The sequence below is a fragment of the Oncorhynchus nerka genome, linkage group LG11 (assembly GCF_034236695.1).
Source record: "Oncorhynchus nerka isolate Pitt River linkage group LG11, Oner_Uvic_2.0, whole genome shotgun sequence".
NCBI lineage: Eukaryota > Metazoa > Chordata > Actinopteri > Salmoniformes > Salmonidae > Oncorhynchus > Oncorhynchus nerka.
In genome coordinates, this window is record NC_088406.1 from 21,247,836 (window position 1) to 21,318,458 (window position 70,623).

Sequence of the window (70,623 nt, forward strand, 5' to 3'; positions counted from 1 at the left end):
ACAGGAGATCAAATGAAAGTTCATCAATTCCTTGTGTTGTGAAACTGAAAGTCGCAAGGAGGTAGTGACATGAGTGACAAGTCCAGATCCCAAAGGGCTTCCATCCAATGTAGTAACCCTCATGGGGTCACTTAGAGGTTCAAAGGGAACGCCATTCTCCTTCGCCCAGACACCATCCATGAAGTTACCTGCGGCTCCAGAGTCTACCAAGGCTTGAAGGTGAAGCTTGTGGTTGTCCCAGGAAAGGGTGACTGGAATGAGCAGACGGGAGTTGGACGGATGGGAGGAGGTTGTTTCCCGTTACAGTTCCCCCCGGTCTGTACGGGACAGAGCGTTTCCCTGGAGCCAGGGACACGTGGAACGGAAATGGCCCGGTTTGCCGTCGCTCCCTCATCCGGCGGTCTCTCTCAGCCTGGGAGATGCGTCCAATCTGCATGGGTTCCGGTGGAGCCAGCGAGGATAAAGGTGGGGACTCGGAGCTGGGACGGATAGGGGCTAGAGGTCTACGGTTGAGTTCTCTCTCTCTCAGACGCTGGTCAATGCGTGAGGCCAACTTGATCAGGGACTCGAGATTGTCCGGTGGTTCCCGAGTGGCCAGTTCATCTTGGATAGTGTCGGAAAGGCCTTTCAGAAAGCACACAGTGAGCGCCTCGTTGTTCCAACCACTCGCTGCTGCCACCGTGCGGAACTGGATGGCATAGTCCGTCACGCTGCGCCGACCTCGGTGGAGAGTCAGGAGCTGTTTGGCTGAGTCAGGACCACTGCTTGGGCCTTGAAACACTCGTTTGAATTCCTCAGCAAAGGCAGAGTAGCTGGCACAGCAGGAACTATGGGCATCCCACACAGCAGTAGCCCAGGCCAGGGCTTTTTCCGACAGCAGGGTGATGATATATGCGATCTTATACCGGTCGGTGGGGAACGACGAGGTTGCAGCTCGAAGAGAGAGAACATTGGGTGAGAAACCCTTTACAAGCATTTGGATCACCTGAGAACCGTTGGGGAGGTGGAAGACGAGGTTCAGCCAGAGGGTTAACTGCCATGGGTACGTGAATCTGAGGTACTGGGACGGGAACTGTTGCCGAGGTAAGTCGATCAGATATCTGCTTTATGGAAGTCAGCATCTCCGACAGAAGATGAGAATGTCTAGCCATTAAGGCCTCTTGCTGAACCAGGGCGGCTTCGTGGCGTTGGACAGTCTCCTGGTGGTGGGACAGCATGGCAACAAGGTCCTGGGAACTGGCTACCCCTGGGTTCATTTTTGGCTCTGTGTTTCTGTCAGGACCCGGTTACGAACCCGGGTCTCCGGAGTGAGAAACAGTCACTTAACCAACTGAGCCACGAATAGTCGGCAGAACCCAGAAGATGAGGTAGACACAGCAGTACTTGAGACTGTGTATTTAATGTAGTAAAAAGTGAAGTCCTTCAGGAACACATGTAACTCCACAACCTCAAAAGGAATTCCACAAGAACAAAGGTAATCCTCCAAGACAAAAAAGGTAAATCCACAAGGTGGTAGGTATAGCACAAAAAGCCTCAAAAGATACTCAAAAATAAATAAACAAGAACAAAAAACAGAATTCCACAAGAGCGTCCACCGGGATCAACAAGAGTTAACAGAATACTAGGGCTGGGTGCTAACATACAAACACAGAGCAAAGGACTGAGGAAAACAAAGGGTTTAAATACAATCAGGGGAAACGAGGCACAGGTGCAAATAATAATGGGGATCAAGGGAAAACAAAAGGTCAAAAGGCACAATGGGGGCATCTAGTGACCAAAAACCGGAACAACCCTGGCCAAATCCTGACACATAGAGCAGGGGATGTGGCTGTGACAGGGAACAGATAGAGCAGGGGATGTGGCTGTTACAGGAAACATATAGCAGCGGATGTGGCTGTTACAGGATACAGATAGAGCAGGGGATGTGGCTGTTACAGGACAGAGCAAGAGCAGGGGATGTGGCTGTTACAGGACAGAGCAAGTCCAGGGGATGTGGCTGTTAAAGGAAACTGAGAAAGAGTAGGGGATGTGGCTGTTACAGGACAGAGCAAGAGCAGGTGATGTGGCTCTTACAGGACAGAGCAAGAGCAGGGGATGTGGCTGTTACAGGAAACAGAGAAAGAGCAGGGGATGTGGCTGTTACAGAACAGAGGAAGAGCAGGGGATGTGGCTGTTACAGGAAAAAGAGCAAGAGAAGGGGATGTGGCTGTTACAGGATAGAGCAAGAGCAGGGGATGTGGCTGTTGCAGGAAACAGCTAGAGCAGGGGATGTGGCTGTTACAGGATAGAGCAAGAGCAGGGGATGTGGCTGTTACAGGAAACAGAGCAAGAGCAGGGGATGTGTCTGTTACAGGACAGAGCAATAGCAGAGGATGTGGCTGTTACAGGAAACAGAGCAAGAGCAGGGGATGTGGCTGATACAGGACAGAGCAAGTGCAGGGGATGTGGTTATTACAGGAAACAGCTAGAGCGGGGGATGTGGCTGTTACAGGAAACAGCTAGAACAGGGGATGTGGCTGTTACAGGAAACAGCTAGAGCAGGGGATGTGGCTGTTACAGGAAGCAGCTAGAGCAGGGGATGTGGCTGTTGCAGGAAACAGCTAGAGAAGGTGATGTGGCTATTGCAGGAAACAGCTAGAGCAGGGGATGTGGCTGTTACAGGAAGCAGCTAGAGCAGGGGATGTGGCTGTTGCATGAAACAACTAGAGCAGGGGATGTGGCTGTTACAGGAAATAGATAGAGCAGGGGATGTGGCTGTTACAGGAAACATAGAGCAGGGGATGTGGCTGTTACAGGAAACAGATAGAGCAGGGGATGTGGCTGTTACAGGAAACAGAGAAAGAGCAGGGGATGTGGCTGTTACAGGATACATATAGAGCAGGGGATGTGGCTGTTACAAGAAACAGCAAGAGCAGGGGATGTGGCTGTTACAGGACAGAGCAAGACCAGGGGATGTGGCTGTTAAAGGAAACTGAGAAAGAGTAGGGGATGTGGCTGTTACAGGACAGAGCAAGAGCAGGTGATGTGGCTCTTACAGGAAAGAGCAAGAGCAGGGGATGTGGCTGTTACAGGAAACAGAGCAAGAGAAGGGGATGTGGCTGTTACAGGATAGAGCAAGAGCAGGGGATGTGGCTGTTGCAGGAAACAGAGCAAGGGCAGGGGATGTGGCTGTTAGAGGATAGAGCAAGAACAGGGGATGTGGCTGTTACAGGAAACAGAGAAAGAGCAGGGGATGTGGCTGATACAGGACAGAGCAAGAGCAGGGTATGTGGCTGTTACAGAACAGAGGAAGAGCAGGGGATGTGGCTGTTACAGGAAAAAGAGCAAGAGAAGGGGATGTGGCTGTTACAGGATAGAGCAAGAGCAGGGGATGTGGCTGTTGCAGGAAACAGCTAGAGCAGGGGATGTGGCTGTTACAGGATAGAGCAAGAGCAGGGGATGTGGCTGTTACAGGAAACAGAGCAAGAGCAGGGGATGTGGCTGTTACAGGACAGAGCAAGAGCAGAGGATGTGGCTGTTACTGGAAACAGAGCAAGAGCAGGGGATGTGGCTGATACAGGACAGAGCAAGTGCAGGGGATGTGGTTATTACAGGAAACAGCTAGAGCGGGGGATGTGGCTGTTACAGGAAACAGCTAGAACAGGGGATGTGGCTGTTACAGGAAACATAGAGCAGGGGATGTGGCTGTTACAGGAAACAGATAGAGCAGGGGATGTGGCTGTTACAGGAAACAGAGAAAGAGCAGGGGATGTGGCTGTTACAGGATACATATAGAGCAGGGGATGTGGCTGTTACAAGAAACAGCAAGAGCAGGGGATGTGGCTGTTACAGGACAGAGCAAGACCAGGGGATGTGGCTGTTAAAGGAAACTGAGAAAGAGTAGGGGATGTGGCTGTTACAGGACAGAGAAAGAGCAGGTGATGTGGCTCTTACAGGACAGAGCAAGAGCAGGGGATGTGGCTGTTACAGGAAACAGAGCAAGAGCAGGGGATGTGGCTGTTACAGAACAGAGCAAGAGCAGGGGATGTGGCTGTTACAGGAAAAAGAGCAAGAGAAGGGGATGTGGCTGTTACAGGATAGAGCAAGAGCAGGGGATGTGGCTGTTGCAGGAAACAGAGCAAGGGCAGGGGATGTGGCTGTTAGAGGATAGAGCAAGAACAGGGGATGTGGCTGTTACAGGAAACAGAGAAAGAGCAGGGGATGTGGCTGTTACAGGACAGAGCAAGAGCAGAGGATGTGGCTGTTACAGGAAACAGAGAAAGAGCAGGGGATGTGGCTGATACAGGACAGAGCAAGAGCAGGGGATGTGGCTGTTACAGGAAAAAGAGCAAGAGAAGGGGATGTGGCTGTTACAGGATAGAGCAAGAGCAGGGGATGTGGCTGTTTCAGGAAACAGCTAGAGCAGGGGATGTGGCTGTTACAGGATAGAGCAAGAGCAGGGGATGTGGCTGTTACAGGAAACAGAGCAAGAGCAGGGGATGTGGCTGTTACAGGACAGAGCAAGAGCAGGGGATGTGGCTGATACAGGACAGAGCAAGTGCAGGGATGTGGTTATTACAGGAAACAGCTAGAGCGGGGGATGTGGCTGTTACAGGAAACAGCTAGAACAGGGGATGTGGCTGTTACAGGAAACAGCTAGAGCAGGGGATGTGGCTATTGCAGGAAACAGCTAGAGCAGGGGATGTGGCTGTTACAGGAAACAGCTAGAGAAGGTGATGTGGCTATTGCAGGAAACAGATAGAGCAGGGGATGTGGCTGTTACAGGAAGCAGCTAGAGCAGGGGATGTGGCTGTTGCAGGAAACAGCTAGAGAAGGTGATGTGGCTATTGCAGGAAACAGCTAGAGCAGGGGATGTGGCTGTTACAGGAAGCAGCTAGAGCAGGGGATGTGGCTGTTGCAGGAAAAAACTAGAGCAGGGGATGTGGCTGTTACAGGAAATAGATAGAGCAGGGGATGTGGCTGTTACAGGAAACATAGAGCAGGGGATGTGGCTGTTACAGGAAACAGATAGAGCAGGGGATGTGGCTGTTACAGGAAACAGAGAAAGAGCAGGGGATGTGGCTGTTACAGGATACATATAGAGCAGGGGATGTGGCTGTTACAAGAAACAGCAAGAGCAGGGGATGTGGCTGTTACAGGACAGAGCAAGACCAGGGGATGTGGCTGTTAAAGGAAACTGAGAAAGAGTAGGGGATGTGGCTGTTACAGGACAGAGCAAGAGCAGGGGATGTGGCTGTTACAGGAAACAGAGCAAGAGCAGGGGATGTGGCTGTTACAGAACAGAGCAAGAGCAGGGGATGTGGCTGTTACAGGAAAAAGGGCAAGAGAAGGGGATGTGGCTGTTACAGGATAGAGCAAGAGCAGGGGATGTGGCTGTTGCAGGAAACAGAGCAAGGGCAGGGGATGTGGCTGTTAGAGGATAGAGCAAGAACAGGGGATGTGGCTGTTACAGGAAACAGAGAAAGAGCAGGGGATGTGGCTGTTACAGGACAGAGCAAGAGCAGAGGATGTGGCTGTTACAGGAAACAGAGAAAGAGCAGGGGATGTGGCTGATACAGGACAGAGCAAGAGCAGGGGATGTGGCTGTTACAGGAAACAGCTAGAGCAGGGGATGTGGCTATTGCAGGAAACAGCTAGAGCAGGGGATGTGGCTGTTACAGGAAGCAGCTAGAGCAGTGGATGTGGTTGTTGCAGGAAACAGCTAGAGCAGGGGATGTGGCTGTTACAGGAAACATAGAGCAGGGGATGTGGCTGTTACAGGAAACAGATAGAGCAGGGGATGTGGCTGTTACAGGAAACAGATAGAGCAGGGGATGTGGCTGTTACAGGAAACAGAGAAAGAGCAGGGGATGTGGCTGTTACAGGAAAAAGCTAGAGCAGGGGATGTTGCTGTTGCAGGAAACAGCTAGAGCAGGGGATGTGGCTGTTACAGGACAGAGCAAGAGCAGGGGATGTGGCTGTTACAGTAAAAAGCTAGAGCAGGGGATGTGGCTGTTACAGGACAGAGCAAGAGCAGGGGATGTGTCTGTTACAGGAAACAGAGCAAGAGCAGGGGATGTGGCTGTTACAGGACAGAGCAAGAGCAGGGGATGTGGCTGTTACAGGAAACAGAGAAAGAGCAGGGGATGTGGCTGTTACAGGACAGAGCAAGAGCAGGGGATGTGGCTGTTACAGGAAACAGAGCAAGAGCAGGGGATGTGGCTGTTACAGGAAACAGAGAAAGAGCAAGGGATGTGGCTATTACAGGAAACAGCTAGAGCGGGGGATGTGGCTGTTACAGGAAACAGCTAGAGCAGGGGATGTGGCTGTTACAGGAAACAGCTAGAGCAGGGGATGTGGCTGTTACAGGACAGAGCAAGAGCAAGGGATGTGGCTGTTACAGGAAAAAGCTAGAGCAGGGGATGTGGCTGTTACAGGACAGAGCAAGAGCAGGGGATGTGGCTGTTACAGGAAACAGAGCAAGAGCAGGGGATGTGGCTGTTACAGGACAGAGCAAGAGCAGGGGATGTGGCTGTTACAGGAAACAGAGAAAGAGCAGGGGATGTGGCTGTTACAGGACAGAGCAAGAGCAGGGGATGTGGCTGTTACAGGAAACAGAGGAAGAGCAGGGGATGTGGCTATTACAGGAAACAGCTAGAGCGGGGGATGTGGCTGTTACAGGAAATAGCTAGAGCAGGGGATGTGGCTGTTACAGGAAACAGATAGAGCAGGGGATGTGGCTGTTACAGGAAACAAAGAGAGCAGGGGATGTGGCTATTGCAGGAAACAGCTATACCAGGGGATGTGGCTATTGCAGGAAACAGCTAGAGCAGGGGATGTGGCTGTTACAGGAAATATATAGAGCAGGGGATGTGGCTGTTACAGGAAACAGAGAAAGAGCAGGGGATGTGGCTGTTACAGGATACAGATAGAGCAGGGGATGTGGCTGTTACAAGAAACAGCTAGAGCAGGGGATGTGGCTGTTACAGGACAGAGCGAGAGCAGGGGATGTGGCTGTTACAGGAAAAAGCTAGAGCAGGGGATGTGGCTGTTGCAGGAAACAGCTAGAGCAGGGGATGTGGCTGTTACAGGACAGAGCAAGAGCAGGGGATGTGGCTGTTACAGGAAAAAGCTAGAGCAGGGGATGTTGCTGTTACAGGACAGAGCAAGAGCAGGGGATGTGGCTGTTACAGGAAACAGAGCAAGAGCAGGGGATGTGGCTGTTCCAGGACAGAGCAAGAGCAGGGGATGTGGCTGTTACAGGAAACAGAGCAAGAGCAGGGGATGTGGCTATTACAGGAAACAGAGGAAGAGCAAGGGATGTGGCTATTACAGGAAACAGCTAGAGCAGGGGATGTGGCTGTTACAGGTAGCAGCTAGAGCAGGGGATGTGGCTGTTGCAGGAAACAGCTAGAGCAGGGGATGTGGCTGTTACAGGAAATAGATAGAGCAGGGGATGTGGCTGTTACAGGAAACAGATAGAGCAGGGGATGTGGCTGTTACAGGACAGAGCTAGAGCAGGGGATGTGGCTGTTACAGGAAACAGAGCAAGAGCAGGGGATGTGGCTGTTACAGGACAGAGCAAGAGCAGGGGATGTGGCTGTTACAGGAAACAGAGAAAGAGCAGGGAATGTGGCTATTACAGGAAACAGAGGAAGAGCAAGGGATGTGGCTATTACAGGAAACAGCTAGAGCAGGGGATGTGGCTGTTACAGGTAGCAGCTAGAGCAGGGGATGTGGCTGTTGCAGGAAACAGCTAGAGCAGGGGATGTGGCTGTTACAGGAAATAGATAGAGCAGGGGATGTGGCTGTTACAGGAAACAGCTAGAGCAGGGGATGTGGCTGTTACAGGACAGAGCAAGAGCAGGGGATGTGGCTGTTACAGGACAGAGCAAGAGCAGGGGATGTGGCTATTACAGGAAACAGCTAGAGCAGGGGATGTGGCTGTTACAGGAAACTGCTAGAGCAGGGGATGTGGCTGTTACAGGACAGAGGAAGATCAGGGGATGTGGCTGTTACAGGATAGAGCAAGAGCAGGGGATGTGGCTATTACAGGAAACAGCTAGAGCGGGGGATGTGGCTGTTACAGGAAACAGCTAGAGCAGGGGATGTGGCTGTTACAGGAAATAGCTAGAGCAGGGGATGTGGCTATTGCAGGAAACAGCTAGAGCAGGGGATGTGGCTGTTACAGGAAACAGCTAGAGCAGGTGATGTGGCTATTGCAGGAAACAGCTAGAGCAGGGGATGTGGCTATTACAGGAAACAGCTAGAGCAGGGGATGTGGCTTTTACAGGAAACATCTAGAGCAGGGGATGTGGATGTTACAGGAAACAGCTAGAGCAGGGGATGTGGCTGTTACAGGACAGAGCAAGAGCAGGGGATGTGGCTGTTACAGGACAGACCAAGAGCAGGGGATGTGGCTATTACAGGAAACAGCTAGAGCAGGGGATGTGGCTGTTACAGGAAACTGCTAGAGCAGGGGATTTGGCTGTTACAGGACAGAGGAAGATCAGGGGATGTGGCTGTTACAGGATAGAGCAAGAGCAGGGTATGTGGCTATTACAGGAAACAGCTAGAGCGGGGGATGTGGCTATTACAGGAAACAGCTAGAGCAGGGGATGTGGCTGTTACAGAAAACAGCTAGAGCAGGGGATGTGGCTATTGCAGGAAACAGCTAGAGCAGGGGATGTGGCTATTGCAGGAAACAGCTAGAGCAGGGGATGTGGCTGTTACAGGAAACAGCTAGAGCAGGTGATGTGGCTATTGCAGGAAACAGCTAGAGCAGGGGATGTGGCTGTTACAGGAAACAGCTAGAGCAGGGGATGTGGCTTTTACAGGAAACATCTAGAGCAGGGGATGTGGATGTTACAGGAAACAGCTAGAGCAGGGGATGTGGCTGTTACAGGACAGAGCAAGAGCAGGGGATGTGGCTGTTACAGGACAGAGCAAGAGCAGGATGTGGCTATTACAGAAACAGCTAGAGCAGGGGATGTGGCTGTTACAGGAAACTGCTAGAGCAGGGGATGTGGCTGTTACAGGACAGAGGAAGATCAGGGGATGTGGCTGTTACAGGATAGAGCAAGAGCAGGGGATGTGGCTATTACAGGAAACAGCTAGAGCGGGGGATGTGGCTGTTACAGGAAACAGCTAGAGCAGGGGATGTGGCTGTTACAGGAAACAGCTAGAGCAGGGGATGTGGCTATTGCAGGAAACAGCTAGAGCAGGGGATGTGGCTGTTACAGGAAACAGCTAGAGCAGGTGATGTGGCTATTGCAGGAAACAGATAGAGCAGGGGATGTGGCTATTGCAGGAAACAGCTAGAGCAGGGGATGTGGCTGTTACAGGAAACAGCTAGAGCAGGGGATGTGGCTTTTACAGGAAACAGCTAGAGCAGGGGATGTGGCTGTTACAGTAAACAGGTAGAGCAGGGGATGTTGCTATTGCAGGAAACAGCTAGAGCAGGGGGTGTGGCTGTTACAGGAAATGAATAGAGCAGGGGATGTGGCTGTTACAGGAAACATAGAGCAGGGTATGTGGCTGTTACAGGAAACAGATAGATCAGGGGATGTGGCTGTTACAGGACAGAGCAGGAGCAGGGGATGTGGCTGTTACAGGAAACAGCTAGAGCAGGGGATGCAAGCTATTACAGGAAACAGATAGATCGGGGGGATGTGGCTGTTTCAGGAAACAGCTAGAGCAGGGGATGTGGCTATGGCAGGAAACAGAGCAGGGGATGTGGCTGTTACAGGAAACTGCTAGAGCAGGGGATGTGGCTGTTACAGGACAGAGCAAGAGCAGGGGATGTGGCTGTTACAGGACAGAGCAAGGGCAGGGGATGTGGCTGTTACAGGACAGAGGAAGATCAGGGGATGTGGCTGTTACAGGATAGAGCAAGAGCAGGGGATGTGGCTATTACAGGAAACAGCTAGAGCAGGGGATGTGGCTGTTACAGGAAACAGCTAGAGCAGGGGATGTGGCTGTTACAGGACAGAGCAAGAGCAGGGGATGTGGCTGTTACAGGACAGAGCAAGAGCAGGGGTTGTGGCTGTTACAGGACAGAGCAAGAGCATGGGATGTGGCTGTTACAGGAAACAGAGCAAGAGCAGGGGATGTGGCTGTTACAGGAAACAGAGAAAGAGCAAGGGATGTGGCTATTACAGGAAACAGCTAGAGCAGGGGATGTGGCTGTTACAGGAAATAGCTAGAGCAGGGGATGTGGCTGTTACAGGAAACAGATAGAGCAGGGGATGTGGCTGTTACAGGAAACAAAGAGAGCAGGGGATGTGGCTATTGCAGGAAACAGCTATACCAGGGGATGTGGCTATTGCAGGAAACAGCTAGAGCAGGGGATGTGGCTGTTACAGGAAATAGATAGAGCAGGGGATGTGGCTGTTACAGGAAACATAGAGCAGGGGATGTGGCTGTTACAGGAAACAGATAGAGCAGGGGATGTGGCTGTTACAGGAAACAGATAGAGCAGGGGATGTGGCTGTTACAGGAAACAGCTAGAGCAGGGGATGTGGCTGTTACAGGAAACAGCTAGAGCAGGGGATGTGGCTATTGCAGGAAACAGCTAGAGCAGGGGATGTGGCTGTTACAGGAAACCGAGCAAGAGCAAGGGATGTGGTTATTACAGGAAACAGCTAGAGCAGGGGATGTGGCTGTTACAGGAAACAGCTAGAGCAGGTGATGTGGCTATTGCAGGAAACAGCTAGAGCAGGGGATGTGGCTGTTACAGGAAACAGCTAGAGCAGGGGATGTGGCTTTTACAGGAAACATCTAGAGCAGGGGATGTGGATGTTACAGGAAACAGCTAGAGCAGGGGATGTGGCTGTTACAGGACAGAGCAAGAGCAGGGGATGTGGCTGTTACAGGACAGAGCAAGAGCAGGGGATGTGGCTATTACAGGAAACAGCTAGAGCAGGGGATGTGGCTGTTACAGGAAACTGCTAGAGCAGGGGATATGGCTGTTACAGGACAGAGGAAGATCAGGGGATGTGGCTGTTACAGGATAGAGCAAGAGCAGGGGATGTGGCTATTACAGGAAACAGCTAGAGCGGGGGATGTGGCTGTTACAGGAAACAGCTAGAGCAGGGGATGTGGCTGTTACAGGAAACAGCTAGAGCAGGGGATGTGGCTATTGCAGGAAACAGCTAGAGCAGGGGATGTGGCTGTTACAGGAAACAGCTAGAGCAGGTGATGTGGCTATTGCAGGAAACAGATAGAGCAGGGGATGTGGCTATTGCAGGAAACAGCTAGAGCAGGGGATGTGGCTGTTACAGGAAACAGCTAGAGCAGGGGATGTGGCTTTTACAGGAAACAGCTAGAGCAGGGGATGTGGCTGTTACAGTAAACAGGTAGAGCAGGGGATGTTGCTATTGCAGGAAACAGCTAGAGCAGGGGGTGTGGCTGTTACAGGAAATGAATAGAGCAGGGGATGTGGCTGTTACAGGAAACATAGAGCAGGGTATGTGGCTGTTACAGGAAACAGATAGATCAGGGGATGTGGCTGTTACAGGACAGAGCAGGAGCAGGGGATGTGGCTGTTACAGGAAACAGCTAGAGCAGGGGATGTGGCTATTACAGGAAACAGATAGATCGGGGGATGTGGCTGTTTCAGGAAACAGCTAGAGCAGGGGATGTGGCTATGGCAGGAAACAGAGCAGGGGATGTGGCTGTTACAGGAAACTGCTAGAGCAGGGGATGTGGCTGTTACAGGACAGAGCAAGAGCAGGGGATGTGGCTGTTACAGGAAACAGCTAGAGCAGGGGATGTGGCTATTACAGGAAACAGATAGATCGGGGGATGTGGCTGTTTCAGGAAACAGCTAGAGCAGGGGATGTGGCTATGGCAGGAAACAGAGCAGGGGATGTGGCTGTTACAGGAAACTGCTAGAGCAGGGGATGTGGCTGTTACAGGACAGAGCAAGAGCAGGGGATGTGGCTGTTACAGGACAGAGCAAGGGCAGGGGATGTGGCTGTTACAGGACAGAGGAAGATCAGGGGATGTGGCTGTTACAGGATAGAGCAAGAGCAGGGGATGTGGCTATTACAGGAAACAGCTAGAGCAGGGGATGTGGCTGTTACAGGAAACAGCTAGAGCAGGGGATGTGGCTGTTACAGGACAGAGCAAGAGCAGGGGATGTGGCTGTTACAGGACAGAGCAAGAGCAGGGGTTGTGGCTGTTACAGGACAGAGCAAGAGCATGGGATGTGGCTGTTACAGGAAACAGAGCAAGAGCAGGGGATGTGGCTGTTACAGGAAACAGAGAAAGAGCAAGGGATGTGGCTATTACAGGAAACAGCTAGAGCAGGGGATGTGGCTGTTACAGGAAATAGCTAGAGCAGGGGATGTGGCTGTTACAGGAAACAGATAGAGCAGGGGATGTGGCTGTTACAGGAAACAAAGAGAGCAGGGGATGTGGCTATTGCAGGAAACAGCTATACCAGGGGATGTGGCTATTGCAGGAAACAGCTAGAGCAGGGGATGTGGCTGTTACAGGAAATAGATAGAGCAGGGGATGTGGCTGTTACAGGAAACATAGAGCAGGGGATGTGGCTGTTACAGGAAACAGATAGAGCAGGGGATGTGGCTGTTACAGGAAACAGATAGAGCAGGGGATGTGGCTGTTACAGGAAACAGCTAGAGCAGGGGATGTGGCTGTTACAGGAAACAGCTAGAGCAGGGGATGTGGCTATTGCAGGAAACAGCTAGAGCAGGGGATGTGGCTGTTACAGGAAACCGAGCAAGAGCAAGGGATGTGGTTATTACAGGAAACAGCTAGAGCAGGGGATGTGGCTGTTACAGGAAACAGCTAGAGCAGGTGATGTGGCTATTGCAGGAAACAGCTAGAGCAGGGGATGTGGCTGTTACAGGAAACAGCTAGAGCAGGGGATGTGGCTTTTACAGGAAACATCTAGAGCAGGGGATGTGGATGTTACAGGAAACAGCTAGAGCAGGGGATGTGGCTGTTACAGGACAGAGCAAGAGCAGGGGATGTGGCTGTTACAGGACAGAGCAAGAGCAGGGGATGTGGCTATTACAGGAAACAGCTAGAGCAGGGGATGTGGCTGTTACAGGAAACTGCTAGAGCAGGGGATATGGCTGTTACAGGACAGAGGAAGATCAGGGGATGTGGCTGTTACAGGATAGAGCAAGAGCAGGGGATGTGGCTATTACAGGAAACAGCTAGAGCTTGGGGATGTGGCTGTTACAGGAAACAGCTAGAGCAGGGGATGTGGCTGTTACAGGAAACAGCTAGAGCAGGGATGTGGCTATTGCAGGAAACAGCTAGAGCAGGGGATGTGGCTGTTACAGGAAACAGCTAGAGCAGGTGATGTGGCTATTGCAGGAAACAGATAGAGCAGGGATGTGGCTATTGCAGGAAACAGCTAGAGCAGGGGATGTGGCTGTTACAGGAAACAGCTAGAGCAGGGGATGTGGCTTTTACAGGAAACAGCTAGAGCAGGGGATGTGGCTGTTACAGTAAACAGGTAGAGCAGGGGATGTTGCTATTGCAGGAAACAGCTAGAGCAGGGGTTGTGGCTGTTACAGGGAAATGAATAGAGCAGGGGATTTGGCTGTTACAGGAAACATAGAGCAGGGTATGTGGCTGTTACAGGAAACAGATAGATCAGGGGATGTGGCTGTTACAGGACAGAGCAGGAGCAGGGGATGTGGCTATGGCAGGAAACAGAGCAGGGGATGTGGCTATTACAGGAAACAGCTAGAGCAGGGGATGTGGCTGTTTCAGGAAACAGCTAGAGCAGGGATGTGGCTATGGCAGGAAACAGAGCAGGGGATGTGGCTGTTACAGGAAACTGCTAGAGCAGGGGATGTGGCTGTTACAGGACAGAGCAAGAGCAGGGGGATGTGGCTGTTACAGGACAGAGCAAGGGCAGGGGATGTGGCTGTTACAGGACAGAGGAAGATCAGGGGATGTGGCTGTTACAGGAAACAGCTAGAGCAGGGGATGTGGCTGTTACAGGACAGAGCAAGAGCAGGGGATGTGGCTGTTACAGGACAGAGCAAGAGCAGGGGTTGTGGCTGTTACAGGACAGAGCAAGAGCATGGCTGTTACAGGAAACAGAGCAAGAGCAGGGGATGTGGCTGTTACAGGAAACAGGAAAACAGAGGAAGAGCAGGGGATGTGGCTGTTACAGGAAAAAAGAGCAAGAGCAGGGGATGTGGCTGTTACAGGAAACAGCTAGAGCAGGGGATGTGGCTGTTGCAGGAAACAGCTAGAGCAGGGGATGTGGCTGTTACAGGAAACAGATAGAGCAGGGGATGTGGCTGTTACAGGAAACAGAGCAAGAGCAGGGGATGTGGCTGTTACAGGACAGAGCAAGAGCAGGGGATGTGGCTGTTACAGGAAACAGAGCAAGAGGCAGGGGATGTGGCTGTTACAGGAAACAGCTAGAGCAGGGGATGTGGCTGTTACAGGAAACAGCTAGAGCAGGGGATGTGGCTGTTACAGGAAACAGCTAGAGCAGGGGATGTGGCTGTTACAGGAAACAGCTAGAGCAGGGGATGTGGCTGTTACAGGAAGCAGCTAGAGCAGGGGATGTGGCTGTTACAGGAAACAGCTAGAGCAAGGGATGTGGCTGTTACAGGAAACAGCTAGAGCAGGGGGATGTGGCTATTACAGGAAACAGCTAGAGCAGGGGATGTGGCTGTTGCAGGAAACAGCTAGAGCAGGGGATGTGGCTGTTACAGGAAATAGATAGAGCAGGGGATGATGGCTGTTACAGGAAACATAGAGCAGGGGATGTGGCTGTTACAGGAAACAGAGGGATGTGGCTGTTACAGGAGCAGGGGATGTGGCTGTTACAGGAAACAGAGAAAGAGCAGGGGATGTGGCTGTTACAGGATACATATAGAGCAGGGGATGTGGCTGTTACAAGAAACAGCAAGAGCAGGGGATGTGGCTGTTACAGGACAGAGCAAGAGCAGGGGATGTGGCTGTTACAGGAAACAGAGCAAGAGCAGGGGATGTGGCTGTTACAGGACAGAGCAAGAGCAGGGGATGTGGCTGTTACAGGACAGAGCAAGAGCAGGGGATGTGGCTGTTACAGGAAACAGAGAAGAGCAGGGGATGTGGCTGTTACAGGATAGAGCAGGGGAACAGGACAGAGCAGGGGATGTGGCTGTTGCAGGAAACAGAGCAAGGCAGGGGATGTGGCTGTTACAGGATAGAGCAGGGGATGTGGAGGAAACAGGGGATGTGGCTGTTACAGGAAACAGAGAAACAAGAGCAGGGGATGTGGCTGTTACAGGACAGAGCAAGAGCAGGGGATGTGGCTGTTACAGAACAGAGGAAGAGCAGGGGATGTGGCTGTTACAGGAAAAAGAGCAAGAGCAGGGGATGTGGCTGTTACAGGAAACAGCAAGAGCAGGGGATGTGGCTGTTACAGGAAACAGCTAGAGCAGGGGATGTGGCTGTTACAGGAAACAGCTAGAGCAGGGGATGTGGCTGTTACAGGAAACAGAGCAAGAGCAGGGGATGTGGCTGTTACAGGAAACACAGAGCAAGAGCAGAGCAGGATGTGGCTGTTACAGGAAACAGAGCAAGAGCAGGGGATGTGGCTGATTGCAGGAAGAGCAAGTGCAGGGGATGTGGCTATTACAGGAAACAGCTAGAGCAGGGGATGTGGCTGTTACAGGAAACAGCTAGAGCAGGGGATGTGGCTGTTACAGGAAACATAGAGCATGTGGCTGTTACAGGACAGATAGGCAGGGGATGTGGCTGTTACAGGACAGAGCAGGAGCAGGGGATGTGGCTGTTACAGGAAACAGCTAGAGCAGGGGATGTGGCTGTTACAGGAAACAGATAGAGCAGGGGATGTGGCTGTTTCAGGAAACAGCTAGAGCATAGAGCAGGGGATGCTATTACAGGAAACAGAGCAGGGGATGTGGCTGTTGCAGGAAACAGCTAGAGCAGGGGATGTGGCTGTTACAGGACAGAGCAAGGGCAGGGGATGTGGCTGTTACAGGACTAGAGCAGGGTTGTGGCTGTTACAGGAAGATCAGGGGATGTGGCTGTTACAGGATAGAGCAAGAGCAGGGGATGTGGCTATTACAGGAAACAGCTAGAGCAGGGGATGTGGCTGTTACAGGAAACAGCTAGAGCAGGGGATGTGGCTGTTACAGGACAGAGCAAGAGCAGGGGATGTGGCTGTTACAGGACAGAGCAAGAGCAGGGGTTGTGGCTGTTACAGGACAGAGCAAGAGCATGGGATGTGGCTGTTACAGGACAGAGCAAGAGCAGGGGATGTGGCTGTTACAGGACAGAGCAAGGGCAGGGGATGTGGCTGTTACAGGATAGAGGAAGATCAGGGGATGTGGCTGTTACAGGATAGAGCAAGAGCAGGGGATGTGGCTGTTACAGGAAACAGCTAGAGCAGGGGATGTGGCTGTTACAGGAAACAGCTAGAGCAGGGGATGTGGCTATTGCAGGAAACAGCTAGAGCAGGGGATGTGGCTGTTACAGGAAACAGCTAGAGCAGGGGATGTGGCTGTTGCAGGAAACAGAGCAAGAGCAGGGGATGTGGCTGTTACAGGACAGGAAACAGCTAGAGCAGGGGATGTGGCTGTTACAGGAAAGGGCAGGGATGTGGCTGCTAGAGCAGGGGATGTGGCTGTTACAGGAAACAGCTAGAGCAGGGGATGTGGCTGTTACAGTAAACAGGTAGAGCAGGGGATGTGGCTATTGCAGGAAACAGCTAGAGCAGGGGATGTGGCTGTTTGAAACAGGAAGGGGATGTGGCTGTTACAGGATAGAGGCTGGGGATGTGGCTGTTACAGGAAACATAGAGAAGGGATGTGGCTGTTACAGGAAACAGCTAGAGCAGGGGATGTGGCTGTTACAGGAAACAGCTAGAGCAGGGGATGTGGCTGTTACAGGAAACAGCTAGAGCAGGGGATGTGGCTATTACAGGAAACAGATAGATGTGGCAGGGGATGTGGCTGTTTCAGGAAACAGCTAGAGCAGGGGATGTGGCTATGGCAGGAAACAGAGCAGGGGATGTGGCTGTTACAGGAAACTGCTAGAGCAGGGGATGTGGCTGTTACAGGAAACAGCTAGAGCAGGGGATGTGGCTGTTACAGGAGGGGAGCAAGAGCTAGAGCAGGGTTGTGGCTGTTACAGGACAGAGCAAGAGCATGGGATGTGGCTGTTACAGGATAGAGCAAGGACAGGGGATGTGGCTGTTACAGGACAGAGCAAGATCAGGGGATGTGGCTGTTACAGGACAGAGCAAGGACAGGGGATGTGGCTGTTAAAGGACAGAGCAAGATCAGGGGATGTGGCTGTTACAGGATAGAGCAAGAGCAGGTGATGTGGCTGTTACAGGACAGAACAAGAGCAGACACACCTTGTGTTTGGACCCCTCAGATGTACTCACCTCATCTGTATTCTGATCCTTAACTACAGTATTTCTGACAACATTTATTTATTTTTATTTAACCAGGTAGGCCAGTTGAGAAGTTCTCATTTACAACTGCGACCTGACCAAGATAAAGCAAAGCAGTGTAACACAAACAACAACACAGAGTTACACATGGAATAAACAAACGTACAGTCAATAACACAATAGAAAAGTTTATATACAGTGTGTGCAAATGAAGTAAAATTAGGGAGGTAAGGCAATAAATAGGCCATAGTGGTGAAATAATTGCATTTAACCAAATAAACACTGCAGTGATATTTGTGCAGAAGATGAATGTGCAAGTAGAGATACTGGGGTGCAAAGGTGCGAAAAACACAAGTATAAATAAAATAAATAACAAAATGGGGATGAAATAGTTAGATGGCTATTTAGAGATGGGCTATGTACAGGTGCCGTGATCTGTAAGCTGCTCTGATAGCTGATGCTTAAAGTTAGTGAGGGAGATATGAGTCTCCAGCTTCAGTGATTTTTGCCATTTGTTCCAGTAATTGTGAACATAGAACTGGAAGGAAAGGCGGCCAAAGAGAAATTGGCTTTCGGGGTGACCAGTGAAATATACCTGCTGTAGTGCGTGCTACGGGTTGGTGCTGCTATGGTGACCAGTGAGCTGAGATAAGGCGGGGCTTTACCAAGCAAAGACTTATAGATGACCAGTGGGTTTGGCAATGAAAATGAAGCGAGGGCCAGCCAACGAGAGCATACAGGTCGCAGTGGTGGGTAGTATATGGGGCTTTGGGGACGAAACGGATGGCACTGTGATAGACTGCATCCAATTTGCTGAGTAGAGTGTTGGAGGCTATTTTGTAAATGACATCGCCGAAGTCAAGGATCTGTAGGATAGTCAGTTTTACGAGGGTATGTTTGCAGAACGAGTGAACGATGCTTTGTTGCGAATTAGGAAACCAATTCTAGATTTAATTTTGGTTTGTAGATGCTTAATGTGAGTCTGGAAGGAGAGTTTACAGTCTAACCAGACACCTAGGTATTTGTAGTTGTCCACATATTCCGAACCGTCCAGATTGGTGATGCTGGGAGGGGGATGGCAGGTGTGGGTAGCGATCGGATGAAGAGCATACATTTAGTTTTACTTGTATTTAAGAGTAGTTGGAGGCCACGGAAGGAGAGTTGTATGGCATTGAAGCTCATCTGGAGGTTAGTTAAGACAGTGTCCAAAGAAGGGCCAGAAGTATACAGAATGGTGTGGTCTGCATAGAGGTGGATCAGAGAATCACCAAACGCAAGAGCGGCATCATTGATATATACAGAGAAAAGAGCCGGCCCGAGAATAGAACCCTGTGGCACCCCCATAGAGACTGCCAGAGGCACTCCGATTTGACACACTGAGTTAAACAGGGTCCTGTGGGTGGCTGGGTGGAAGAGGTGCTGGATGATTTTACCTCTCTTTGTCTGTAATGAGGCTGGGGACCAGGAGAGAGGGGCAGCCCACTGTGTTGGGGAGGGCTTGGGGGGGATGGTGGGCAGGCACCCTTTGATGGCTGCTGATGAGTGGCGAGTATCTCCAGACACTGGGATGAGAGCTGGCAGGGCCTGGGTCTTTCCAGATGGGGCCTCATCTGGCCTTACCTCCCCAGCCCTCCCCTGTCCTCAGATCCTCTCTACTGAAGAGTGGAGTGCAGCCCAGTAAAGCCCCGCTCATTTCAGCCCAAATTAAGATGAGAGGTGTCTGGTAGATCAAAAGTGGAGACTGACTGCCAGACGGTTCAAAGAGATCCAAGGCTGACATTTAGGGTTTGACTACAGACCGGGAGGGGCGGTGGAAAGGTTAGGTTTTGGGGGATTGAATAACGTACAGAAAAAGTGACAGATGGGAACAGTGGAATATGAATTGTTGAATATCAATCAAGAATACAAAGACAAAGAGTAGAGATGTGAGGGACAATGCTAGAGGGGAGCGGAGGAAAGACTATGAGTGGTTCGAGTGGTTCGAGTCCTGAATGCTGATTGACTTTTTACTGTTCTAATTACATTTATAACCAGTTTATAATAGCTATAAGGCACCTTGGGGGTTGTGGTATATGGCCAATATTCCACGTTTAAGGGCTGTATCCAGAGAAAACAGTCCCTCAATTGAAATGCTAATACAATATTCCCTTTCTGCTCTGAATATGCCAGACATCTTCCTCGTCATTAACCCTCAAATCCCCAAGCAGCATGGAGGAGCTTATAGGGTTGGGGAGAGGAGGAAGGATGCTCTTGGAATTCCACCATTTAGCCGGCAGCAGGCAGTTGGCTGAGGCTGATTGGAGCATTATAAACTCTGGATTGAAAAAGAACCTCCTTTGTGTTTGCCCTCACCTCATTTGTAAAGCTCTCCTCAAATCTGTTTCCCATTTGCCCATGATAGCAATCACAAAATAGTGGATGCTGCTGACTGTTAATCAAAATGAGCTTTCTTCGTTCCAAATAACAAACTGTCCCTGGACAATCCCATTGAGCATACATTGGTGGACAAAAAGCAATTATTGATATGAATATTCTCATACTTGTCACAGTAATTGAACTCTACATTGCTTTGGTTGCATCATTTAAAGTTGAACACAGATTAATGTGTGAATCTTCGCTTTGAAAATTGCCTGGGCAGAAGCTAAAAGCTCATTTAATGGGCACGATGAGCAGTATGACACTAGGTAAGAGGTTTCCTTCTTATGGCTGCCATCCCATTAACAGGATAATTGTCATCAACAACCGCTGAATTGCATAGTGCCACATTCAAATAATATTACTAAAAATATTTATATTCATGAAATCACAGGTGCAATATAGCAAAACACAGCTTAGCCTTTTGTTAATCCACCTGTCGTCTCAGATTTTGAAAATATGCTTCGCAGCAAAAGCAATCCAAGCGTTAGTGCAAGTTTATCGATTGCTCGACAAAACATTATGTACACCTAGCATCAAGTAGCTTGGTCACGAAAATCAGAAAAGCGATCAAATTAATCGTTTTCACCCATGAGACTCCCAGTTACACAATAAATGTTCCTTTTGTTCCATAAAGATTATTTTTATGTCTGAAGACTGTTGACACCTTGAGGAAGCGATAGGAAAAGGAATCTGGTTGATATCTCTTTAAATGGAGCAAAGGCTATGGAACATGGAGTCTTCAAAATAGAAGCCACCTCCTGGTTTGATTTTCCTCAGGGTTTTGCCTGGAATATCAGTTCTGTTATACTGACAGACAATATTTTGACAGTTTTGGAAACTGTAGAGTGTTTTCTATCCAATACTAATAATAATATGCATATATTAGCAACTGAGACTGAGGAGCTGGCTGTTTACTCTGGGCACCTTTTCATCCAAGCTACTCAATACTGCTCCTGCAGCCATAAGAATTAATGTGAAGGTTCTTTTCGGCCAGCTTTTCTCTCCACTCAGTAGAGAGGGGCCTAAAGAGAGGTGCTGTCTACTCTTCAGGACATTATTATTTATTGACGACCATTTACAATCACTCAAATAATGGTGACTATGAGTTTAGCAATCCTTACAAGTACAGTACATGAACAAAGAGGAAAGAACATGTTATAATAAATTAAGGCCTGCAACTGCATAATTGTATGACTCAATCCAGTCCTGTCATTCCCCTCCATACTGTCCTTTCAGAGGAGCAAAGATTTCCAATGCATGGTAGATTCCTCCATGGAGCTCCTAGGAAAGCCCCCCTCCCCTAATCCCCCTGAACAGAGAGCTAAGCAGCATCCCCCATGGGTCTGGTCTGTGTGGAGGGAGGTTGTGGCTGGGCTGCCTGTCCAAGCCCTGGGAGTCAATCGATGCAAATCACTGGAAACCTCTGAGGAGAAAAGAGTAGGAGAACACAGCCATAACTATGCACTCAGTGATGCCCTCCATCTGTCCTGCTCATCAGTAAACTGACTGTCTCTATCCCACAAACCACATAACACCATCTCAGATCACCCTCATATACATTTTAGTAATTTAGGAGACACTCTTATCCAGAGGGACTAACAGTGGTGAGTGCCTACGGTTTTAGTACTAGTCCATGGTGGGCATTGAACCCACAACCTTTGCTATGCAAGCACCATGCTCTAGCAACTGCTCAGCACGGGACCCTCACATCAAAGACTATGTAATAATTGTCAAAAACAGTGTGCTGGGTAATCAACCTGGGTGTAGATTGTCAGGTGCATTCATGTTCAGAAAAGAAAAGGATCAAATCGACATCTTAACATCCTAACAAAAAATGTTAAGCATGTTCCTCTAAGATGGTATGCTGTGCATTCAGGAAAGTATTCAGACTCGTTTACTTTTTCCACATTTTGTTAAGTTACAGTCTAATTCTAAAATGTATGCTTTTTTCCACATATACCCAATAACGACAATGTGAAAACTGATTTTTTTGCATTTTTTACAAATGTATAAAAAATTTAAAATCAACAGAAATCCCTTATTTACATAAATATTCAGACCCTTTGCGATGAGACACAGAATTGAGCTCAAGTGCATCCTGTTTCCATTAATCATCCTTGAGTTGTTTCTACAACTTGATTGGAATCCAGCTGTGGTAAAGTCAATTGATTGAACATGATTTGGAAAGGCAAACACCTGTCTATGTAAGGTCCCACAGTTGACAGTGCATGTCAGAAGAAAAACCAAGCCACAAGGAAAAAGGAATTGTCCGTAGAGCTCAGAGACAGTATTGTGACGAAGCTCAGATCTGGGGAAGGGTATCTGTTGCAGGAATTAAATTCCTCTATGTTTTAACAACCAATTAAAATTAAACACTGTCAATTCATAAGGATATGTATGACCCTTATTAGTATAAAAATGGACAGAGCCCAGTCTTAAAGTCAAACAGCAGCCTTTATTCACGAGAGTACTGCTCCTTACACATTTTACCACAGGTTATAAACTGAAAATGACGTCATTAGTTTCAGTACCAACGCGTGCCATCTCCGCTCTAATACAAAGGCTGTATGGTTCTCACATCGTCTCTCCCTGTTAAGATGATATATGACTTGAGCTTAGGACAGCTGGTGTAGATAAGCCTTCTAGCCAGTCTGGCTATGAGTTCATTCATTTCTACCATGGTACAGACAGTCATTGTTCTAATTCTTGATTATATTTGCACACATTATATTCAGTACTAAGATTTAAAAGAAAATTCATACATATACAGTAACATAATAGTATTCTGATTAGTACATATACAGTAACATAATAGTATTCTGATTAGTCAGTCCTGAATGAAATGTATACATAATTAGTCATCATTGATAAAAATTCCCTTAACATATCCACCCTTTGATTAAATATTATACATCCAATCACACATGCAGTTCTATTGTAATATTAAAAAGTTATTTTTATTAGAAATATTCCTTGTTATCAAAACATCACCTAAACATAACCCACTGCTTGCATTCGCGCTGACTGTTTCCTAGGCCTACATCAGAACTCTTCTTATCAGGATTTTCGTTAACATCTTCATAAAAAAACAGTCTAATATTGAAACAAGATACCTCCCTAAACATCAAAAATGGTCTCATCAAATATAAATTCCCCGCAAACGAAGGATCCAGATTCGTCCACTTGTTCTGTAGACATGCATTCACCACTCCACGGGTCAGAACCTGGAATCGGCTGGTACCTCATCATCTATTGTCATCGATTTCTCCAGAGTCCTGGAAATAAGGCCTCGTACACAGGGAATTAGACAACAGCCCCATAAAACTAAAACAGTCACACAGGTGAATGTAGTCCATAATACAGTGATCATAATATTTTTCCATTTTCCAAACGTACTATCAAACCAATTAGTCAGATCCACCCCAGAGTTTTCTGCCAAACCGTGAGCCAGGGAGGTCAAACCAGCTGAGGCTTCGGTCACTGATTCGTCCAGAGCTGTGTTATTTGGGATGTAAGCACAAACATGGTCCCGAAAATCACGCATACTCCTCCCATTTCAGCCAATAACATATCTAATGCAATTCTATTCTGCCAAGCCTTCAGGCTGGTTGCTTCAGTCTGTTCTGCAAAACCTTTAATAGCATCTCTGGTATAATTGGTAAAGCGCTGTTGATTATAATAAATATAATTAATCCAGTCCACATTCTTATTGAGAGTAGACCACCCGGAAATGCTTCACTCTAATCCTGCTAGGATCTGATTTCTTGCTTTGAACTCATCTGGCACCCCCCCCCTGGAACCCCAATGTTATCAATGTATACTTTGTCATCAAAAGACCCAGATGGAGTAGCTCTTTTCACCCTTTTGGCTAAACTTCATGTCTTGGTGTTGAATGAGTGTGAAAGGCATTCCCAAATGTACAAGGGAGCATAATACTGTCCAATCTGCCGGTAAAACCTCGCCCTGACATCATTTCCCAAGAGTACTGTACTTGGCCAAACGGTAATAATCTCCTCCGTTCACTGTAAAGGGAGGAACCTGTGGATATAAATAGTGCAAATCAATGCAACTGTCATTATCTGGCAATCCTGCTTTCGTGAACAGCTTTACCATACTGGCCTAACCTCCTCTACCCGGAACTGTACTAGGGTGTCGACCAAAAACGGGTCATATCCATCATACCACAACCCTAGATCCTCCTTCATTACTGTTTAAAGGGTAAGGCGTATCTTTATCCAATACATCCCTCTCTCCAGATTACAGTCAAAAACTCTCACCTCCACTATACTCCACCTCCTTCCATACTGGGTGAGTGGATTCATATAGCCCTCTCTCTCCATATGAGCTATGGCCTGTGTCCATGATCAATATGGGGACCTGCACCGATATATACCATAATGGCTCAGAGTCCTAGACTGCCATGTAGTTAGGGACCCCATTTGGTCTACATAAAAACTCCATTGAGAGATCCTTCCCAACCTCTACTCTAACTTCCTGTCTACCCAGATCTAGGGATCTCTTATGCTTGTTTTGGAACAACGTGCTGTTTCAGGAATATGGCACCCACGATAAGACAGCTCAGACGAACAGCGCCCATGTGAAGCCCCACCCTCTCCCCGAGAACACATCACTAGCAAGAGCCAGACACACCTTCACTTCTATGAACAAAAACAGGGGTGAAAAGACAGGAAGGATTTTCTTCATTCGAGAGATGGCCCCCGGAATTCTGTTAATTCCAGTTCTCCTCTTGAACACTGTTTATTGTTCGACAGTGGCAATGTGTCTTACCCTCCCGCCGTGTGATATGAATCCGGGTAGCTCTTTCAGCTAGCTGTCACCAGGAGTCCTTGGTATGGTCCCCCCAACAAGCCTCAGGGACTGGATTGAGTGACTTCACCTGTAGTTCACCTGTAATGCATAAAATCCTGGACATACAGGCTTGGTTAACAAACAGTTTCTCATATGTTTTATCTGATTATATCTTTAACTTCTATGCCTACCTGTTAGCTAAACATTTATTTTTATTTTTTATTATTAGTTTATTATACAATAGGCCACTAACTTACCCATCCCCCTTTTGATACCTGGCTCTGCCCAGGTAACAACCTTATATACCCTAAATAATGATTTAGGTAGGATTAGTAAATTATCCTTGTATTCTGACATTATCATGTATGTCCAATTCTCCCTTGGGCATCCATTCATCTCAATCCTGTATCAATTCTCTGTCAAGTGTCTTATCTAGTTTAAGAAGTATCTGTGCTATTTATATATGTTCTTAAGTATATATATTTACCGATTTAAACAGTAATTCCTTTCACTCCTATCTCTCAAATGCCACTAAGCGTTTCACTGTTTGACTATCTAAAATCATTGATTTTAGAAAAATCATAAGTGGCCATCTCTAAAGTCTATAAGTGGAAATCTCTAAAGTCCTTACATTTCCTTAATCAATCTATCTTAATCCTTACAATAATCCTAAATCATCACAGATGTCCTATATTCCTGTTAAATGTAATACTATTTTTAAAAAACTCTGAATAGTCAAACAAAGCCAAAACAAATGCTAACCATATTCAAAATCCTTCCTACACTTACAAGCTCTTTCTTTCAGAGATCCTCAGTATTCTATCTGACAATAACATGAATGTAATATATGTTGCATAGTGTGGAATACTTTATCTACAGTAATTTATCACCCCTAAGAACTGAAACTTATTTTTCTATGTAATTTCCTGCCCTATTGGCTTAATACGGTGTCCTGTCCAAACCTCAAAGAACCATGTTTTATCTTCCCCTATTTATTCTCAATGATAAATAGGATTCTTTTCTGTTGTAATACCAAATCAATAATAGCCAATTCAAAAACTTCACAGCTAATATTGTAAAACAGAATCCTGAAACACTTTCTCTTCAGTGATTCAAACAATAATTTTAAAACCCAAACTAAAACTCCATTATAATTAATTTACCTTAAAACTTGTAACCCAAAAAACTTGTAACCCACAAATTCATTATACAAATGGCTCTCCCTTGAGGCTGATCAGACCCCAAAAGATAGCCATGATAAGGTCAATAGGCCATACCACCCTTTTATAGTCATGTTCCATACTACATTAGACATATTAAAGAACCCTTTATCCTTAAAAAAAAAATCACTTGTGTAATTACAACTCATAAAATAAAAACTCATAAAGTTCCATATGTGAGCGTGCCTCTTTAAAATACCTTTGCACTAAAACAAATAGTCCTAACAAATGTTTTATGTGTATATATTTGCAAACCTTAATGAATAAACAACTTAATAAACTTCCAGGTCTTTTTCAATTTGGTCGTTTATTCCCTCAATCTCACCCACTCTCCCCAAGATTATAATCCCAGGAAACATCTAAAAGTGAGACACCTAAACATCAATTTTCCCAGAAGAACACAAAACGCCTAACTAGAATTCACTATGCTACTTCGATTCAGAAACTCAAAAGTGAACTATAAACTAAACCTAATGATAATTCCCCTTTACCTCAAATCATTCATCATAAGTTTTAAACAACGTCAATGTATACATTTACTTAAATGATAACATTATTATCCAATGTATTACTTTTTCCCTCTGCCGCAAATGTTGTATATTTCTCAGTGTAAGAAATCCGTAATTTAATCCCAGGTATTTAATAAAAATGTAAACGCATTCTCCCATGGCTCCTTCAATTTACATATTTTAGATAACTTCCATCCGTCCCGGAATAAGGAATCCTACTTAAACACACCAGAATACAATGTTTAATTAAGTTAAATCAAACCCTAAAATTGAACCAAATAAACAAACCACTTTTATCAGCAAAAAACTAACTAAACAAAAACTCACTACTATAATGCTTCAGATGACTAAATTCCTCAGAGACTCACGTTTACATCTCAATAAAACAAATCATCATCTGCATGTTCCTCAAGAAAAACACAACTTGCCCCTGTTACAGATGTCTACATATCAGGGGAAAAGCTCAAATAACCAAATTCAACCTAGCTAATTTCCCGAAACATATGCAATGATGTTTTACTATAGAGGTTGCTTTTCAACATTAATACCCTAACATTGTTCCACATAATGGAAACAGTGCTCAAATTCACTGGTGTTACATAAACAATCAATAACCATCAGAATCCATTATGTTTTACGATTCAGACATCTAGTCTCCCTTTCTCATAGCCTAATACAGTCCAAATAAATGATTCCCACCTAGCAAATCAGCTGCTAGTTTTTAGCATCTTTCCTGACTATCCTGACGACTTACACATTTTTAAAAATGTATTTGGAAATTTTTATCAACTTCTGAAAAGTGACTCAAAACAATAATGCACGCATTTTCCTTCATTTTCCTTCTAAAAGACAAACACTTTTCTCCATTACCCCCAGTCACAACATCATTTCCGTGGCGACAAAAGTGCCTTGCAAGTGATGTCATCAACAAGCGCTCAACCTCGACCCAATCCGTAACGACTTTCAATGAATTGTAAATAATTGTTGGCTGTCTGCAGCAACAGGAGTACGTACGGGTTCGATAAACCAAACCTAATTTATCACATCTGTTCAAATCTTGAATTATAATTTACAACATCAACCAACATCTCTAAATTCGCTAATTTTATAAAAACATTTCGATGGGAATAAATCGTAATTGTCTCTTCGTTATTATTTAGAATTCATTTTGATTTAAGTAACTGTCTCGTCTTTGACTTAGCATTTTAATTACGACTCTATTCCCAATACATTATTCACTTGTCTAATTAAAACTCCTAATAATCCATATGTGAGTGTACCCCTTTAAGATATCTTGTCTCTGGGAACAGGGAAATCCCCTTAACCCAAACTTTTACTACAACAACGAAACCTAATAATTATGATAATCCCTTCACATCATTCATTTTTAATCCCTCGATGTTTCATGTAAACTCATTCAGTCTATCTTCAAATTGTTGTCCCAAAATATTTTATACACTGCCATACACTCAAACCACTGTGATAAACGTGCACTGTCCCTTTAAGATAAGACATTTACTTGTTCCCCGTAATGAAAACAGATAATGATTTTAGAATACGTGAACAGAGCAAAGTACAGAGAGATCCTTGATGAAAACCTGCTCCAGAGCACTCAGGACCTCAGACTGTGGCAAATGTTCACCTTCCAACAGGACACCGACCCTAAGCACGCATCCAAAACAACACAGGAGTGGCTTCGGGACAAGTCTCTGAATGCCCCTGAGTGGCCCAGCCACAGCCTGGACTTGAACCCAACTGAACATCTCTGCAAAGACCGGAAAATAGCTGTGCAGCAACGCTCCCCATTTAATTTGTTTATTTTTCATATGTTTGCAAACATGTCTAAAAACCTGTTTTTGCTTTGTCATTATTGTGTGTAGATTGATGAGGGAAAAAAATATTTTATAAATTTTTGAATAAGGTTGTAAGGTAACAGAATGTGAAAAAAGTCAAGGTGTCTTAATACTTTCCAAATGCTCTGGATAATGTACGTATTATACTCAGTCTAGTTATGGCACAAGTTCACAATGAAGCAGCATCAAGCTCACACAATCAATCTCCGCCAATCAAAATTGTAAAATTAAAAATGCAAATGCTGAAGGCTTTCTCCAGACAGTTAAGCGTAATGAAAAGTAACTTAATATTGCATTCATTTTTTAAATGCCAGGAATAGGAGATGCATGTAAGAACGTCTTCAGAGTGGACATCTGACACCTTTTTTAATTTGTTAAAGACTTGCATGTGTGTGTCTGGAGAAAAAAGTAGGAGAACGGCCTTTTTCATATCTTAACTTATTTTTTATTCTTCTTAATCCAGACCTATCCAGTCAACCTTTGCATTATGATATCATATGGAATTATATAGTCATTTTATCGTACAGTGTAACCAGTATGGGAGTAAAATGTACCACCACTTTGTTTCAGAGGGATTGAGTGTGCATCACCCATAGCATTGATCATTCCACGCATTGCGTCTCCGCACAAAATTAAACCTAAACAGCAAATGAAGTCTGTGGTTGTCTTCCTAGCCATCTGGTAATTCTCCTAGTGAAAATGTGAGTGTTAGAGATGTGGTCGAGGAGCGGGGTTTGGGGGAGCTGGGGGTGTATTTTGCTTTGCAGATTAGCGAGGGGTTCCTTGGGCGTTATGAAGAGTGAGGAGTAGTAGGATCTCTAAGATGTAAAGGGTTAATCATGTGCCTCAGTGAGCAGTGAAGAGACAAGAAGAGGTCCAAACAGGTGGTGCAGCTTCTCTATCAGAGACTTCACACCAGAGGGGGCTGGTGAAGGGAGATTGTCTCGGAATGGAGTAAATGGAATGGAATCAAATGCATGAAAACCAGGTGTTAGATGTGTTTGAGACCCTTCCCTTCAGCCATTACTGTGAGCCCGTGCTCCCCATTTAAAGTGCCACCACTGTTTCACACACACTGAGCATTTTGCAACCACACTCAGTCCTGACTCTGTGAAGAGGCACACGTTCACTGATCATTTTCCACAGTTGATATTCAAAGATTGTTGCTAGGATAAAGACTTGAATTTGGTCAAGTGAATAGATACATAATGATTAAGAGAAAAGCAGTTCTCCTTTAGTATGAAGCCTGTGATTACAATCAGAAGAGAAGTCGCTGATCAGTGTGTCAATGTAAAATGTCAGTGAACCTCCGTAGGGTTAGGGTTAAGGCTAGGGTTAGAGCTGAGCCGGGATGTGGACAGGAAGCTGGGGTTAGGGTTGAACTGGGATGTGGACATGAAGCTAGGGTTAGGGTTGAACCAGGATGTGGGCATGAAGCTAGGGTTAGGGTTGAACCAGGATGTGGGCATGAAGCTAGGGTTAGGTTTGAATCAGGATGTGGACATGAAGCTAGGGTTACATGCTGATCAGACCGGACACATCGAGTGCGCAAGCGTCACAAAATAAATTTAGAAATCCATGTTATTCAATTATTGCACCCACACTGCTCGTGCTACGAGCATCTGCGTTGCCAAGGGCTAAAATAGAACTCCTTTCTATTTCTGACGCAGATCGCGCTGAAAGTCCTGCCTCTCCCATCTCCTCATTGGTTTATAGAAGCAGGTACCCAATTGCCATCTGCTTTACGACTTGTCCCCATATTAATGTCATTTGTTCAGAGTTTGTTTTGATATTTTTACCTGCGTGTCGTGATTGCTTTTGGTGTGTGATTGCTTTTGGTGTAGGGGGGCAAAATGCATTTATGCACGATAGCGCCGGTTTGGGTTCCGTGTTAGGGTTTAACCAGGATGTGGACATGAAGCTAGGGTTAGGGTTGGTTAAGCCAGGATGTTGACATGAAGCTAGGGTTAGGGAGAGTTAAGCCAGGATGTGGACATGAAGCTTGGGTTAAGGACAGTTAAGCCAGGATGTTGACATGAAGCTAGGGTTAGGGAGGGTTAAGCCAGGATGTGGACATGAAGCTTGGGTTAGGGAGGATTTAACCAGGATGTGGACATGAAGCTTGGGGTAAGGACAGTTAAGCCAGGATGTTGACATGAAGCTAGGGTTAGGGAGGGTTTAACCAGGATGTGGACATGAAGCTAGGGTTAGGGAGGGTTAAGCCAGGATGTGGACATTAGATTAGGGTTAGGGTTGAACCAGGATGTTGACATGACGCTTTGGTTAGGGAGGGATTAACCAGGATGTTGACATGAAGCTAGGGTTAGGGAGGGTTTAACCAGGATGTGGACATAAAGCCAGGGTTAGGGAGAGTTTAACCAGGATGTGGACATGAAGCTAGGGTTAGGGAGGGTTTAACCAGGATGTGTACATGAAGCTAGGGTTAGGGAGTGTTTAACCAGGATGTGGACATGAAGCTAGGGTTAGGGAGGGTTAAGCCAGGATGTGGACATGAAAGCTAGGGTTAGGGAGGGTTAAGCCAGGATGTTGACATGAAGCTAGGGTTAGGGAGAGTTTAACCAGGATGTGGACATGAAGCTAGGGTTAGGGAGGGTTTAACCAGGATGTGGACATGAAGCTAGGGTTAGGGAGGGTTTAACCAGGATGTGGACATGAAGCTAGGGTTAGGGAGAGTTAAGCCAGGATGTTGACATGAAGCTAGGGTTAGGGAGGGTTTAACCAGGATGTGGACATGGAGCTATGGCTAGGGAGGGTTTAACCAGGATGTGGACATGAAGCCAGTGTTAGGGAGAGTTTAACCAGGATGTGGACATGAAGCTAGGGTTAGGGAGAGTTTAACCAGGATGTGGACATGAAGCTAGGGTTAGGGAGAGTTTAACCAGGATGTGGACAGGAAGCTAGGGTTAGGGAGTGTTTAACCAGGATGTGGACATGAAGCTAGGGTTAGGGAGAGTTTAACCAGGATGTTGACATGAAGCTAGGGTTAGGGAGAGTTTTACCAGGATGTGGACTTGAAGCTAGGGTTAGGGAGGGTTTAACCAGGATGTGGACATGAAGCTAGGGTTAGGGAGGGTTAAGCCAGGATGTTGACATGAAGCTAGGGTTAGGGAGGTTTAAGGCAGGATGTTGACATGAAGCTAGGGTTAGGGAGAGTTTAACCAGGATGTGGACATGAAGCTAGGGTTAGGGATGGGGTTAACCAGGATGTGGGCATGAAGCTAGGGTTAGGTAGGGTTTAACCAGGATGTGGACATGAAGCTAGGGTTTGGGAGGGTTTAACCAGGATGTGGGCATGAAGCTAGGGTTAGGGAGGGTTTAACCAGGATGTGGACATGAAGCTAGGGTTAGGGAGGGTTTAACCAGGATGTGGACATGAAGCTAGGGTTAGGGAGGGTTAAGCCAGGATGTGGACATGAAATTAGGGTTAGGGTTGAACCAGGATGTTGACATGAAGCCAGGGTTAGGGAGAGTTTAACCAGGATGTGGACATGAAGCTAGGGTTAGGGAGAGTTTAACCAGGATGTGGACATGAAGCTAGGGTTAGGGAGGGTTAAACCAGGATGTGGACATGAAAGCTAGGGTTAGGGAGGGTTAAACCAGGATGTTGACATGAAGCTATGGTTAGGGAGAGTTTAACCAGGATGTGGACATGAAAGCTAGGGTTAGGGAGGGTTAAACCAGGATGTTGACATGAAGCTATGGTTAGGGAGGGTTTAACCAGGATGTTGACATGATGCTAGGGTTAGGGAGGGTTTAACCAGGATGCTGTATACTCTGACGAGGACTAGTCACAGGTCTGTATAATCTGACGAGCACTAGTCACAGGTCTGTATAATCTGACGAGCACTAGTCACAGGGCTGTATACTCTGACGAGCACTAGTCACAGGGCTGTATACTCTGACGAGCACTAGTCACAGGTCTGTATAATCTGACGAGCACTAGTCACAGGGATGTATACTCTGACGAGCACTAGTCACAGGGCTGTATAATCTGACGAGCACTAGTCACAGGGCTGTATACTCTGACGAGCACTAGTCACAGGGCTGTATACTCTGACAAGCACTAGTCACAGGGATGTATACTCTGACGAGCACTAGTCACAGGTCTGTATAATCTGACGAGCACTAGTCACAGGGATGTATACTCTGACGAGCACTAGTCACAGGGCTGTATACTCTGATAGAGATGTCTCTCCCCTGACATACATACACAATAATCTGCTGCCCTCAGTAATGAGACAGCCCTCAGCTCGCCCCTCAAGCACTTGTCATGTTAATCATTATTTCCAGCAGAATCCAGTCCATTTGAAATGGCAGTAATAATAGCCAAGACAGCTCTGAAGAACATTAAATACAGTAATAGAGCAATGAGCCAACTATAGACACTCTGCGGTTGACAGAGTGTGGCTTTAACCCAGAGAGACATACACATAGACTCATCCATTTTGTAAATTGAGGTGTGGAGAACGAAAGGCATGTTAACATGTTATTTGAAATGCTCAGACACTCAGCCCTCCATGGAATGAGCTTGACACATGTGGTGTACATAATGTGTGTAAAACAGAAGCCTTTATTTCACTTACTGTAGGTGTACAGTACATTGTTTAACACATAATATGTGTCTGTCAGTCCCAGAGATTGATACGTGCTGAAATACCAATATCTCTCTGTTAGACTCTAAGGTCTGGATGGATTAAAACAGTTGATATTATCTTTCTGATGTCTAGACAGGTGACAAGGGAAGATCAGGTTGAACAGCCACCTCTACCTCTACTGCCTGAAGCAGAGTGGATGACAATGACTGGGGAACAGACAGACGTTGAAGAATGCACACTTTGGCCTGCAATAGCATTTCAAGTCCGTGTTCCCTGAGGGCATAGACACAGATGGACACACACACTCAGTCACACACTTGTGGACACGCACATGCATGCACGTGCACACGGACACACTCTGTTAAATCACTGGCCTTGTCTTTTGTGGAGCAGGGCTGTCCATCTGAGCCAGCTGTGACTGTTTGTCAATCATTTACTGTTCTTCATGTAACACTGATCGCATGTATGTATCGTTCATCGTCTCCCCTCGCCCAACGTCCCCCTTCTCCCACTGTCCCCTGGGTGTGAAAATATGCCTGAAGATATGAACATTCTACTTCTCACTGCTGAAGGGTTTCCTACGACACTTTGTCATTTTATGTTGAATATAAGTAGCAGTCAAACAGCTTGCACAATGGCTTCAGAGAATTATGTTGCCTGAACAGATTGTCCGAATTTGGAAAATTCTGCAACTATCTTATTAAGGGAAATGGGCTGATACTGATACAATGCATAAACACACAAACTTAACATTTTGACAAATCCCTCTTTTACATAAGCAATGCCAATAAACTCTGAGTGGACACCTGCCTTTATGAACACCCTCTGAAAATTCAGGACAATTAAATTACCCTTCAAAAAAAGATGATGATCAGTCAACCAGACCCTGGTGCAGGTGGAGGGCCAGCAGGGAGAGCACATCATGTCTGAGTCCCACTGAGGGACTGGCCACCAGCAGAGAGAGGCTGAGAGAGGCTGTCACCAGGGCTGACATGAGGAGACCAGTGGGCTGAGAGTGGCTGGCTGGCCTGTCTGCACATGGACCTCCTTGCACACTATAGCTCTTGACATGTGTACTGTATGTGGAGGGAAGGGAAGTTGTCTGAATAAACACTTGGGTGGACAGACTAATTTTACTGTCTACTGCAAAGCCAGAGCCAGATTCAGGACCATGGACAGCAACACTTTTCTATGCTGGAAGATGGACTAGATACACAAGACATTTCAAGCCTTGCTTTGTTTTAGCATGCCTGTTGTTTTAGCATCCCTGTTGTTTTAGCATCCCTGTTGTTTTAGCATTCCTGTTGTTTTAGCATGCCTGTTGTTTAGCATGCCTGTTGTTTTAGCATGCCTGTTGTTTTAGCATCCCTGTTGTTTTAGCATCCCTGTTGTTTTAGCATGCCTGTTGTTTAGCATGCCTGTTGTTTTAGCATGCCTGTTGTTTTAGCATCCCTGTTGTTTTAGCTTCCCTGTTGTTTTAGCATGCCTGTTGTTTTAGCATGCCTGTTGTTTTAGCATGCCTGTTGTTTTAGCATGCCTGTTGTTTCAGCATCCCTGTTGTTTTAGCATGCCTGTTGTTTTAGCATCCCTGTTGTTTTAGCATGCCTGTTGTTTTAGCATGCCTGTTGTTTTAGCATGCCTGTTGTTTTAGCATCCCTGTTGTTTTAGCATTCCTGTTGTTTTAGCATGCCTGTTGTTTTAGCATGCCTGTTGTTTTAGCATCCCTGTTGTTTTAGCATGCCTGTTGTTTTAGCATCCCTGTTGTTTTAGCATCCCTGTTGTTTTAGCATGCCTGTTGTTTTAGCATGCATGTTGTTTTAGCATGCCTGTTGTTTTAGCATGCCTGTTGTTTTAGCATCCCTGTTGTTTTAGCATCCCTGTTGTTTTAGCATTCCTGTTGTTTTAGCATGCCTGTTGTTTAGCATGCCTGTTGTTTTAGCATGCCTGTTGTTTTAGCATCCCTGTTGTTTTAGCATCCCTGTTGTTTTAGCATGCCTGTTGTTTAGCATGCCTGTTGTTTTAGCATGCCTGTTGTTTTAGCATCCCTGTTGTTTTAGCTTCCCTGTTGTTTTAGCATGCCTGTTGTTTTAGCATGCCTGTTGTTTTAGCATGCCTGTTGTTTTAGCATGCCTGTTGTTTCAGCATCCCTGTTGTTTTAGCATGCCTGTTGTTTTAGCATCCCTGTTGTTTTAGCATGCCTGTTGTTTTAGCATGCCTGTTGTTTTAGCATGCCTGTTGTTTTAGCATCCCTGTTGTTTTAGCATTCCTGTTGTTTTAGCATGCCTGTTGTTTTAGCATGCCTGTTGTTTTAGCATCCCTGTTGTTTTAGCATGCCTGTTGTTTTAGCATCCCTGTTGTTTTAGCATCCCTGTTGTTTTAGCATGCCTGTTGTTTTAGCATGCATGTTGTTTTAGCATGCCTGTTGTTTTAGCATGCCTGTTGTTTTAGCATCCCTGTTGTTTTAGCATCCCTGTTGTTTTAGCATTCCTGTTGTTTTAGCATGCCTGTTGTTTAGCATGCCTGTTGTTTTAGCATGCCTGTTGTTTTAGCATCCCTGTTGTTTTAGCATCCCTGTTGTTTTAGCATCCCTGTTGTTTTAGCATGCCTGTTGTTTTAGCATGCCTGTTGTTTTAGCATGCCTGTTGTTTCAGCATCCCTGTTGTTTTAGCATGCCTGTTGTTTTAGCATCCCTGTTGTTTTAGCATGCCTGTTGTTTTAGCATGCCTGTTGTTTTAGCATGCCTGTTGTTTTAGCATGCCTGTTGTTTTAGCATCCCTGTTGTTTTAGCATTCCTGTTGTTTTAGCATGCCTGTTGTTTTAGCATGCCTGTTGTTTTAGCATCCCTGTTGTTTTAGCATGCCTGTTGTTTTAGCATCCCTGTTGTTTTAGCATCCCTGTTGTTTTAGCATGCCTGTTGTTTTAGCATGACCGGTTGTTTTAGCATGCCTGTTGTTTTAGCATGCCTGTTAATTTAGCATGCCTGTTGTTTTAGCATGCCTGTTGTTTTAGCATGCCTGTTGTTTTAGCATGCCTGTCAATTTAGCATGCCTGTTGTTTTAGCATCCCTGTTGTTTTAGCATGCCTGTTGTTTTAGCATCCCTGTTGTTTTAGCATCCCTGTTGTTTTAGCATGCCTGTTGTTTTAGCATGCCTGTTGTTTTAGCATCCCTGTTGTTTTAGCATTCCTGTTGTTTTAGCATGCCTGTTGTTTTAGCATGCCTGTTGTTTTAGCATGCCTGTTGTTTTGGCATGCCAGTTGTTTTGGCATTCCTGTTGTTTTGGCATGCCTGTTGTTTTAGCATGCCTGTTGTTTTAGCATGCCTGTTGTTTTAGCATGCCTGTTGTTTTGGCATGCCAGTTGTTTTGGCATTCCTGTTGTTTTAGCATGCCTGTTGTTTTAGCATGCCTGTTGTTTTAGCATGCCTGTTGTTTTGGCATGCCAGTTGTTTTGGCATTCCTGTTGTTTTAGCATGCCTGTTGTTTTAGCATGCCTGTTAATTTAGCATGCCAGTTGTTTTAGCATGCCTGTTGTTTTAGCATGCCTGTTGTTTTAGCATGCCTGTTGTTTTAGCATGCCAGTTGTTTTGGCATTCCTGTTGTTTTAGCATGCCTGTTGTTTTAGCATGCCTGTTGTTTTAGCATGCCTGTTTTAGCATGCCTGTTGTTTTAGCATGCCTGTTAAACTAACTGTACTGGTATAGTAAACTATGTATCTTTTATATTTGTGTGCTTCAAGCGTTCCTTGAGATTACAAAAGCATCAGGGCTGTCTTGATGAGCTGCATCGTTAACATGGAAATAACGATATCTGGGAAATTCCACAATAACAGAATGATTGGTATTTTCTTGACATACCCTTTAAAGTGAAAAATCAGATTTTTCTTTTTCCGTGGAATTGCCCATCTGCTATTTGTCATGCCATTAATTTGGTAACCTTTTTAAAGACTCCTCTCTACGCCTCCACTCTGCCACAATAGATCAACGAAGCACAGAAAAATCTGTCATAACATGTTATTCTAAAAGGAATAGGAGCACCACTGTATTCACAGTCAGTGTGGAATAGTCGTGATATGTTATTCTTAAAGGAATAGGAGCACCTCTTTAATCACAGTCAGTGTGGAACAGTCGTGATATGTTATTCTTAAAGGAATAGGAGCACCTCTTTATTCACAGTCAGTGTGGAACAGTCATGATATGTTATTCTTAAAGGAATAGAAGCACCTCTTTATTCACAGTCAGTGTGGAACAGTCGTGATATGTTATTCTTAAAGGAATAGGAGCACCTCTTTATAATCACAGTCAGTGTGGAACAGTCATGATATGTTATTCTTAAAGGAATAGAAGCACCTCTCAGTTCACAGTCAGTGTAGAACACTCTTGATATGTTATTCTTACGGTACTATTGCCTCAACTGAGTTGAGTGTCAGTTAATCTTGTTTTTCAACCAAATTTCACATCCTTAAATTGATAATCTGTTTAGTTAATCTTGTTTTTCAACCACAATTTATACCTTCAAATTGATAATCTGTTTAGCAAATCTTGTTCTTCAACCAAATGTTATACCCTCAAATTTATCATTTTATCAGGATAAGGTAAGACCCAGATGCAGACCGTGTTGAAGTAGAAATGTTTATTACAGCAACAGGGGCTATGGTACAGGACGGCAGGCTCAGGGGCAGGTCATGCAGAGGTCGGTAATCCAGAGACAGGGCTAAGGTACAGGATGGCAGGCTCAGTGTCAGGTCATGCAGAGGTCGGTAATCCAGAGACAGGGCTAAGGTACAGGCAGGCAGGCTCAGGGTCAGGTCATACAGAGATCGGTAATCCAGAGACAGGGCTAAGGTACAGGACGGCAGGCTCAGGGTCAGGTCATGCAGAGGTCGGTAATCCAGAGACAGGGCAAAGGTACAGGACAGCAGGCTCAGGGTCAGGTCATGCAGAGGTCGGTAATCCAGAAACAGGGCTAAGGTACAGGACGGCAGGCTCAGGGTCAGGTCAGGCAGAGTGTTCAGGCGGGCGAGCTCAGGGTCAGGACAGGCAAGGGTCAAAACCAGGAGGACGAGAAAAGAGAGACTGGGGGAAAGCAGGAGCTGATACAAAAACACTGGTTGACTTGACAAACAAGACAAACTGGCAGGTATAAAAGTACCCAGGGGATAATGGGGAAGATGGGCAACACCTGGGGGGGTGGGGGGTGGGGGGGAGACAAGCACAAGGACAGGTGAAACAGATCAGGACGTGACACATCTGTTTAGTTCATTTTGTTCTTCAACCAAATGTTATACCCTCAAGTTGATAATCCCTTTATGTTAGAAGTGGTCGTTTGACAGGTGGTGGTCAACTATAATTCAGGGGATAAATAAATGATTAATGCTGCATTGTACATATTTCATAAAACAAGTTGTAATCAATTATGAACGAGTCGAGGTACCGACAGCGGTCCATGTTTGACTTATACAAAGTCAATTACCCCCTTTAAAACAATATATCAATTCCTGCATTTCTACTTCAAAGGGCTGAGAGAGCAAAGCAGCTTGCTGAGCCTCCAATGACTGTGGCACTGAAGTCAGCACATGAAAGAGATTCCACAATACCCCGCTTCTAATTTGGGAACCTTTCCAAATAAAATCAAACCTTGCTGTTGGTTTATAGAGGAGCATTTTTCTATTTGAACAATGTAAGATCTGTATATGTCCAAGCGAGTCAGACAAGACCATCTGGACAATAAATTAAGTCTAGCGTGTAAATATAATGTCACCTTTCCCATTAACAGAGTATCCCATCACAGATTAAAGACTCATCACATTTTGGAGGGGAGGACAGGAAGACAGATTAGGCCTCATAAACTAGAGGTTGTTAGAAGATGAAGGGTTTATGAGCTAATTGAAATCAGTTTGCTTGATATGACTTCATGAATTGGTGATGTGGTAATGAGAGGTTTCTAATGAGAGGTTTTTCTTTACAAGGTAATGAGAGGATGTTTCTCTTTACAAGGTAATGAGAGGATGTTTCTCTTTACAAGGTAATGAGAGGATGTTTCTCTTTACAAGGTAATGAGAGGATGTTTCTCTTTACACGGTAATGAGAGGATGTTTCTCTTTACAATGTAATGAGAGGATGTTTCTCTTTACAATGTAATGAGAGGATGTTTCTCTTTACAAGGTAATGAGAGGATGTTTCTCTTTACACGGTAATGAGAGGATGTTTCTCTTTACAAGGTAATGAGAGGATGTTTCTCTTTACACGGTAATGAGAGGATGTTTCTCTTTACACGGTAATGAGAGGATGTTTCTCTTTACAAGGTAATGAGAGGATGTTTCTCTTTACACGGTAATGAGAGGATGTTTCTCTTTACACGGTAATGAGAGGATGTTAATTCATCTTAATGGTTGTACAGTCGTCTCAAATAAAACTGTGAAGGACCTCGGCGTTACTCTGGACCCTGATCTCTCTTTTGAAGAACATATCAAGGACAGCTTTTTTCCATCTACGTAAACATTGCAAAAATCAGAAACTTTCTGTCCAAAAATGATGCAGAAAAATTAATCCATGCTTTTGTCACTTCTAGGTTAGACTACTGCAATGCTCTACTTTCCGGCTACCCGGATAAAGCACTAAATAAACTTCAGTTAGTGCTAAATACGGCTGCTAGAATCCTGACTACAACCAAAAAATGTGATCATATTACTCCAGTGCTAGCCTCTCTACACTGGCTTCCTGTCAAAGCAAGGGCTGATTTCAAGGTTTTACTGCTAACCTACAAAGCATTACATGGGCTTACTCCTACCTATCTCTCTGATTTGGTCTTGCCGTACATACCTACACGTACGCTACGGTCACAAGACGCAGGCCTCCTAATTGTCCCTAGAATTTCTAAGCAAACAGCTGGAGGCAGGGCTTTCTCCAATAGAGCTCCATTTTTATGGAACGGTCTGCCTACCCATGTGAGAGACGCAAACTCGGTCTCAACCTTTACTGAAGACTCATCTCTTCAGTGGGTCAAATGATTGAGTGTAGTCTGGCCCAGGAGTGGGAAGGTGAACGGAAAGGCTATGGAGCAACGAACCGCCCTTGCTGTCTCTGCCTGGCCGGTTCCCCTCTTTCCACTGGGATTCTCTGCCTCTAACCCTATTACAGGGGCTGAGTCACTGGCTTACTGGGGCTCTCTCATGCCGTCCCTGGAAGGGGTGCGTCACCTGAGTGGGTTGATTCACTGATGTGGTCATCCTGTCTGGGTTGGCGCCCCCCTTGGGTTGTGCCATGGCGGAGATCTTTGTGGGCTATACTCGGCCTTGTCTCAGGATGGTAAAGTTGGTGGTTGAAGATATCCCTCTAGTGGTGTGGGGGCTGTGCTTTGGCAAAGTGGGTGGGGTTATATCCTTCCTGTTTGGCCCTGTCCGGGGGTGTCCTCGGATGGGGCCACAGTGTCTCCTGATCCCTCCTGTCTCAGCCTCCAGTATTTATGCTGCAGTAGTTTATGTGTCGGGGGGCTAGGGTCAGTTTGTTCTATCTGGAGTACTTCTCCTGTCCTATTCGGTGTCCTGTGTGAATCTAAGTGTGCGTTCTCTAATTCTCTCCTTCTCTCTTTCTTTCTCTCTCTCGGAGGACCTGAGCCCTAGGACCATGCCCCAGGACTACCTGACATGATGACTCCTTGCTGTCCCCAGTCCACCTGGCCGTGCTGCTGCTCCAGTTTCAACTGTTCTGCCTTATTATTATTGGACCATGCTGGTCATTTATGAACATTTAAACATCTTGGCCATGTTCTGTTATAATCTCCACCCGGCACAGCCAGAAGAGGACTGGCCACCCCACATAGCCTGGTTCCTCTCTAGGTTTCTTCCTAGGTTTTGGCCTTTCTAGGGAGTTTTTCCTAGCCACCGTGCTTCTACACCTGCATTGCTTGCTGTTTGGGGTTTTAGGCTGAGTTTCTGTACAGCACTTTGAGATATCAGCTGATGTACGAAGGGCTATATAAAATCAATTTGATTTGATGTTTCTCTTTACAAGGTAATGAGAGGATGTTTCTCTTTACACGGTAATGAGATGATGTTTCTCTTTACAAGGTTAATTTAGCTCCTCTACAACTATGTGGCATCATTAAGTTGGAGATGAGGGCGCTGATCATTAATGGAATGAGACTCATTAAAGTGAAGAGAGGACTTTTCTCAGTACCTTCTCCTCATCCCTCATCGAACACACACACACACACACACACACACACCTTCCACTGCATGACCGATGCAGCATGGAGGAATGACATCCCTTTATCAAAGCAACCAGGGCAACATAATGCATCCTTGACTCCCAACCTCCCCAATTACCTTTACTGGTCTTATTCTCCCCCTATGCATCCATATGCCCCTCCATATGCCCCTTCACCCCTCCATCCAGAACACTCCATCCTTCACCCCTCCATCCAGAACACCCCATCCTTCACCCTTTCATCCAGAACACCCCATCCTTCACCCCTCTTCCAGAACCCTCCATCCTTCACCCATCCCTCCAGATCACTCCATCCTTCACCCCTCCTCCAGAACACTCCATCCTTCACCCCTCCCCAAGAACACCCCATTCTTCACCCCTCCACCCAGAACACTCCATCCTTCACCCCTCCCTCCAGAACACCCCATCTTTCACCCCTCCACCCAGAACACCCCATTTGTCACCCATCCCTCCAGATCACACCATCCTTCACCCTTTCATCCAGAACACTCCATCCTTCACCCCTCTTCCAGAACCCTCCATCCTTCACCCATCCCTCCAGATCACTCCATCCTTCACCCCTCCTCCAGAACACTCCATCCTTCACCCCTCCACCCAGAACACCCCTCCTTCACTCCTCCCTCCATAACACCCCATCCTTCACTCCTACCTCCAGAACACCCCATCCTTCACCCCTCCACCCTTCACCCCTCCAACCTACACCCCTCCACCCTTCACCCCTCCACCCTACAGTCCTCCATCCTTCACCCCTACACCCCTCCACCCTACACCCCTCCCTCGAGAAATGACCCGTTCTTCTCCTCTCCGCTTCCCTTGCAAGCATCTCCAGACCTCGAGTGTCAATGATTTAAACGGATTGCTCATCCAGCCAGTTAACCTTCCCATCCCATAAAAAGTGTAATTGGTTTGCTATAGAAAGCAGCCTTTTACATGCTGGGGATCATCCCAGGGCTTGATTAATGCTTCTCTAATCAATGAGTGTCTGGTAGACCCGCCTCTTCAGTCATCCTGTAAAGGGGAACAGCTGGCCTTTCCAAAGTTCACAGTGAGGGGGAGGGGGGGATCAAGCAGGGGGTCAGTCAAACCACTTATACACATGAACAAAACCCCTGTGCTATTTTCAAGGAGTGACAAGAATGTGTGAAAGGATCAAAGGCCTAACACTGTAAAGAACGGGTGTTTGTATGTGTTTCCATGGATGTGTGTGTGAGGTGTGACCATATGTGACAGACAAAGAGACAGGCAGAAAAATAGGCATCTGAATTTAAACTAATTCACACACATACACTAAATGTAATCACATTATTAGAGTATAGGAGAGGTGTTTCATGTGGTGACATCACAGAGAAAGACTTCTAGATGTATTGCTATTGTAATTTCCTCTTCAAGTAGAAGGGGTTATCATTCTCACAGCTAAAGGTGCTGAGGGTGTTGTGTTGTGTTCAGGACAGATTTGAATAAGACTGGGAACCGGCCCACAGCCTGCTGGGATGTATGAATATCAATGTCACCACCAACTGAGCTGGGTGACAGATTGGGAAATATCAATTCATCATGACTTCAGAATGTGACCTGGACACTATACACAACGGCTCTCCTACACTTTGCTTTGTTGACTGACGCAATATATTTTGCATGAATGTAATCTCTGCTCAAAGATAGGTCTGGTGAGGACCGAAAACGGCATCTGCTCAAAAAACTATAATCAATGTACGATTACCGCCAACAATCACCAACAGAGGACTGGGTAAAAGAGATTTCACTTTTGGCCTGCCAAAATAATAAATAATTAATACCCTTCTTGCTGTATACATTAGCATTCAAAGTGGAAATCTAATAAGATGAATCTATAGTGCCACTTGTCACAAAGAGTGAAGAGCTTCATGTGGTCCACCAGTAAGAGTTCTGTGGACATCATTAACATCTCTCTGTGGAGCTGCATTCTAGCTTCTCTGAGTCTAGACGGTGTTACTGAATGTAAAGCTGAGATGCTACATCAATCTGAGAGATGTGTTGTTCCACCCACTAATGACCTCCGACTAGAGATATGATATATGCAGACAGTGATGAATGATCTTACTAGACATTAATTACAGACGCTTTGCAACTACCCGTCTTCCACCCTTCCTCTCCTCTCTCTCACTCCATCTTTCTCAACTTTGTTCAGGGTGTCATGCCTGGTAGGCCAGTGAACTTGTAAACAACAGGCTCCATCTGTCTCCGTCACATTTAATAACAGCTCAATGTTTACTCTGCTTTATTTAGAAGAATAGGAGAGTTGGCAGCAGGTCTGTGTTAGAGTAGGCAGAGGGAACACAGCCACAACACTCCATGAGTTAGGATGCACACACATGCATCTCTTACACACGCTCACTACAACAACACTGCAGTCAAAGAGGGGGGAAATGGGTGAGGGGTGGAAAGGGGGACAAGCAGGGGGAGAGAGAGAGGGCAGCATTGAAATATTCAGACTAAGCCTTTCTTTGAGGTCAGTGGTTTGGACCTCTACACAGACACGCACACACACAGTCTTGTATAGCTAACCTTGTGGGGACACAATTCAGTCCCATCCAATTTCCTCTAACCCCTAATCCTAAACCTGACCCTGACCCTAACCGTAACCCTAACCCTCATCCGATAACCAAACCTTAACCCTAACCCTAGAACTAAGCCTAGCTCCTAACCCTACACTTAATTCTAACCCTAACACTAAATCTAACCTTAACACTAAATCTAACCCTAACACTAAATCGAGCCCTAACACTAAATCGAACCCTAACACTAAATATAACCTTTTTGGGATAGGGGACAGCATTTTCACTTTTGGATGAATAGCGTGCCCAAAGTGAACTGCCTCCTACTCTGTCCCAGATGCTAATATGTGCATATTATTATTAGTATTGGATAGAAAACACTGTGAAGTTTCTAAAACTGTTTGAATGTCTGTGAGTATAACAGAACTCATATGGCAGGCGAAACCTGAGAAAAAATCTATCAGGAAGTGGGACATCTGAGGTTTGTAGTTTTTCAAAGCTTGCCCTACTGAGTACTCATTGAGATATGGATGAGGTTGCACTTCCCAGGGCTTCCACTAGATGTCAACCGTCTTTTGAAACTTGAATGAGGATTCTACTATAAAGGAGGGGCTCATGAGACCTGTTTGAGACAGTGGTCTGGCAGAGTGCCTCGGTCTCATGACGAGCGCTCCCGACAGAGTTACCTCGCGTTCCAGTGCTTTTTCTGAAGACAAAGGAATTCTCCGGTTGGAACATTATTGGTGTTTTATATTAAAACCATCCTAACGATTGATTCCATACATCGTTTGAAATGTTTCTAGGACTGGGACTGTAACGGAACTTTTTGTCTGGATGAAATGCTCGTGCCTCATGAAGATGGATTACTGGGCTGAACACGCTAACAACAAGTGGCTATTTGGACATAAATGATGGAACTTTATGGAACAAATCAGTCATTTATTGTCAAACTGGGATTCCTGGGAGTACCTTCTGATGAAGATCATCAAAGGTAAGTGAATATTTATGGTGTTGTTCTAACTTTGTTGATTACAAAATGGCGGCTATTCCTCTGGCTGTTTTGGGTTCTGAGCGCCGTTCTCAGATTACGCTTTTTCCGTTAAAAAAAGCATCATTTTCAAAAATCTGACACAGCTGTTGCATTAACTTCATATGGCTGCAGGGGCAGTATTGAGTAGCTTGGATGAAAAGTTGCCCATTGTAAACGGCCAGGTCCTCAGTCTCAGTTGCTAATATATGCATATTATTATTAGTGTTGGATAGGAAACACTCTAAAGTTTCCAAAACTGTCAAAATATTGTCTGTGAGTTTAACAGAACTGATATTGCATGCGAAACCCTGAGGAAAATCAAAACAGGAAGTGGCTTCTATTTTGAAAACTCCATGTTCCATAGCCTCCCTTTGCTGGATTTAAAGGGATATGAACCAGATTCCTTTTCCTATCGCTTCCTCAAGGTGTCAACAGTCTTCAGACATAGTTTCAGGCTTTTATTTTGAAAAATTAGCCAGAATGATAACATCGCGTCAAGTGGTCACATGAGTTTTACTCGCGCAACAGAGTTTGGGCAGCCATTGCTTTTCCCTCTCCAACTGTGAAAGACATTTGCGGTTGATATATTATCGATTATATACTGGGGTGAACAAGTATTTGATACACTGCCGATTTTGCAGGTTTTCCTACTTCCTACCTCCTACTAGAGGTCTTTAATTTATATCATAGGTACACTTCAACTGTGAGAGACGGAATCTAAAACAAAAATCCAAAAAATGACATTTTATGATTTTTAAGTAATTAATTTGCATTTTATTGCATGACATAAGTATTTGATACATCAGAAAAGCAGAACTTAATATTTAGTACAGAAACCTTTGTTTGCAATTACAGAGATCATACGTTTCCTGTAGTTCTTGACCAGGTTTGCACACATTGCAGCAGAGATTTTGGCCCACTCCTCCATACAGACCTTCTCCAGATCCTTCAGGTTTCGGGGCTGTCACTGGGCAATACGGACTTTCAGCTCCCTCCAAAGATTTTCTATTGGGTTCAGGTCTGGAGACATACTAGGCCACTCCAGGACCTTGAGATACTTTTTACTGAGCCACTCCTTAGTTGCCCTGGCTGTGTGTTTCGGGTCGTTGTCATGATGGAAGACCCAGCCACGACCCATCTTCAATGCTCTTACTGAGGGAAGGAGGTTGTTGGCCAAGATCTCGCGAAATACATGGCCCCAACCATCCTCCCCTCAATACTGTGCAGTCGTCCTGTCCCCTTTGCAGAAAAGCATCCCCAAAGAATGGTGTTTCCACCTCCATGCTTCACGGTTGGGATGGTGTTCTTGGGGTTGTACTCATCCTTCTTCTTCCTCCAAACACGGCGAGTGGAGTTTAGACCAAAAAGCTCTATTTTTGTCTCATCAGACCACATGACCTTCTCCCATTCCTCCTCTGGATCATCCAAATGGTCATTGGCAAACTTCAGACGGGCCTGGACATGCGCTGGCTTGCGTGTGCTGCAGGATTTTAATCCATGATGGCGTACTGTGTTACTAATGGTTTTATTTGAGACTGTGGTCTCAGCTCTCTTCAGGTCATTGACCAGGTCCTGCCGTGTAATTCTGGGCTGGTCCCTCACTTTCCTCATGATCATTGATGCCCCACGAGGTGAGATCTTGCATGGAGCCTCAGACCGAGGATGATTGACCGTCATCTTGAACTTCTTCCATTTTCTAATAATTGCGCCAACAGTTGTTGCTTTCTCACCAAGCTGCTTGCCTATTGTCCTGTAGCCCATCCCAGCCTTGTGCAGGTCTATAATTTTATTCCTGACGTCCTTACACAGGAGGGCTTCTTAAAGAAAAACTAACAGGTCTGTGAGAGCCGGAATTCTTACTGGTTGGTAGGTGATCAAATACTATGTCATGCAATAAAATGCAAATTAATTACTTAAAAATCATACAATGTGATTTTCTGGATTTTTGTTTTAGATTCCGTCTCTCACAGTTGAAGTGTACCTATAATAAAACATTACAGACCTCTACATGCTTTGTAAGTAGGAAAACCTGCAAAATCAGCAGTGTCTCAAATACTTGTTCTCCCCACTGTATTTTAAAAACAACCTGAGGATTGATTATAAAAAACCTTTGACATGTTTCTGTGGACATTATGGAAACTATTTGAAATGTTCATCTGCGTTGTCGTGACCTCTCTTTCCTGTGGATTTCTGAACATAACGCGACAAACAATCCGAGGTATTTTGGATATAACAATAATATTTATGGAACAAAAGGAACATTTGTTGTGTAACTGGGAGTCTCGTGAGTGAAAACATCCGAAGATCATCAAAGGTAAACGATTAATTTGATTGCTTTTCTGATTTTCGTGACCAAGCTTCCTGATACTAAGTGTTCTTAATGTTTTGTCGTACTATCGATAAACTTACACAAACACTTTGGATTGTTATGCTGTAAAACATAATTTCAAAATCTGTCACGACAGGTGGATTAACAAAATGCTAAACTGTGTTTTCCTATATTGCACTTGTGATTTCATGAATATAAATATTTTGTAGTAATATTTATTGAATGTAGTGCTATGCTATTCAGCGGTTGTTGATGACACTTATCCCGATAGGGGGATTGCAGCCATAACAAGTTTTTAAGGAGAAGTCTATCTTTAATTCTGTGAATAACACTAGTATATTTTATTATTAGTGTTTCTGGAAAATCACCGGATGTTTTGGAATCGAAACATTACTGCACGTAATGCGAGATTTTTGGATATAAATATGCACATTATCGAACAGAACATACATGTATTGTGTAACATGATGTTCTATGAGTGTCACCTGATGATCATCAAAGGTTAGTGATTAATTTTATCTATATTTCTATCTTTGGCTGGAAAAATGGCTGTGTATTTTATCGACTTGGCAGTGATCTAACATAATCATATGTTGTGCTTTAGCTGTAAAGCATTTTTGAAACCGGACACGATGGGTAGATTAACAAGATGTTTATCTTTTGTTTGCTGTATTGGACTTGTTAATGTGTGAAAGTTACATATTTCAAAAAAATATTTTCAAATTTCCTGCGTTGCCTTTTCAGCAGAATGTTGTCGAGGTGTTCCACTAGCGGAACCCCTGCGCTAGAAAGGCTAACCTTAACACTAATTCTAACCCTAACACGAAATCTAACCTTATGTAACATGTGCGCTGGGAGTCAGGAAGCGAGTTCAGGAAGTGCATAATTTAATGAACAAAACAAGAAACACGAACAACGCACAGACAGGAAACTGAAACAGAAACAATGACACCTGGGGAAGGAATCAAAGGGAGTGACATACAGTGGGGCAAAAAAGTATTTAGTCAGTCACCAATTGTGCAAGTTCTCCCACTTAAAAAGATGAGAGAGGCCTGTCATTTTCATCATAGGTACACTTCAGCTATGACAGACAAAATGAGAAAAAAAATCCAGAAAATCACATTGTAGGATTTTTTATGAATTTATTTGCAAATTATGGTGGAAAATAAGTATTTGGTCACCTACAAACAAGCAAGATTTCTGGCTCTCACAGACCTGTAACTTCTTCTTTAAAAGGCTCCTCTATCCTCCACTCGTTACCTGTATTAACCTCTTGCCTCTACTTGGGACGCTTGCGTCCCAACTAGAGCTCTGGAAATGCAAATGCGCTACGCTAAATGCTAATAGTATTAGTTAAAACTCAAAAGTTCATTAAAATACACATGCAGGGTATCAAATTAAAGCTACACTCGTTGTGAATCCAGGCAACAAGTCAGATTTTTAAAATGCTTTTCGGCGACAGCATGAGAAGCTATTATCTGATAGCATGCACCAATACACTACAACAGAAAAGCACAGCAGGGGACGTAAACAAAATAATTAGCATTTCGGCGTTACACAAACCGCACAATAAAATAGAAAACAGTCATTACCTTTCACCATCTTCTTTGTTGGCACTCCTAGATGTCCCATAAACACTATTGGGTCTTTATTTTGATTAAATCGGGCCATATAAAGCCAAGATATCGTTATATGTAGACTGTGTGATAAACGAAAAAAACAGCGATTTCACAACGTAACGTCATTTTTTAAAATTCAAAAAGTAGACGATACACTTCGAAATACGTTTGTAATGCTACTTTAGGTATTAGTAAACGTTAATAAGCGATAAAAATCATCCATAGGCGATGTAGAAATCATTAGCTGTCGTCTTGGAAAAAATTTCAGGAGAGAGCTCTTCCGGAATGATCTGGGCGGAGACCGGAGGTAAGTGGTGCCCCTCTTTCGGTTCAACCAAGAATCAAAGATGATTCAATTCACAAGACTCTAGACAACATGGGGATGCTGTGGGAGTTGAATGCTCGGTCTTATCTAATTCGGCTCACTGTTAACAATTGCTGGAAGTGGCGCAAGGATATTTATTTCCATTTTCTGTGATCAGGTTTTCCTGCGCTTTCCGATGTAACGCACGTTATGTAATAGCCACAGTCGTGATTTAACCAGTTTTAAAAACGTCCGAGGGTTTCCTATCCACACATTCTAACCATATGAACGTACTATATTCCTGGCATGAGTAGCAGGGCGCTGAAATGTTGCGCGATTTTTAACAAAATGTTCAAAAAAGTAGAGGGTCGACTGAAGAGGTTAATGGCACCTGTTTGAACTTGTTATCAGTATAAAAGACACCTGTCCACAACCTCAAACAGTCACACTCCAAACTCCACTATGGCCAAGACCAAAGAGCTGTCAAAGGACACCAGAAACAAAATTGTAGACCTGCACCAGGCTTGGAAGACTGAATCTGCAATAGGTAAGCAGCTTGGTTTAAAGAAATCAACTGTGGGAGCAATTATTAGGAAATGGAAGACATACAAGACCACTGATAATCTCCCTCGATCTGGGGCTCCACGCAAGATCTCCCCTCGTGGGGTCAAAATGATCACAAGAACGGTGAGCAAAAATCCCAGAACCACACGGGGGGACCTAGTGAATGACCTGCAGAGAGCTGGGACCAAAGTAACAAAGCCTACCATCAGTAACACACTACGCCGCCAGGGACTCAAATCCTGCAGTACCAGACGTGTCCCCCTGCTTAAGCCAGTACATGTCCAGGCCCGTCTGAATTTTGCTAGAGAGCATTTGGATGATCCAGAAGAAGATTGGGAGAATGTCATATGGTCAGATGAAATCATAATATAACTTTTTGGTAAAAACTCAACTCGTCGTGTTTGGAGGACAAAGAATGCTGAGTTGCATCCAAAGAACACCATACCTACTATGAAGCATGGGGGTGGAAACATCATGCTTTGGGGCTGTTTTTCTGCAAAGGGACCAGGATGACTGATTCGTGTAAAGGAAAGAATGAATGGGGCCATGTATCGTGAGATTTTGAGTGAAAACCTCCTCCCATCAGCAAGGGCATTGAAGAGGAAACATGGCTGGGTCTTTCAGCATGACAATGATCCCAACACACCGCCCGGGCAACGAAGGAGTGGCTTCGTAAGAAGCTTTTCAACGTCCTGGAGTGGCCTAGCCAGTCTCCAGATCTCAACCCCATAGAAAATCTTTGGAGGGAGTTGAAAGTCCGTGTTGCACAGCAACAGCACCAAAACATCACTGCTCTAGAGTAGATCTGCATGGAGGAATGGGCCAAAATACCAGCAACAGTGTGTGAAAACTTACAAGACTTACAGAAAACGTTTGACCTCTGTCATTGCCAACAAAGGGTATATTAGTATTAGCATTAGTTTATTGAGATAAACTTTTGTTATTGACCAAATACTTATTTTCCACCATCATTTGCAAATAAATTCATTAAAAATCCTACAATGTGATTTTCTGGATTTTTTTTTCTCATTTTGTCTGTCATAGTTGAAGTGTACCTATGATGACAGGCCTCTCTCATCTTTTTAAGTGGGAGAACTTGCACAATTGGTGGCTGACTAAATCTTTTTTTACCCCACTGTATATATATTTTTTTATGACATCTGAGTTGTTGACCAATAGTATTACTCTTGAGTAATACGACCAATCAGATATCAGGCCTACTGGACGGAAAGACATCAACACCTCTGCTTCAAAGAGGTGTGACAGAATGGGAGCTGTCAAGAGCAACACAGAAGGCTGAATTCCTGAGAACAACCTTTTCCATACAGTTGATAAGAGTAACTTAGGGGGCTGGGCTGCCCTACACACACACACACACACTTAGTGATGGCAGAGGGCTGGCGAGTGAGGCCCTCACTGTGATGTTTTATTTTGAATGCTGCTGAGCCAATGGGTTGTGGAATGTCATCCTGTGACCTGTCCTTCCCTCTTCTTATGCTAATCCTCATTGACATTTCCCTCAACTGCACACCGGTCCTGAACATCAAGAGAGACCAGAAAACCATCCAACATGAACGACTAAAAAAGCCTAACATGATGCAATAGCCAAACTACAATCACTGCCAGCAGATACTACTCATGTGGCATACGTATTATCACAAAATCTGGATCTCTGTTTCCCTCATCAACAGCAAATACAAGCGTGTGTGTGTGTGTGTGTGTGTGTGTGTGTGTGTGTGTGTGTGTGTGTGTGTGTGTGTGTGTGTGTGTGTGTGTGTGTGTGTGTGTGTGTGTGTGTGTGTGTGTGTGTGAATTGTAAACAGCGGCACACAGCTTCCTCTAGACCTACACATGGTATACACCGTCCAACGAAATGCTTACTTGAAGGTTCTTTCTCAACAATGCAAAAACAAATAAGAAATGATAAGAGATAAGAATAGGAATATAAAGTGGCTCAGTAGAGTAAACACTAGCTTCAGTATAATACAGGAAGGCACGATTTATAGTCTAATATCTACACTTGTTTTGGGGAAGGGGGGGATTGGGTGGCAAGTCTTTAAATTGTGCAGTATTTAGTTAGCAAAGCAGTTGTGATGTGTGTGTAGCATGAATGTATAATATCTTTATTTATCCCATCAACGGCAAATTCAAGCGTGTGTGTGTGTGTGTGTGTGTGTGTGTGTGTGTGTGTGTGTGTGTGTGTGTGTGTGTATGTGTGTGTGTGTGTGTGTGTGCCAAGACAGTGGTGGTGTAGCAGAGGGTATTCAGGCTGGCCCTGGCTACCAGCGCTGTGTGGGGTAAACACATACCCACTCAACAGCCCTGCTGGAGGGTGGTACCGGTACTTTGTGTTTGTGTGCATGTAAACATCACCTGAAGTGATTCTAGTCCCACCAGTACAAGGCTGTATAAAAGCACACAGGTGTAGCATTGTGAGAGGTGTCAGAACACTAACTAGTTCAGAGGACACACCATCAGAGACTGGCTGAGGGAGAGACAGAGACCGAGGGCAACCACGGTGTAATACATCTTTGGATTTCCACAGTTTACACACTGACAGGTAAGCTCTGTTTGAGTGAGGACCTCATCTTAGTTGAACCATTATCATCCAGTGAGTGAAAACTTTAACTTTGTATTCTCCCGTTATAACAGTGTAGCGATGATATACATTATGTTGATATGTACCCACTTTGAGGCTATGGTGCGCTTGTTGTACTATGGACACCCTCTCTAAACATAAGTGGTACATATCTTTTAAATTGCCATTATACTAATGTTCTTGTTTCCAAGAAGCACTGTTCACAAAAACACTGTTAGTGAATGGTGGCATGTCTGACAGTAAACATATTGTATGTTTTTGGACTAATCTGACTCCACTCCAAACTTTGTATGCAGGTGGTGTGTAGCAGGTCTAGTAGTGTAGTATTTTATACTGTTGAGGATATTAACATTGAAAGGAAATGGTCTTTAGAGGGATAGTTTTTTATGATTGTTATTGTTTTCTTTGTATATTTACAGTAGCCATGGTCCCTCTCGCAAAAGGGGAAAATAATTAGTGAACTTTCTGACCTCTCACCGTAGACGTAAATTATACCACGTAAATATTAAGTGAATAATTTACATCAAAATGTGAATAAGTGTAGTCATAACATTGCAATTATTCACAAACCAATGATTACAAAGTGGAAATGGCCCCTATTACCTTGGCATTGGTTGCAGTACACTGTGTAACACCCCTTCGATAAATTATTATAACGTTTTCCTGGGGAAAACATTCATTGTTGATGAGTTACAATATTATTGACAAGTACAACTGAACCGCACAGTACTAATAAAATGATTACTCAATTTCAAAATTAGATTACTGAAAAGCATCAGCCAAGCATCGTATCAAAGTAAACCTCACGATGATCTAAGCATTTGTTATATCACCTTACAGTAACAATGTGGAAGAGATAATGAATAGGTTTGAAATGCTTTGCGAGATACAATGCGAAAAGCTTCACAACAAAGAATAGTGCGTGACTATCGGATTTCTGTTTGTGAAATATAGGACATTTCAAAGCTTTGAGCATAGAAACAAACTCACCGGTTTACGGCACTGACTTAACACTTCCTAACAAGCGCACCACCATCCAACTATTTGGCATAGTTTGGCAGCAACACAGGACAGATTTATTCAGAAAGCTCCTATGCCACTAATCTTGCTAGAGACCATCCATCAAACACTTCCATCCATCAAAAGCTTCTTCTATAACCTACCAGGGATTAATATGAGAGTGCCAGTTTACATGAAGTGATTCTGTAACGGTCGTCGTAGGTGGAAGAAGAGGAGGACCAACACTGAAACAAAACAATAAAACGACAAACGAACGGTCCTGTATGGTGCTGAAAAAACACTGAACAGAAAATGTAATCACCCACAACTCAAGGGTGAAAAACAGGCTGCCTAAGTAGTACCCCCCCCCCCCCAATGGTGCGGACTCCGGCCGCAAAACCTGAAACCATAGGGGAGGGTCTGGGTGGGCGTCTGTCCGCAGTGGCGGACCTGGCGCGGGACGTGGACCCCACTCCACCATAGTCTTTGCCCGCTTCCTTACCCGCCTCCGTGGAGCCTTTAGAGAGACGACCCTCGCCGCCGACCTCGGACTGGGGACCCTAGCAACGGGTCCCATATGGACGGGAGATTCCCGGCAGCACCGGACCGGCGGGAGACTCCGGCAGCACCGGACCGGCGGGAGACTCTGGCAGCTCCGACGTGAAGGGTCTCCTACCTGACTTAGCCATACTCCCCGTGTCCTCCCCCCCCAATACATTTTTGGGGCTGCCTCTCGGGCTTCCTTGACCGCCGTGCCAACTCCCTTCTCCGGTATCCCTCCTCGCACTGTTCCAGAGAATGCCAGGCGGGCTCCGGCACTCTCCCTGGGTCGACCGACCACCTTTCTATCTCGTCCCATGTTGTCCTCCTCCAGATAGCGCTGCTCCGTACCACGCTGCTTGGTCCTTTGGTGGTGGGTGATTCTGTAATGGTCGTCATAGGTGGAAGAAGAGGAGGACCAATGCGCAGCGTGGTAAGTGTCCATATTCTTGAATAAAATAATTGAACACTGAAACAAAACAATAAACCTACAAACGAACAGTCCTGTATGGTGCTGAAAAAACACTGAACAGAAAATATAATCACCCACAACTCAAGGGTGAAAACAGGCTGCCTAAGTATGGTTCTCAATCAGGGACAATGATTGACAGCTGCCTCTGATTGAGAACCATACCAGGCCAAACACAGAAATACCAAATTATAGAAAAAAGTACATAGACTGCCCCCCCCAACTCACGCCCTGACCATACTAAAACAATGACATCACAAAGGATCTAAGGTCAGAACATGACAGTTATATGGTTGTAGTAGGCTGGTTTTAGGGAGGGTATGGTTATCTGACTGATTTGGGCCAGTGGAGCGAAATATTTCAACAAATAATTTTCTTAATGAATGTCTTATCTATGGCTTGTGTCCAGGATTACAGAATTTAACCCATTTGTTCCCAAATATTCCCCAGACAAATCTTATGCCATTAGTAACCCTAACATGTAATCCATATAGTTTTTTATACTGAAAAGTATGTAAAAAAGTGTGTTTTACTCTTGGTCACAATTGTGACCGATGGGAATATCCAGTGCACTGCCTATAATAAAATTAACAGACATTTACCTATATTCTTCAGCCCTAATACCTACATTTCTCTTTAACTTATTTCACATTTTGTTGTGTTACAACCTAATTTCAAAATGGATGACATATTCTCACCTATCTACAAAATACTCCGTAATAACAAAGTGAAAACCAAATGTATTGAAAATGAATTTATTGAAAATGAAATACAGAAATATCTCATTTACGTAAGTATTCACACCCCTGAGTAAATACATGTTAGAATAACCTTTGGCAGCGATTACAGCTGTGAGTCCTTCTGGGTAAGTTTCAAAGAGCTTTGCACAACTGGATCGTACAACATTTGCTCACGATTCTTTAAAAAAATTCAAGCTCCATCAAAATTGGTTGTTGATCATTGATAGACAGCTATTTTCATTTCTTGCCATAGATTTTCAAGACGATTTAAGTCAAAACCGTAACTAGGCCACTCAAGAACATTCAATGTCGTCTCGGTAAGCAACTCCAGTGTATATTTGGCATTGTATTTTCATTTTTGTCCTGCTGAAAGGTGAATTAATCTCCCAGTGTCTGGTGGAAAGCAGACTGAACCTGGTTTTCCTTTAGGATTTTGCCTGTGCTTAGCTTGATTCCGTTTATTTTTTATCCAGAAAATCTCCCGTTCTTAACCATTATAAGCATACCATAACATGATGCAGCCACCACTATGCTTGAAAATATGGAGAGTGGTACTCAGTAACGTGTTGTGTTGGATTTGCCCCAAAAATAACACTTTTTATTCAGGACAAAAAGATAATTTCTTTGCCACATTTTTTGCAGTATTACTTTAGTGCCTTGTTGCAAACAGGATGCATGCTTTGGAATATTTGTATTCTGTACAGGCTTCCTTCTTTTCACTCTGTCAATTAGGTTAGTATTGTGGAGTAACTACAATGTTATTGATCCATTTTCAGTTTTCTCCTATCACAGCCAGTAAACTCTAACTGTTGTAAAGTCACCATTGGCCTCATGGTGAAATCCCTGAGCGGTTTCCTTCCTCTCTGGCAACTGAGTTAGGAAGAATAACTGTATATTTGTAGTGACTGGGTGTATTGATACACCATTCAATGTGTAGTTAATAAATTCACCATGCTCAAAGGGATATTCAATGTCTGTTTTTTATTTTACCCATCTACCAATAGGTGCCTTTCTTTGCGAAACCTCCCTGAACTTTGTCTTTGAATCTGTGTTCAAAATTCACTGCTCGACTGAGGGACCTTACAAACAATTATATGTGTGAGGTACAGAGATGGTAGTCATTCAAAAATCTTGTTAGACACTATATTATTGCACACAGAGTGAATCCATGCAACCTATTATGTGACTTGTGAAAGATGGCGCCGACAGACATGGCAGCTCTGCTTCTAGCTCCTAAGCAACTTTGCAGAATTTTGTTTTTTTTTTTATTTCTTATATTATTAGCCCAGAACGTTTTTTGTGTTATTACATACAGCCCAGAAACAACTTTTGGATATCAGAGCTATGGTAACTCACCAGCATTATGATCTGGAATACGACATTCCCGAATTGGATCATTGGTTCGCACCCCCTAGAGCAATTGAAAATTACAAGCGTTTCACTACACATTTGCCAATATGTGTATGTGACCAATACAATTGGATTTGATTTGACTTGTTAAGCAAATTATTACTCCTGAACTTATTTAGGCTTGCCATAACAAAGGGGTGGAATACTTAGTGGCTCAAGACATTTCTGACTTTCATTTTTAATTCATTTGTAAACAATTTGAAAAATATAATTCCACTACGGGGTATTGTGTGTAAGCCAGTGACACAAAATCTCAATTTAATTTGTTTTCAATTCATTCTCTAACACAACAAAATGTGGAAAAAGTCAAGGGGTGTGAATACTTTCTGAAGTATACCTCAGCCTGCTTACCCACACACCAAACCCAATTACCCATGCACTCCAGCCCTGTTACACAATGCCCTAACCCTAACACCCACATACCAATACCCTAATATTGATACAGTCAAGTTCTGATACACACATATCCTAGACCTAACTTCCCTACTTGTTTCTTATAGACCCCAGTTCCTGTGCTTAAAAAAAAAGTTTATTGAAGTTTTTCACATTTTACAATCTTTAATAGGTTAGTTCATATACATGCAAATCAGCTTTCACAATACATATTATTGTCCACCATAGATCGACCTTTAATATTGTCATCCATGTGAGTATCGAAATCAATACTTTTCATTCTGTAGCAGAAAGGGGTTCCAAACTCTGTTCATCATGACAATTGGCATAGGCCATAATTACTTTGAACAAAACAGCTCCACTTTACTACAGCACGCACGGGTAAACATTGTGCAGAAATCAACCATGCAGTATCTCTGACATTGTCTTTGCCTGTACATCTCATCCCTGTTACCCACTTTCCGTAGGCCTGTATTCCCCAAGACACCAAGACACCATATCCAGCTATTGGCTGCACATTCCAACCCTGTTATTTGCATATCTTAGTCACGTGACCTCTGTATTTCTGCATTTCATCCCCAATATTCATATAAACTAGGTCTACACCTGTACTTCAGCTCCAATTTACATAACTACAAAGTCTGCACCTGAACCCAATTAGTTAACTAAGCCATCTCTAAATGTGCCAAAGCCTGAATACTCATGAACTGTACAACCAGGACTACCCCTGTACCTCAGCTCCAGTACGCCTACAAACCAGGTCTACACTTTTGACTACTAATATAAACCAGATCTACACCTGCATATCTCAGCCCAAATACCAATACCAACCACATTTACAACTGTGGCTATGTCCCAATAATCTCCTAAACCAGGCCTACCCTTGTGCAAGAGACACTAAACAAACTCATTGACACTAATTTAGTTTATGGGTCAATACAAAATATGATATTTTACAGTCAAACTCACTGATTTAAACATAATAAAGGCTAATGGATGATGGTAAAATCATCTGAGTCTTAGCTATGGCATGTACCCAGGATTACAGGATTTAAGTGCAGATGAAAATGTGCAAGTGATGCATAGCAACTGCTAGTAACTAGAGCAACACTTTACAGTTAAGTAACAAGAATAATGGATGGGTCAGGTATGTGTTTGTGCTACTAAGTTGTTTCATATAATGATATTTTGATGATAATTAAGGTCAGCAGGACTTTTACCTTGTGTTTAAGAATTAAAGGTCGTAAAACATCAACTATTTCACAAACAAATTGTTCTTCTCTCTACAGGTCCCAGAAAATGGTGTTTGGCATCCGGAAGCGTATCCATGACCACCTGGTGGAGCGAAGAATCTGCAGAACCCGGCTGGTGACCAAATATGGGCGCTGCAACATTGAATTCGGCAACGTGAAGTACGGCAACCATTTTGCCTTCCTCTTGGACTTCTGGACGACCTTCGTAGAGTTCCGCTGGCGCTTTGTCCTCTTCTTCTTCATTGCCTCCTTCACCCTGAGCTGGTTCATATTTGGACTGCTGTGGTTCTGGATCGCCCGGAACAACGGGGACCTGACGTGGCAGAACCCCTCGAAAGGCCACATCCCATGTGTGGACAACGTCTACAATCTCATTACAGCATTCCTCTTCTCCCTGGAGACCCAGACCAGCATCGGTTACGGTGGACGTGCCATCACCCCTTTCTGTTCTGGTGCTGTAACCCTCATCATTATCCAGTACCTCATAGGTAACATCATCAACTGCTTCATGTGTGGAGTCATCCTGGCCAAGATCTCCATCCCTAAGAAAAGGGCCAAGACCATCACATTCAGTGAGATGGCTGTCATCTGTCCTAAGAAGGACTTCCTTTGCCTCATGATAAGAGTGGCCAACTTGCGCAAGACCCTGATGATTGGGAGCCAGATCTACGGCAAGCTGTTGAGGACAACCATCAAACCCGACGGGGAGACAATCATCATGGACCAGGTGAACATTGAGTTCGTGGTGGACGCTGGGAAGGACAACCTCTTTTTTGTGTGCCCTCTCACACTCTACCATGTGATTGACAATACTAGCCCTTTCTTTGAGATGGCAGTGGACACACTCCATAAGCAAGAGTTTGAGCTGGTGGTCTTTCTGGACGGCACAACCGAGTCCACCAACTCAGCCTGCCAGGTCAGGACTTCCTTCATCCCTCAGGAAATCATGTGGGGTTACAACTTCCTGCCCATCATCTCCCGCAACAAAGAGGGCAAGTACAGAGTGAACTTCTCCAACTTCTCCAAGGTGGTACCCGTGGCTACTGCACACTGTGCCTACTGCTTCCACAACATGAAGGGACACCACCTCCACACCATTGACGGAATTGACAACAGGGAATTTGAAGTGATTGATAACTTAGAACAACCTAATATGACCAAGATGTGAGCTTTTGGAGAGAATATGTGGAATAGAAGCCAGTTATAGGTTGTACTCTTAGAAGAAAAGGGTTCCAACAGGTTCTTCAGCTATGCCCATAGGGTAGCCCTTTTGTATCAACACTGTAAAAAAAAAATCTGAACAAGCCTGATTTTCCTGCATTCATACTTTAAAATCGTATTATTTAATTTTAAGAAGGATTTACTGTACAGTCAAAAGTTTGGACACATCTACTCATTCAAGGGTTTTAGTCTTTATTTGTACAATTTTATACATTGTAGAATAAGACATCAAAACTATGAAATATGAAATAACACATATGGAATCAAGTAGTATACAAAAAAGTGTTAAATAAAAAAAATATATATATAGCTGAGATTCTTCAAAATAGCCACCCATTGTCTTGATGACAGCTTTGCACACTCTTGGCATTCTCTCAACCATGAAGGGACCTGGAATGTCACGTGGAGTGCATTTCAATTAACAGGTGTTCCTTGTTAAAAGTTAATTTGTGGAATGTCTTTCCTTCTTATTAATGTGTTTGAACCAATCAGTTGTGTGACAAGGTAGGGGGGGTATACAGAAGATAACCCTATTTGGTAAAAGACCAAGTCCATATTATGGCAAGAACAGCTCAAATAAGCAAAGATAAATGACAGTCCATCATTACTTTAAGACATGAAGTTCAGTCAATACGTAAAATGTCAAGAACTTTTAAAGTTTCTTCAAGTGCAGTGGCAAAAACCATAAAGCGCTATGATGAAAGTGGCTCTCATGAGGACCGCCAAAGGAAAGGAATACCCAGCATTATCTCTGCTGCAGAGGATAAGTTCATCAGAGTTAACTGCACTTCAGATTGCAGCCCAAATAAATGCTTCACAGAGCTCAAGTAACAGACACATCTCAACAGTTCAGAGGAGACTTTGTGAATCAGGTTTTCATGGTCAAATTGCTGCAAAGAAACCACTACTAAAGGACACCAATAAGAAGAAGAGACTTGCTTGGACCAAGAAACACGAGCAATGGGCATTAGACTGGTGGAAATCTGTCCTTTGGTCTGATGAGTCCCAAATTCAGATTTTTGGTTCCAACCGCTATGTGTTTGTGAGACGCAGAATAGGTGAAAGGATGAATAGCATACTTAACCAGCATGGCATACTTAACCAGCATGGCTACCACAGCATTCTGCAGCAATACGCCATCCCATCTGGTTTGCTTTTCATTTGTTTTTCAATGGACAATGACCCAACACACATCCAGGCTGTGTAAAGGTTATTTGACCAAGAAGATGGCCTCCACAATCACCTGACCTCAACCCAATTGAGATGGTTTGGGATGAGTTGGATCGCATTGTGAAGGAAAAGCAACCAACAAGTGCTCAGCATATGTGGGAACTCCTTTAAGACTGTTGGAAAAGCAGTCCTGTTGAAGCTGGTTGAGAGAATGCCAAGAGTGTGCAAAGCTGTCATCAAGGCAAAGGGTGGCTACTTTGAAGAATCTCAAATATAACATTTATTTTGATTTGTATAACACTTTCTTCGTTACTACACGATCATTCTATAATGTAGAAAATAGTCCAAATAAAGAAAAACCTTGAATGAGTATGTGTGTCCAAACTTTTGACTGGTACTGTACTTATTAAGTGCTGACTAGTTTAGACTGTTTGGCTTGTTTTAAGAAACTTGGTTTTATTTGTCTTGAGTTATCTTACATAGTTATTACATCTTAGTATAAGGAATTCTACAAGTTAAATGAGACACATTCCTGAGAGAACAGCTTTTTGAAGCTGGAATCTAACAATGACTGGTATTTGAAGATACTGTATTTAGACTTGTTTTAAAAATCAGACTTGAAGAGACTATCAAACTAATATTTGTATTAAAAACATTTACAATCTAGATATGACTCAAATTGCTTTTATTCAATATACCAAGGCAGGGGAAACAAACCCCTAAACCTGGCATTGTGAGTGCCTTGCTTTACCAACTGAGCTGCTGCAGGCCACATTGGATCACCTATTCAACTCTGTGGGGATGTCTTTCAAGGGCAAGGACATCCCCAAGATAAAACGTCACTGGAACATGCATGCTGCTTTTGAAAGTGAGTGAGCAATAGGACGTGAAAACTATAACAAATTTAAAAAAGGAAAATGTAAAACAATTTTTAAAAAATGAGGCTATATGCAATGAGTACCGGTACACCGAGTCAATATTCTGGGGTTCAAGGTAGTTGAGGTGATTGAGGTCATATGTACAGGGTGTTACATGTGAATTGGTGTGGGTCCAGGGTGTCTGGGATGATAGTGTGGATGTGAGCCATGACCAGCCTTCAAATCATTTCATGGCTACAGATGTGAGTGCTGTGCGTCCTTTAGACAGGTTATCTTGGCATTCTTGGGCACAGGGACTATGGTGGTCTGCTTGAAACATGTAGGTATTACAAACTTGGTCAGGGAGAGGTTGAAAATGTCTGGTCAGTGCATGCGCTGAGTACGTGTCTGGTAAACCGTCTGTCTAATTTACATCAGCTATGGAGAGCGTGATCACACAATTGCCCGGAACAGCTGCTGCGCTCATGCATGGTTCAGTTTTGCTTGCTTAGAAGCGAGCATAGAAGGCATTTAGCTCGTCTGATAGGCACTGGGAAACACACGGCTGGCTTTTCTTTTGTAAACCGTGATAAGTTGGCAAGCAATGCCACATCTGACGATTTGATCTTAGTCCTGTATTGAAGCTTTGCCTGTTTGATGGTTCTTCGGTGGGCATAGCGGGATTTCTTATAAGCGTCCGGAGTAGTGTTCCACTCCTTGAAAGAGGCAGCTCTAGGCTTTAGCTCAGTGCTGATGTTGCCTGTAGTCCGTGGCTTCCGGTTGGGATATCTATGGTCACTGTGGGGATGATGCACTTATTAATGTCTGATATGGTAAACTCCTCAATACCATCGGATGAATCCCAGAACATATTCCAGCCTGTTTTAGTGAAGCAGTCCTATAGCTTAGCATCTTCTTCATCAGACCACTTCCGTATTGAGTTTTTGCTTGTAAGCACTAGAAGTTGATATAGAGTTGTACAGGTGACATGCTGGTAGAAATGAGGTAAACATGATTTAAGTTTTCCTGCATTAAAGTCACCTGCCACTAAGAGTGCTGCCTCTGAGTGCGTTTTTTTTTTTTGCTTGCTTATGGCCCTATTCACCTCGTTGAGTGCGGTCTTAGCGAAAGCATCAGTTTGTGGTGGTAAATAGATAACTACGGAAATTATAGATTTAAACTCGTGGTAAATATTGTGGTCTACAATTTCTCATGAGGCATTCTGACTAACACGAGCAAAACATTGAGCCTTCCTTAATAGTAGAGATTGCGCACCAGCTGTTGTTCACAAGAGACACCTGAGCTTGTATAAAAAAACAGCTACATTTATATTTTCCTTGTTCAGCCACGACTCAGTGAAACATAGGGTATTACAGTTCTTCAGATCAAGTTGATAGGATAGTCTCAAACAGAGCTCATGCAGTTCATGCTCCAGTGATTGCATGTTCACCAATAGAACGGAGGGTAGAGGCGGTTTATCCACTCCCCGACATAGTCTCTTCAGGTATCCCGCACGCTGGCCTCTATAACGCCGCCTCCTCTGAGTGTCAGGGATTTGGGACTGGTACGGAATAAGCTGTATGTCCTTCGCCTCTGATTCATTGAAGTAGAAATCCTCATCTAAATTGAGGTTAGTAATTGCTGTTCTGATGTCCAGAAGCTGTTCTCTGGAATAGGAAACGATGACAGAAACATTATGGATGAAAAAAGTTCAGATCTGTGCAAAACAATATACACTACCGTTTGGGGTCACTTAGAAATGTTCTTGTTTTTTAAAGAAAATCACATTTTCTGTTCATTAAAATAACATCAAATTGATCAGAAATACAGTGTAGACATTGTTAATGTTGTAAATGACTATTGTAGCTGGAAATGGCAGATTTTTTTATGGAATATCTACATAGGCGTACAGAGGCCCATTATCAGCACCCATCACTGATGTGTCCAATGGCACGTTGTGTTAACTAGTCCAAATGTATCATTTTAAAAGGCTAATTGATCATTAGAAAACCCTTCTGCAATTATGTTAGCACAGCTGAAAACTGTAGTCCTGATTAAAGGAGCAATTAAACTGGCCTTTAGACTATTTGAGTATGTGGAGCATAAGCAATTGTCGGTTCGATTACAGGCTCAAAATGGCCAGAAACAAAGACCTTTCTTCTAAAACTCGTAAATCTATTCTTGTTCTGAGAAATGAAGTCTATTACATGCAAGAAATTGAAACTGAAGATCTCGTATAACGCTGTGTACTACTCCCTTCACAGAACAGTGCTCCTCTCAGTCCTCCAAACAGAAGTGCTGAAAGACAGAATCCTTGATGGAGACACCACCATGTCCTATAAAAGTTTGGACAATAGACTAACACTCCTCCACCCCAACGCTTCCTACATCCTGTCCCCATCCACTCCCCTTAAGCCCTAACCCTTCCAGCAGCCTGTACCCATCCACTCCCCTTAAGCCCTAACCCTTCCTACTGCCTGTCCCCATTCACTCCCCCTAAGCCCTAACCCTTCCAGCAGCCTGTACCCATCCACTCCCCTTAAGCCCTAACCCTTCCTACTGCCTGTCCCCATCCACTCCCCTTAAGCCCTAACCCTTCCTACTGCCTGTCCCCATTCACCCCCCTTAAGCCCTAACCATTCCAGCAGCCTGTACCCATCCACTCCCCTTAAGCCCTAACCCTTCCTACTGCCTGTCCCCATTCACTCCCCTTAAGCCCTAAACCTTCCAGCAGCCTGTACCCATCCACTCCCCTTAAGCCCTAACCCTTCCAGCAGCCTGTACCCATCCACTCCCCCTAAGCCCCAACCCTTCCAGCAGCCTGTACCCATCCACTCCCCCTAAGCCCTAACCCTGCCAGCAGCCTGTACCCATCCACTCCCCTTAAGCCCTAACCCTTCCAGCAGCCTGTACCCATCCACTCCCCTTAAGCCCTAACCCTTCCAGCAGCCTGTACCCATCCACTCCCCTTAAGCCCTAACCCTTCCTACTGCCTGTCCCCATTCACTCCCTACCACTTCACCTTAGCTATAACCCACCATACAGCCTGTGCCCATCCACTCCCTTCCAGTTTCCTTTAAAAACATGTGAAAAATAAATAAAATAATTCCTGAACTTTCTTATAAAACATCACTTTTATTTTTTATTTGTAAAAATCCAAATAACTTCACTGATCTTCATTGTAAAGGGTTTAAACACTGTTTCCCATGCTTTTTCAATGACCCATGAACAATAAATTAACATGCTGTCATGACACCCACCGGAGATGGCTCCCCTGCCTGTTCGGGCCGGCGCTCGGCGGTCGTCGTCGCCAGTCTACTAGCTGCCACAGATCCCCTTTTCCTTTTCTGTTTGTTACATCTTATTGGTTGCACCCATCACTTATTTTGTTTTGATTCAGGACTATTTAAGCCTGTTAGGCCCGCCTGTTTTTGTGCGGGCTTGTTTTCTGTTAGTCGAGGTTGTGGCGTGTAGTGTTCCTGTCTGTTTGTGCCTTGTGTTGGGTTGGATATTTTTGATTATTCGCCTGTTGTTTTGGGAGTTAATATTGGAGGCCATAATAAAGTCCGGTTTCCCCATTATCCTCTGCTCTCTGCACTTGACTCCGCACCCACCACTCCAGGCTCTGTGATACATGCACCTGAGAAACGGTCGTTAAGACACTAACAGCTTACAGACGGTAGGCAATTAAGGTCACAGTTATGAAAACTTAGGACACTAAAGAGGTCTTTCTACTGACTCTGAACAACACCAGAAGAAAGATGCCCAGGGTCCCTGATCGTCAGCGTGAACGTGCCTTAGGCATGCAGCAAAGAGGCTCGAGGACCGCAAATGTCCGTACTGTGAGACGCCTAAAACAGCGATACAGGAAGACGGGATGGACAGCTGATTGTCCTCGCAGTGTCAGACCACGTGTAACAACACCTGCACAGGATCGGTACATCCTAACATCCCACCTTTGGGACAGGTACAGGATGGCAACAACAGTTGCCTGAGTTACACCAGGAACGCACAATCCCTCCATCAGTGCTCAGACTGTCTGCAATAAGCTGAGAGAGGCTGGACTGAGGGCTTGTAGGCCTGTTGTAAGGCAGGTCCTAACCAGACATCACCGGCAACAATGTCGCCTATGGGCACAAACAATCGATTTGGAGGTGGAGGGTCCGTCGTGGTCTGGGGCGGTGTGTCACAGCATCATCGGACTGAGCTTGTTGTCAATGCAGGCCTTCTCAACGATGTGTTAACTTCTTCGAGATAGGGGGCGCTCTTTTAATTTTGGGATAAAAAACGTTCCCGTTTTAAACAAGATATTTTGTCACGAAAAGATGCTCGACTATGTAATTATGTAATGTAACTATGTAATTGACAGCTTTGGAAAGAAAAAACTCTGACGTTTCCAAAACTGCAAAGATATTATCTGTGAGTGCCCCAGAACTAAGGCTACAGGCGAAACCAAGATGAAGTTTCATACAGGAAATGCCCCAGATTCTGAAGGCGCTGTGTTCCAATGTCTCCTTATATGGCTGTGAATACGCCAGGAATGAGCCTGCCCTTTCTGTCGTTTCCCCAAGGTGTCTGCAGCATTGTGACGTATTTGTAGGCATATCATTGGAAGATTGACCATAAGAGACTACATTTACCAGGTGTCTGCCCGGTGTCCTGCGTCGAAATTATTGCGTAATCTCCAGGTCCATGCGCGTTCCATTTCTTCAGAGAAGAAACTAAACTGCCACGAATGACTTATCATCGAATAGATATGTGAAAAACACCTTGAGGATTGATTCTAAACAACGTTTGTGTAACGGCGTTCTTCGTTTGTAGAAAGAGAGTCGGACCGAAATGCAGCGTGGTGGTTACTCATGTTACTTTAATGAAAGAAAACGGAACGATACATGAAATAACTGTGAATACAAAACAACAAACGGAACGTGAAACTTATTACAGCCTATCTGGTGAATACACAAAGACAGGAACAATCACCCACGAAATACAAAGCGAACTCAGGCTACCTAAATACGGTTCCCAATCAGAGACAACGAGAAACACCTGACTCTGATTGAGAATCGCCTCAGGCAGCCAAGCCTATACAACACCCCTAATCAGCCGCGATCCCAAATAATCCAAACCCCAATACGAAAAACAACATATAAACCCATGTCACACCCTGGCCTACCCAAACATATAACAAAAACACAAAATACAATGACCAAGGCGTGACAGAACCCCCCCCCCCCTAAGGTGCGGACTCCCGGACGCACCTCAAACCATAGGGAGGGTCCGGGTGGGCGTCTGTCCATGGTGGCGGCTCCGGCTCGGGACGTGGACCCCACTCCATTAATGTCCTTGTTCCTCCCCTACGCGTCCTGGGATAATCCACCCTCTCCGCCGACCATGGCCTAATAGTCCTCACCCAGATCCCCACATAACTGAGGAGCAGCTCGGGACAGAGGGGCAGCTCGGGACAGAGGGGCAGCTCGGGACAGAGGGGCAGCTCGGGACAGAGGGGCAGCTCAGAACAGAGGAGCAGCTCGGGACAGAGGAGCAGCTCGGGACAGAGGGGCAGCTCGGGACAGAGGGGCAGCTCGGGACAGAGGGGCAGCTCGGGACAGAGGAGCAGCTCGGGACAGAGGAGCAGCTCAGAGGGGACGGAACAGAGGGCAGCTCGGGACAGAGGGGCAGCTCGGGACAGAGGGGCAGCTCGGGACAGAGGAGCAGCTCGGGACAGAGGAGCAGCTCGGGACAGCTCGGGACAAGCAGCTCCGGGACTGAGGGCAGCCCGGGACTGAGCCCGGGGAGGGGCAGCCGGGACCCAGTACTGAGAGGAAGCCCAGTACTGAGAGGAAGCCCAGTACTGAGAAGAAGCCCAGTACTGAGATGAAGCTCAGGCAGGTAGTAGGCTCCGGTAAATCCTGGCTGGCTGGCGGAACTGGAAGATTCAGGTTGACTAGCAGATCTGGAAGATTCTGGTTGACTGGCAGATCTGGAAGAGACTGGTTGACTGGCAGATCTGGAAGAGACTGGTTGACTGGCAGATCTGGAAGAGACTGGTTGTCTGGCAGATCTGGAAGAGACTGGTTGTCTGGCAGATCTGGAAGAGACTGGTTGTCTGGCATATCTAGAAGATCATGGCTGACTGGCGGATCTAGCTGCTCTATGCAGACTGACAGCTCTGACTGCTTCATACAGACTGATAGCTCTGGCTGCTTCATGCAGACTGACAGCTCTGACTGCTCCATGCAGGCTGACAGCTCTCTGCAGACTGGCAGATCCTGGCTGACTGGCACTTCTGGCGGATCCTGGCAGACTGGCGGCGCTGGGCAGACTGGCGACGCTGGGCAGACTGGCGACGCTGGGCAGACTGGCGACGCTGGGCAGACTGGGAGCACTGGCGGCGCTGGGCAGACTGGGAGCACTGGCGGCGCTGGGCAGACTGGGAGCACTGGCGGCGCTGGGCAGACTGGCGGCACTGGCGGCGCTGGGCAGACTGGCGACGCTGGGCAGACTGGCGACTCCGGCAGCGCAGGAGAGGAGACAGGCTCTGGCTGCCCTGAACAGGCGAGGGGCACTGGAGGCCTGGTGCGTGGTGCTGGAACTGGTGCTACAGGATCGAGGACACGCACAGGAAGCCTGGTGCGGGGAGCTGCCACCGGAGGACTGGAGTGTGGAGGTGGCACAGGATGGGCTAGACCGTGAAGGCGTACTGGAGATCTTGAGAGCAGTGTTGGCACAGGACGTGCAAGGCTAGGGATGTGCACAGGAGGCCTGGTGCGTGAGGCTGGCACCAACTTCACCAGCCGACTAACACGCACCTCAGGTTGAGTATAGTGCGCTAACTCAGGTGCTATCAAATCCCCGACACGATCCGTCGGACGAATATCGTATCTATAGCACCAAGCTAGCAACTCCCTCATTACTCTCCACTCCACTTTCCCCATTAACTCCTTCACAGTCTCTGCTTCGCTCACCTCTAACACCGGCTCTGGTTCTGGTCTCCTCCTTGGCTCCTCACGATAAACAAGGAGAGTTGGCTCAGGTCTATCTCCTGACTCAGCCATACATTTTTTGGGGTGACTTTCGGGTTTCGGTCTGCCCCGCGTGTTTTCCTTTTTGACTCCATTCGCCTATAGTCCTCTTCGCATTGCTGCAGCGAATCCCAGGCGGGCTCCTGCACTCTCTCTGGGTCGGCCGCCCACCTGTCGATTTCTTCCCACGTCGTATACTCCATGCCTCTACCGTCCATAACGTCCTCCCTTCGCTGTTCAAGCTGTCGCTGCCTGCTTACACGCTGCTCGGTCCGTGAGTGGTGGGTGATTCTGTAACGGCGTTCTTCGTTTGTAGAAAGAGAGTCGGACCGAAATGCAGCGTGGTGGTTACTCATGTTACTTTAAGAAAGAAAACGGAACGATACATGAAATAACTGTGAATACAAAACAACAAACGGAACGTGAAACTTATTACAGCCTATCTGGTGAATACACAAAGACAGGAACAATCACCCACGAAATACAAAGCGAACTCAGGCTACCTAAATACGGTTCCCAATCAGAGACAACGAGAAACACCTGACTCTGATTGAGAATCGCCTCAGGCAGCCAAGCCTATACAACACCCCTAATCAGCCACGATCCCAAATAATCCAAACCCCAATACGAAAAACAACATATAAACCCATGTCACACCCTGGCCTACCCAAACATATAACAAAAACACAAAATACAATGACCAAGGCGTGACAGTTTGCCATGTTTCTGTCGATATTATGGAGTTAATTTGGAAAAAAGTTAGCGTTTTAATGACTTAATTTTCGGGTTTTTTCTTACCCAAACGTGATGAAGAAAACGGAGCGATTTGTCTACACAAATAATATTTTTGTAAAAACGGAACATTTGCTATCTAACTGAGAGTCTCCTCATTGAAAACATCTGAAGTTCTTCAAAGGTAAATTATTTTATTTGAATGCTTTTCTTGTTTTTGTGAAAATGTTGCATGCTGAATGCTAGGCTAAATGCTATGCTAGGCTATCAATACTCTTACACAAATGCTTGTTTAGCTATGGTTCAAAAGCATATTTTGAAAATCTGAGATGACAGTGTTGTTAACAAAAGGCTAAGCTTGAGAGCAAATATATTTACTTCATTTCATTTGCGATTTTCATGAATAGTTAACGTTGCGTTATGCTAATGAGCTTGCCTAGAGAATTACACTCCTGGATACAGGTTTTTTTCGTAGCCAAACGTGATGAACAAAATGGAGCGATTTGTCCTACACAAATAATCTTTTTGTAAAAACTGAACATTTGCTATCTAATTGAGAGTCTCCTCATTGAAAACATCTGAAGTTCTTCAAAGGTAAATTATTTTATTTGAATGCTTTTCTTGTTTTTGTGAAAACGTTGCATGCTGAATGCTGCGCTAAATGCTACGCTAAATGCTGCTAAATGCTACGCTAGCTATCAATAATCTTACACAAATGCTTGTTTTGCTATGGTTGAAAAGCATATTTTGAAAATCTGAGATGACAGTGTTGTTAACAAAAGGCTAAGCTTGAGAACTAGCATATTTATTTCATTTCATTTGCGATTTTCATGAATAGTTAACGTTGCGTTATGGTAATGAGCTTGAGGCTGTATTCACGATCACGGATCCGGGATGGCTAGAATCAAGAGGTTAACCTGATAGTCCGCCCCCCCGCATGCGGTAGTGTAAATACAGCCTCAAGCTCATTACCATAACGCAACGTTAGCGATTTCTAAAAATCGCAAATGAAATGAAATAAATATGCCTGCTCTCAAGCTTATCCTTTTCTTAACAATCCTGTCGTCTCAGATTTTCAAAATATGCTTTTGAACCAGAGAAAATCAATAATTTGTGTAAGAGTGGTGATAGCTAGCCTAGCATTTAGCGTTAGCATTTAGCACGCAACATATTCACAAAAACCAGCCAAGGAATCAAATAAAATAATTTACCTTTGAAGAACTTCAGATGTTTCAATGAGGAGACTCTCAGTTACATAGCAGATGTCCAGTTTTTCCTGAAAGATTCTTGTGTAGGACACATCGTTCCGTTTGTTACTATGCATTTGGCTACCGAAACTAACCGAAAATTCAGTCACCTACACGTCAAACTTTTTCGAAATAACTCCATAATATCGACTGAAACATGGAAAACGTTGTTTGAATCAATCCTGAAGGTGGTTTGTCATATATCTCTCCATTGAAAGCCCAGTCCTTTATGCAAGCTTTTTTCTCTGATTCGAATGGAAAAATACTGGGACCTGACTTTTGCGCACCAATTGCCACGCAGACACCAAGCGGGGCACTTGGCAATTGTAGTCTCTTATGGTCAATCTTCCAATGATATGCCTACAAATACGTCACAATGCTGCAGAGACCTTGGGGAAACAAGAGAAAGTGTCCGTTCATTCCTGTCGCATTCACAGCCATATAAGGCGATCATGGAAAACGTAGCCTCAGAAATCCTGTTCATTTCCTGGTCGGTCAAACATCTTGGTTTTGCCCGAAGCATTTGTTCTAGGGCACTCACAGTGAAAATCTT

At 45.0% G+C, this 70,623-nt stretch overlaps 1 protein-coding gene across 1 annotated transcript; it reads left to right on the forward strand.

Annotated features, from left to right (window-relative positions):
- Positions 1-51,867: 51,867 nt before the first annotated feature.
- Positions 51,868-60,106, forward strand: LOC115136596 (ATP-sensitive inward rectifier potassium channel 1-like). Its single transcript, XM_029672142.2, has 2 exons — positions 51,868-51,978; positions 57,858-60,106. The coding sequence occupies exon 2, from the start codon at positions 57,868-57,870 to the stop codon at positions 58,987-58,989; it is 1,122 nt and encodes a 373-aa protein (XP_029528002.1). The 5' UTR covers positions 51,868-51,978; positions 57,858-57,867; the 3' UTR covers positions 58,990-60,106.
- Positions 60,107-70,623: the final 10,517 nt, after the last annotated feature.

Coding starts and splice junctions, on each gene's coding strand:
- LOC115136596 (XM_029672142.2), top strand. CDS start 57,868: ATGGTGTTTGGCATCCGGAAGCGTATCCATGACCACCTGGTGGAGCGA.